At 42.4% G+C, this 70563-nt stretch overlaps 5 protein-coding genes across 6 annotated transcripts in view; 1 reads left to right on the forward strand and 4 right to left on the reverse strand.

The window, feature by feature from the left end:
* Positions 1 to 9843: 9843 nt before the first annotated feature.
* Positions 9844 to 12600, reverse strand: hyal6 (hyaluronoglucosaminidase 6). The gene is made up of 3 exons (XM_070907587.1): positions 11665 to 12600; positions 11470 to 11559; positions 9844 to 10329 (listed from the first exon to the last, which is right to left on the reverse strand). The coding sequence occupies exons 1-3, from the start codon at positions 12598 to 12600 to the stop codon at positions 9844 to 9846; spliced, it is 1512 nt and encodes a 503-aa protein (XP_070763688.1).
* A 13333-nt stretch (positions 12601 to 25933) lies between these two features.
* Positions 25934 to 48115, forward strand: wasla (WASP like actin nucleation promoting factor a). 2 transcript variants are annotated; one of them, XM_070907504.1, is made up of 12 exons: positions 25934 to 26320; positions 31058 to 31192; positions 32805 to 32891; positions 33358 to 33454; positions 34858 to 34881; positions 38090 to 38291; positions 38938 to 38980; positions 42202 to 42355; positions 44688 to 44875; positions 44918 to 45322; positions 45736 to 45844; positions 46688 to 48115. In XM_070907504.1, exons 1-12 carry the CDS (start codon positions 26216 to 26218, stop codon positions 46747 to 46749), a joined length of 1611 nt encoding a protein of 536 aa, XP_070763605.1. In that variant the 5' UTR covers positions 25934 to 26215; the 3' UTR covers positions 46750 to 48115. The 2 variants fall into 2 exon arrangements, with proteins under 2 accessions (XP_070763605.1, XP_070763604.1); XM_070907503.1 differs by having other exon boundaries at positions 44688 to 45322.
* A 2324-nt stretch (positions 48116 to 50439) lies between these two features.
* lmod2a (leiomodin 2 (cardiac) a) lies at positions 50440 to 54844 on the reverse strand. The gene is made up of 3 exons (XM_070907235.1): positions 54575 to 54844; positions 51726 to 52949; positions 50440 to 50516 (listed from the first exon to the last, which is right to left on the reverse strand). The coding sequence occupies exons 1-3, from the start codon at positions 54842 to 54844 to the stop codon at positions 50496 to 50498; spliced, it is 1515 nt and encodes a 504-aa protein (XP_070763336.1). The 3' UTR covers positions 50440 to 50495.
* A 4329-nt stretch (positions 54845 to 59173) lies between these two features.
* LOC139286437 (ankyrin repeat and SOCS box protein 15-like) lies at positions 59174 to 64247 on the reverse strand. The gene is made up of 9 exons (XM_070907234.1): positions 64144 to 64247; positions 64011 to 64048; positions 63057 to 63188; positions 62130 to 62288; positions 61749 to 61994; positions 61479 to 61650; positions 60410 to 60953; positions 59457 to 59610; positions 59174 to 59331 (listed from the first exon to the last, which is right to left on the reverse strand). The coding sequence occupies exons 1-9, from the start codon at positions 64245 to 64247 to the stop codon at positions 59174 to 59176; spliced, it is 1707 nt and encodes a 568-aa protein (XP_070763335.1).
* Positions 64248 to 66509: 2262 nt separating this feature from the next.
* The window catches only part of LOC139286569 (ankyrin repeat and SOCS box protein 15-like), a 5462-nt gene continuing 1408 nt past the window's right edge, over positions 66510 to 70563 (reverse strand). The window contains exons 4-9 of the mRNA XM_070907413.1: positions 70039 to 70203; positions 69168 to 69413; positions 68716 to 68887; positions 67788 to 68313; positions 67299 to 67452; positions 66510 to 66685 (exon numbers count right to left, since the gene is read on the reverse strand). Of these exons, the coding sequence (XP_070763514.1) occupies positions 66510 to 66685; positions 67299 to 67452; positions 67788 to 68313; positions 68716 to 68887; positions 69168 to 69413; positions 70039 to 70203 (1439 nt within the window). The remainder of the gene's footprint in view (positions 66686 to 67298; positions 67453 to 67787; positions 68314 to 68715; positions 68888 to 69167; positions 69414 to 70038; positions 70204 to 70563) is intronic.

The raw sequence follows: 70563 nt of genomic DNA on the forward strand, positions 1-70563 counted from the left end.
TTAAAATATTAGATCATCATTATGAGCTTCGAGCATCAGAGAGCATGTTTCCATTAAAAAGAAGCTTCTAGTGCTGCGGATCTACAAATAGGAAAGTTGTGTCTTTACGTTTAGTCTTAATTCTTAGTTCGGAGTAACTAACAGGACCAGTCTGGACGCAGGTCGTCTCATAAGGCTGTTAAATGTTAAGAACTGGGGTCAAAAACAGGCAGTCAGGTAAGAGTGAGATGACCGGGACAGATGCACTTCTGTGGCCATGAGCCTCATAGTTCATGGCTTTCAGAACATAGGAATTTGATCGCCATAAGTCAACATGATAATGTCCTCATGGAACACATAACACAGGTTACTCACAGTGCTTCATGATTTTAGATACAGAGCCCTCAAGCACTTTCTGATTTCACAGCCTTGTCAATTAGATTATTGTCGGCTCTTCACCGGCTCCTACAGAGAGTGTTACATTATGGGTTGTTTGTAGCCTTGATGTCGGGCTGAAATGAAAAATGACCCTTTAACTCTTTTAGATCACATCCCCGGTCATATTGTGCACCTATTTAACAAAGTATGCCAAAAGAATTACAACAAATCTATTTCTTTGCGTTCTTATATCAAAATCCAATCATGTTTTCCTTCCCGTAAAACCAAATATGACGTGTGCTTACATAAGCTTGAACCAACCAATTTCAACCAATAATTGCATCAGACGTCCACCCATCAATCAGTCTTCAACTTTTAACATTCATTAGTTAGCTAGCTAGAAACAGCGTGGTACGTCTGTGTGTTCAAATCAAATTCCTCCCGATGTTACGTCCCGCCTGCCTTCCTGTTTCACTCGGAAATACGTCACGACACAGAAGTTAGATCCCCTCGTTTCATCTCGACTTTAATGTTGCTCGGCTAAGATATGACTAGATCAGAACTAGCGTGTGTTTTCTTTAAATCATCAGCTACTGTGAGCCAACCTCAGATGTTTTGTCCTCTCTCCTGGATAATCAGCGACTTCCTCAGATCTTCTCTCTGAACTCAGCAGGTGCAATTTTCTCTAATTTGCTCCCTGAATGCACCTTCCAATTTTGTCTTTTTTAAAACAAATACACACAAACGCACGCAGCGTTCGTTTCACTGCCAGGCCGGGCTGAAGGTCGAAGCTGCAGCCTTGGCTGTTTTGTCAGTGGGACGCTCCATCAGCTGTGGCGCACTGTGGGTGGTAATTAGATGCTCTGCATTTCTGCGTAGGAGGGACATGAGAGAGCAGTTTGTTGAGGGTGAATGAGGAACATTGATGAAGTCATCTGTGTTTGATTGTGTTTTATGATGCTCAGCAGCAACAGCTCAGCTCTTCAATAACGTGCCTCTTGAAACAGAGTTGTGTGTTTTGTTTGGGAAAATTAGCCACCAGCTAACTTTCCATGAATAACTAAAGACTGTTTTCCATCAAAAGAGCCACAGCAGCCAAAGAGATCAGGAACAACAAACGCTCCTCAGTCCGTTAAATTAGACTAATGATGAGGAAGTCGATGAAACAGTTAGCTTTGACACGCGATGAGACGACAGCGGCAGCGCAGCATACATGGAGTTTGAGCTGTTGTTCTGTTGTTTGTTCTTTTTGTTTTGTTGGTTGCATGAATGTGATTAATGCAACTTCCAATCAGATTTTGGTGGTGGTGAAAATTCTTTATTGATCACAAAACTGATGACAGAAAAGCTGGGGTTTCAAATTCCTAAATGTGATTATCTTATTTTCCTTTATGCATTAAATTATTTTGATAGCGCTCTTAAAACATCAACAACATTTAGACCTTCAGCTTTAATGATTAGTAAAATAACTGATGACCAGAACAAAAGCCCACTAATATTAGAGAAGGTTTTTAAAGTGTTGACTTTCCAAAATGTCCTTACTTTTAAAGAAATGTCCTGACTCAAAACATTTTCTGACTTTCTTAAATTGTCTTCACTTAGCTCAAACTCTATATATAGATACAGCACCCTGGAGATTTGTGTAGATCTTTTTTATTATTATTATTATTATTATTAGATCACAGAAAAACCTCCTCTTGATGCCGGACTGTGCTTCACCTCATGTTTGTAATGCAAACTGTTTATGACTGCTGCTGCTGTTTAACTGATCTACTGTCAGGCTAACTCGTCCAAAGTGAGCTAACTTTAGCTTCGTCTGGCCCAGCGACCTAGTAGAAGCAGTCGTGACACACACCTGAATTCACTTTCTATGATTTGCTTGTAGCCGACAGCCACGCACACGAACAGCTATTGTGTTCTGTGTGAAATCCCTCACAGCTGCAGCATCTTGACACACGTTAAGATTTGGTGCTGCTGTCACCTTTTTTTATCAAACCTTCAAAGTAAAACTTTCCAAAAATGTCGTTACAAAATGTTCGCACTTTTTAAAGGTGTCCCCTCAAGAAGGATTTTTAACAAACACAAAGTACACATAGACACTAATGGATACACACACATGCAGACTAATGGATATACTGAGCTACACACACACACACACACACACACACACACACTTTGTCCTTATACAAATGTTATATGTGTAAATGTAATAAATGCAAACTCACAGGAAAATAAACCTGCAGACTGATTTCATAATACCTCTACCTCAATGAGTGTGTGTGTGTGTGTGTGTGTGTGTGTGTGTGTGTGTGTGTGTGTGTGTGTATGGAGGAAACCACATTCCCACAGTGGGTGGAGGGGTGGTTGGTGGTGGTGGTGGTGGTGGTGCAGGGTGTATTTGGATTCCTCTGGCCTGGCGTTGTGATCCTGACTGCAGATTCGTTTCCACCACCACTGTGGATGAAAGGCCCACCCTGAACCCGTACAACCTCCTCACCCCCACGCCCCCCTCACCCACTCACTCACCCCTGCACGGAAACCTCATCGTCCCTGGCTGTGGCGGTCAGAGCCTCCTCACGAACATATGGACTGTGTTATGAAAATGTCTGGGCTCAGACTGCGCGGATCCTCCCGCCGCTTTAATGGCCTCAGCTGTAATGAGGCATCGAGTTGCCCGGGGAGGAAGTGATGGTTCGGGGTCGGTCTGTGTTCAATATATGCTGTTGAATATGGAGGATTTCAGGGGAAAATTAGCAGATTTTCATCTGTGAAACGTACGTGGCGCCTGCCCCTGCAGGATGGTGGTTGACAGAAATTAAATTTGTTCTTAAAAGAACAGAAACTGAAAACTGTTTTCTGTGGTTGTTGCAGATGAAGGTCATCATCCCTTCATCGTTTTGACTGTTTGAATCATTGGTTCACTGTCACTCCCATCTCCTCTAGTTTTAAAGAACCTTGCATGCAGTTTTGCATGTTTTAAGCCACGCATATATATTTCTTAAACTCCGGCTGATCATTTCACAAGTCGCTCCTTAAGTTTTTAGATTCCTTCCAGGCAGCCATTGGTTTCTTTTTATTTCTATGAAAATCTTCCTGCAGAGATTTCCTGCTACGTGCACATCTGGGTCGACTATTCCAGTCCAGACGGAGGTGGTAATGCACCTGAAGCCTTTTGTCAGAAACACCAGAAGAAGAAAGAAAAGGCTCCAAATCATGCAGCTCCCTCACCTGCTGTTTTTGGTAGTGAGTAGCATTTTGCTGTCGATGGTCAACCACGTGGTCAGCTCGCGGAAAGTTAAGCCTCCTCCACTTCCTGACTCTTAACCTCCCGTACAGAATAAAACAAGTGTTATCTCATCTGAAGTGTTATGTCACGAAGTTTACAGTCAAGCAGAATTATCATTTCCTGTTTAGAACAACAACATCATACCTCTTTTCTCTCTCTGATCTTTTTTATCAGACAATCACAAAATGGATCATTTCTTTCATCACAGTCAGCCCCGCTGTGACTCTGACCTTTGACCTCCAGGAACTGAAGCTTAGTCTAGTCTTAGTCTATTGTCTGCAGTTATTAACACGTGTTAAACAGAAATGAGAGTCCGGTGATCTGCAGGAGTCGGTGACCTCTCGTACAGTACTGCGGTTTCTCTCAAACATGTCAGTGAATTTCACACACTGTGTGTTTTATTGCAGTGTTGCCAGTTTTCCCCAGCAGTCGTATTATTGTTTCTGATGCCATCTTCGCCCACCAACCTAACTCTGCATTTTATGGCCCTCGATGAGCTTCACAGAGTTGTGTTGATGTAGGATCAGGATCTGAGAGGTCGACTGGATTCAACATCAACAGCCTGCTTGGACAGCAGCCATGTTGGTGTTTTTACTGGAGGAGACGACTTCTACTCACTCTGGTGAGCTGTTGCTCTTCTTACGATACTATAAAATGCCTTAGAGTGATTTAGCGTTTCTGTTATGTCGTCAAATTTGTTTTATAAACCAGCTTAAAAACTCAGTCAGATCATTTTGACTCTTTGTCTTACAGTAAGTTTAGCGATATCTTGACTGATTTCGACCACATTTTCTGTGGATGTTCCTGGTTCACACAGGACGTTCACACTCAAATATCAACTTGAACACATGAAATCAGAAAAATGAAATCCTTTGTTTTTCTATCTCTACTTCAGTCAAGATTCAAACAACCGTATGAGTTCAATAACAGCTGCTGGGTCCTTTTCTTCTCCTATGCATGCTTTTATTGTGAAAGGAAAAAATTATGTGCTTTCCAGAGGATTAGTCATCAGTCTAACTCTCTTTGCTTACAGAGAGCCGGAAGTGAAGCTGGTTTTTCCATCAGAAGGCGGTTTTGAAGGTGAGACATCTTATCCATCCTGATCCTGATTGTTTAGACCTCGTTAATTCTTTGTGTACGACGGTCGTAAATGTTTAGCTGCTTTCCCTCCCAGCCTGTAATCAGCAGCAGCAGATGGAGCTGATGGAGAGGCAGCAGAGAGGTGATGAGCAGCTGATAAACAGCCAATCAGAGCTGCAGTCTACAGACTCTGTTTTTTCATTTAACAGTTTAAATCGGTTCGAGTTTCGGCATCGATTTTGTTTGAATTCAGTAACTATGGAGAAAGGTTTTGTTCGCAACTGCAAATGAGAGCATCAAATGTGGCTTTCACCTCTGTCAGCAACTACTGCCTCATTATTTATTCTCTGTATACACCAGTGCAATACATACATATACAGATATATACATTGTTATTGTATATATTTTCACTTAAATATTGTAAATGTGTATATTTTTTATTTTCCATTTCTTATTTTTGTACATACTCTTATTTCTAAATTTATGCTACTTTCTACGCTTGAATGGGAGCACCGGTACTGCATAATTTCCCCCCCGGGGATCAATAAAGTATTTGTGATTCTGATTCCGATTCTGATTAATCCGCTGCTGAAAATAGTCCCCAACAAATGCACTAATTCTTCCTGTTCAGTGACCAGCTGTTTTAGGAAATTACTGAACCTTTATTAAAAATGACACCATATATTGGTGAGCTGTTTTTGAGAGATGGATTGACACGTTGATGGATTTGCTATTTAATGCCAGACTTAAAACAGTGTTAGGGTTATTTAGAGGCTCTGTCTTGTAACTTGCCGATCGCTGGTTTGATTTCTTAGAGTGAGATTCTCATGTTGAGCTTCACTGCAGAAGAGCTGAACATTCAGAGTGACTGCTGACTCTGACCTGAAGCTGATTATGGTTATTAGTTAAAGTACAGGAGCTGACTGATGTCTGTGGGTTGTAAGATTACAGGTGTTTGGCTTCTGTATACTGTATTTAAGACATATTGAATGATGAACCTCAAGAGTTTATGCGAATAGGATACAGTTTTATAGAAAGGGAACTCTTTAAATGTGGTTGTGTAAATACAGTCGAAGGAAACAAACTGCGCCAATGTTGTCTTTAAAAAGTCATACTATTTTCTGATCTAACCTTCATTGACAACGTAATTTCCTGTGTTCTCACATTCTCAGGTTTGTGTTTAGAAGATGAAGAAGAAAAAGACCCTCACATGAAACCGAGAGGACTGTGAATTGCAGATGCTGAGGCTGTTTACTTCCTTGGCTGTCAGTCATAATAATCCGATAATAACACCGACAGAGTCACGCCGTCAGAGTTATTCAGCCGAGTCAGCTTCAGCTCTGCCAAAGTCACATTTGCTCGTGAAGAGATTTGAAGGCTGTGAAATCTGGTTCAGGCATTCATTGTCCACAGAGGACGGATCCTAATGACTTTGGTGATCCTCTGACTTTTTATCTAGTGCCAACAAAAGGTTAAAATATAAGCTTGTTGAAAATTTCATGACAGGATGCAAGTTAACGATGTTGTTTATATATTCCAAAATCACAAATGTACCTCAAAGACTGGACAGGAGACAAGACTAAGAGTCCACAGCCATGCTAGCACCTCTGTAAGGCTGTACTTAGGCATAGTGGTGCTTTGAGCTAAAATGCTAACATCAGCATGCTTACAATGACAATGCTAACATGCTTCACCTTCTAAGTTTAGTATATTAGGATGCTCACATTTAATAATCAGCATGTGACACACAAGTACAGCCGAGGGTGATGGGAATGTTATTAGTTCTGCGGGTATTTGGTCATAAACCAAAGTGTTGGACACATTAACATGTTGACCTGATGATCAGAGGATCACCAAAGTTATTATAATTCATCCTGAGGGGAACACGAATCTCTGTACCAAATTCCATCCAATCCATCAAACAGGTGTCGTGACATTTCACTCAAAACCATAAATATCAATGTCATGGTCAGAGGGTCACCACAGTCATTAGGATTCATCCGCTGGGGAACATGAATGTTTGTACCAAGTTTTATTGCATCCCATTTCAGCTCCACTCCTTTTTGCAAATTAGGATTTTCTCGCTCCAGACGAAGATGGCAAAGGTGGCAAAAACCAAAACTCCGGGATTCAAAATGTCCCTTCAGGAACTTGTCAGGAAACACAGACACTACAGATGGATTTGTCTGCTGCATAACCACACGATGGTAAAGTAAGCTTGAAAAAAGAGCACGTGAAATGTGATAAATTCACATGTGCTTTTTTAAATTGTGTGCATCTGTTGGTTTTCATAGAAATTAACTGAAACTAATGACTGCTAGGAAGGCAAAAATAGGTATAAGACGTGGGAGGGAGGGAGGGAGGGTGATCTGGGTGTGATTATTTGTCATTATTTCAAAAACAACAAAGCCAGAAGTGAATGAATGTTCCTCCTGAGTGGACCTGACAGTTTCCACTCTCAGTGTTTGATGCTTCGTCAGTCCGGTCAGAGCGTCCGACCTCTGAGGAGCTGAAAACCACAACCAAAAGTTGCTTAATTGTGTTTTTACTGGACAAACTCTCAGTTTTTGTTTTTTTTATCCATTATAAAATATTCTGAGTCACCGTGTTTTATGTGCCCAGCAACCCAAAACATGTTTCATGAACAGGTTCATCAGGAGGTGATTCACAGAACAGCAAAGTAAAGGCAGCCCTTTGCATGCTGGAGTACTAAAGTAACATTTATTCCAAGGTGGGCAAAGACAGTGAGTACTGAGTTTTGCAAGATGCCATGATATAATGTACTGTACATGCAATAATCTGATCCATTCTCAGCCATGCAGCCGTCAAAAATAATGCATGGTCCAGAGTAATTAATATTAGCAGAAGGTTTGACACTTTAATAGTCAGTCTGTTCAAAGAAATATCAAAAATCTTTCATGAAAAGTGAAATGTCAAATCAGTATTACATTGTGGTTTTATTACATGTACACTTCCACAGCAGCAGTCGTGTGATACTTACCTCTCTGCTTTTACTTTTTTTTAACAAATTGGTGAAGTGGGCTTAAGACCAGAAGGCTGCTGGTTCGATCCCTTACAATTTTTATCTTAAGCTAGGCTAATCACGTCCTGACTTAAGCTCTGTACTTAACTCTGTACTCGCAGAAAGAAGAAAGAAAGAAAGAAAGAAAGAAAGAGTGTATTTCCCAAAATGTTGAACTATTCCTTTAAAGCTGTTACTTTGCTGGATATTCATCAAGCAAAATGAGGTCAGGGATTACAAAACTCTTCCACCCAACACCTACTGGGCTCAGTAATAACTACAGATAAATATATAAACAAACAACAAAACAAATATAAAAACATAAATCGCATGGCCTTCAGCTCCATCAGTTAATCTCCAGTTAAAAACGTGAGTATCGTGCAGCTCTGTGATCCTCCAGCTGCAGCAGATCAGTGATGAAACTCTAAAGCGTCTGTTCAAGTCAAGTTAGTAAAGACCTTCATTTATAATCAGCTGACTTCAACACTTTCTGTAATCCACAGTTTACTCTGTTTTGACAGTTCTTATTTTAACAGGCGTGAATCATGAACCTCCAGTTGCAACAGAAGCTTCTCCTCCCTCCTCTCATCACCCGAAACAGTGTTTGACACTCTGCCGTCCCTCCCTTTCCTGTGGGACAAACAGGGACTATTGTTAAACTGTTTGGTCATGTGACCCGTCCCGCCGCAGCTCGCTATGACTCACTTGACTGACTGCTCCGTCGCCACCGAAATGCAGATTCCCTCAGCAGGCAGATGAAGTGCTGGCTGTTATGTCAGCCTCATTACAGTCATTATCCCAAATTAAACAAATGACTGCGACTGTAAACTGTCTGAACTGTCTTTGATTTATTGATTGTTTTAAGAGGTTTTTATAGACGAGTTGTAGAAGTGTTTATTTTGTTTTCCTGCTGGAGAAAATTAACTGCAGTTCTGTCTCTCTCTCTCTAGTTTTTCAAGGAAGGTTTTTCAACAAACAACCGACAGATAAATGATCAGAAATCAGGTACAAAAGTAAGTAATTAGTTCCTTCTGCAACGGGCTAAAACACAAGGCATCATTAAGAATGTGCAGCAGTTGATCCTGGATGACGGACCTGCAGACTGTTTTGTTTTGTATTTAAAACATTTATGAGTGATAATTATTCAAGTTATCTCTTTTATTTAGGCTGTAAAAACAAAGGAGCAGAATTGGCTGAATTTTATAGCAACTTTCTGTTGAATATGTTCACGCCCTGTAGACTGAAAAATTCATAGCTTGCAGTTACATCGTTAGTTGATGGTTCGGTCACCCGATCCAAATTGCTTCCTGGACACCTGGTTTAGGATCGTATCTGAGGGCAGATATCACTTTTCCCATTCGTAAGTAAGGGCTGACAGAGTTACGGCAGCTTATATTAATACTTATCAGGCAGAAAAACACTGACCTGTGTTCTACGTTGCACTATGAGACTAGAGATGTAATTGATAGGTTATCCATGTACAATTAACAGTGGCTTGCTTTGTTTTTGGTTGAATGAAAGTAATGTTGTTGTTGTTGTTGTTGTTGGAGGTGGAGGACATGGAGGACGTGGATGAGGAGAAGGATGTCTGGGCTGACTTGCTCAGCCTGCTGCCACCACGATCTGGAGCTGGTTAAGTGGCAGAAAATGGACAATTGATGGACAGACATTATGGTTTGTGTAGTTAGAAGTTTTGAAGTTTTGGATGGATTTTCTAATTCCTTTTTCTTTCTTTTTTTTGGCTGTGAAAATTGATCTCCACAAACTTTTCAGAGCGACCTTTTAAGCCTATAGGGGTGTTTAACACTTAATATTCTTTTAATTAAAAACTCCACTCAGACACACATTAGATGAAATAAACCCAGCCACTTGACTGACTGTATTAGTTCATGTTTGTAGAGAGATGTTGAATGTTTTCCCATTCATTTCAATACAGTTTTCTCGGGGCAGCATCTAGTGGACATTAGAGGAGCTGCAGTTGATCACACTTCAATTATTTTATTTTATTTGGCCAACACTCCGCTGTAGCTGTTTATTCTACAGACGCGTGTCGTAGTCTCCACAGCGGCCCTGTGGACCTAAAATGAAGTCTTGGCGTCTACAGTATCAGACACTTGATAATCAGACAGAGTCCAAGGAACATGATGATACACAGACAGGAGAAGTGGAGGGATAGGAGGAGCAGGATATCTCCCAGCAGGCTGTTCTCCCTGGGGTGAGGCAGAGGGATGGCGGGCTGAGGTGGGTGAGGAGGAGGACGGGGCGGAGCCTGGGGCATCTCGCAGTAAACACCAGTCCAGCCTTGGTAGCACTGGCAGGTGAACTTGTGCTTCATGTCGAGGATGTCGTGGTTGTTGAGGTGACCGCTGACATGGAAGCGGGGGCCCCTGGGCGCCGGGTTGCGGTGGATGTGGAAGAAGCGCGGATTCAGGTGCAGGTAAGCGCCTGAGTCCAGGCTCTTGCGGACGCACCTGCCGTTCTTCTTACAAAGCGCTTTGCTGCACAGCTTGGCGGCAGAGGTGACGTTGATGACGTAATGTCCCAGCGGACCGTCGATGTACTTCTTCACAGTCAGGCAGTTCCTCTGGAGGAGGCACGGGACAAAATTAAAGGATCTTACTTGTAGTTTTTCATGTTTCAAATCAGTTACTACAACTCGTCTGTACATCCCATTTTTACCTGACAACTGTCGATTTTGCTGCTGAAATGGCAACTGTGACTGGCAGATTTGAAAATGGTCTTATGCATTTTATGGCTACATACATGATGTCATGCTAACTCAGTGCTGTAATGATGCAAAAAAGATTGAGGCTAAAGCTAACAGGTCCCAGGTGAAAAGTCAACATCTTCATGTAAAATAAATGCAAATAAAGAAACAGCATTGTTCTTGAATTGGAGGGTACAGTTAGCCATTGCAGCATATTACAGTATGATAAGCACAATTATTATGAAAGATTATGATAGAAAAACATACATGGACAAACATAACATTTCAGCTTTATTGTAGGTATCTTCAAACAATATGTTTAATTTTTAGAGGAAAAACATTTCACAACACTTTTGTTGTTGTGTTTTTTAGTTTTTGAAAGGTAAAAGAAAAAATGTCTCTCTTGTTAGAGCAAATTCGGTTCAAATAAAGCAGAAGGCTGGGATTGCACATAATTTCCAGGACTTCACAGTGATAAAAAGACTGACCATGGAAATGTTCAACTCAAGTGAGAACGAGCCAATTTCGACCATTTCGGTTCATTTCTCAGTGATGATCACAAGACATATTCTTCTTCTAGATTTACAGCTGAAAACAATCCACAGTTACCAACAGAAATACTGACCACTTTCAAACATAAATCAGATGCTTTGAGGTTGGGCCAGGGGGGGGGAAATAATCACTACATTTGGAAACATCAGATTCTGGAGGAGAGAATGACGTCTGTTCATATTTTTCAGGAAGAATTATGAAGCCTTGTTTAATGCACAATGACTGCATGTGAATCATGCCATTAACATTTATTGTTCCCTAATGTTTTGTGGCTTGTTTCATGTAATGTATGCTATAATGCAATAACATGGTAAGCATTCAGTTTAAAGCTGTTCCTTTGATCTGATCTTTATTTAATTGAAACTCATTTTAAAAACTTTATAGTGAAACACCAAGTTTGCACTACTTTAATCAGTTCTAACTGCAGTTTGAACAATATTTTTTGGTTGTACTTTTTACCGTTACCTGTGATCGAGCGTACTCTGATGATCCCCAGAGGACGACGCCTGACACCCCCAAAGCGGCGCTCTCCCCAATAGTGTGAATCAGGTCGCTCTGAAACGTACAAAGATAGATGCTCAATTCTGCAAATTGTGCTTTTCTGCTTATTTAAGATGCTCTAAGGAGGCGTAATTCATCAAAAAACTGAAAACCCCTTACCTCTGAAAGAACCACAAAGGTGTATGCGTAGAAAGGTCTAGAGTACACAAATACAGGCAATGTGAAGTCTGTGCGGGCGATGGACGCGATCCTCATGGCCTCCTTTACTCGATAGTGGACAAACTTGACAGTGTTGGGGGAGGACTTGAGCTCGTAGTCCAGGTAGATGGAAGGGTAGAGGGCCGTGCTCTCCTTCCAAAGCCACATTAGATGGTCGTTGCGTACGTGCTCAACGTTGGGGCATTCGCCGGTGTACCGTTGTGGGTGATGCTTATACCCATAGTTATAGCAGTCTGGGAACAGGTAAAACCCCCACAGCCCATCCGGCCTGCGACCTTCAGCCAGCGCCAAGGTCAGGTTCATGAAGTTCAGCCCTGCCCTCTCGAAACTTTCCTTTGCTTCCTTTTCTAACTTGCTCTCTGGCCAGTTTGGGTGAAGTTTCCGGATCTGCTCCTTGGACTTGTTGCGATAGATGTCCTTGGATCCCCAGTTTCGGACCCACTGAGGCCTCCAGTTCTCCCAGTCGATGACACCCAGGCCTCGGAAATCCTTGTGAGGGATTAGTTTATCGATGTCGGCCCGGGCCTTGCTCAGGTGTTTGGAGATGCTCTGGTTCTGTGGCAGTCCACCGTTGATAGGGACCCCGGAGTTGGAGTAGTACGGGTAATATCCCAAGTGGCTGTGGTAGAATATGGTGACATTTGGTCCACTTAGGGTTTCGTTAAGGTTTGCTACAATGTCGAAAACGCTGAGGTCCAAGTCCACCTTGAATCGAAGGCGGCAGGGCTCAGTGGGAGCGTTCCACACAACAACAAATGGCCGATGAGGGATCAGAGGTGCCCGGGCCGGCTTCATCTGGTCACCTTGAACTTGGAGCTTTACTCCAACACCAACCCACAAGGCCAGTGCCAGGAGACGGAGCTCCATCAGTGCCATGGCCTCTGATTCCTCATGGAGCAATTAGTGGTCCTACACAGACAGAAGAGAGAAGTGACATTTTCGGAGAGAAAATAAACACATTATGAGGTTCAGTGAGCAGAGATAATCAGGCTGGTCTGACTGATGATCACTGAAGTGAATGCTTCAAATTCCACAACACAACAAAACACAAAGCTCCCCTGTTCTCAGAGGTAGCAGCACTGTGATGAAAAGGATGCCGGTTCAAATTCCAAAGCGGCAGAGACAGTGTGGACAGGGAGAACAATCAGGATAAACTCTCCCTTTACTTTTTTATCATTTACCATTAAAACTCTAAGCAGTAACTCAGAGATGCTTTTCTTCAGGAGGTCCCACTGTGGACTCTACTACGGGACTGAATTCATATATTCACACTGATTTCATCCATTAAAAACATTAGATACATAAAATATAAGAACCCATCTACTTCAGTTTTTCCTTGTCGTGATTTTAACACACACGTTTTATGGGAGAAATGTGCACTTCTCAGCTGTTCTGGAGGCAGTGAAGAAATTCAGAATATGGACGTCATCTCCCTACATAACAGACAGCAACAGAAATACAGCCGTGATGTTTGCTGCTGTACAGGTTGTTGTAAGTCGGCTTACAGAAATAACTCGCCGATAAGATGAGGTTTATATGAACATTTTCAAGATATACATTCTTAAAAATAGTTTCATCTCTGTTTACAAAATGAAAGTAGGTGACAGACTGACAACAGGATCAATGTACTTTTGTGTAGTTTCAGAATTAAGCAGTTATTTCTCAATGAAACTGACTTCAATTAAATCTGTACTTTTATTTAGGAACTAAAGCTTAAAAACCAATTCTGTATATTTTCAGTTTCACATTCAGCACATGTTCAAACAGTCTCTGTGTAGCTCTGCCTTTTATTTTCTTCTGTCATTCTTCTGAAACTGTTCCCTCCAGCTCTTTATGTAAGTGCCCCCCACACTCTCCCCATCTAATTGCTCTTGGCGCCCCCTCATATGCAAGCAATTCATATTTCAGTTTTTCCAAAGTCGGGGGAAAGACATTGTGACCCGGCTCTTGGGAAACATGGCCACTGAGGTTGCCTCCAAGGACGCCATGGAAAATCTCCCATCATTCTCTCTGCAGGATTGTAACCAGAGCAGTGGAGCAGGAAACCGCCGATGGGCTGAGGCTTCTTCGATCATTTCAACTTTTCATTCATCTGAGGAGGTGCTGGCCTGGAGCTGATGTTCTCTGATGACTTTAATGGCATGAGAACTTTATGATCGCAGTAATTTTGGATGTGGATCAGTGAGTGGAGAGCTGGAGGAGAAGACGGTGGAAGAACGAGGACTGGAGCTATAGTCACAAAGAAATTGTCGAAATGTTTCCTTCAAAACATTTTAAGAAGCCTGTTATTTATTAAAAAGTTTCCTCATGTCTGTCTCAGTTTAGGAAAGCATTTCTTCAGGCTGTGTGCACCAGTTTCATAATCTTCCCAGCTGGATGGTTTTTCTGGTGATGCTGATCCAAGATAAACAGACTGTGGTGAAGCCACTCAGGCTGTCCTCCAAACCACCGAAAGGCCCAGAACCTCTGGAAACGCCGCAACTCCAGACCACAAGAAAGACCCCCCAAACACAAAATCTGAGTCCAAACTGACATAGGAGACTCAGTCTGATGTTTTGTCTCAGACAACGTTAAAAAGCAGCTGAATTCAACTAACGGGATCCAGATGAGGACAGATAGAGGTATACTGTCAGTCTGAGCTACGCTACTGGCAAAGTCGGCCACTTTGGTCCAGACTGAAATATCTCAACTACTACTGGATGGATTGCCATGAAATGTAGTTCAGACATACATGGTCTGTAATAACCTTGGCGATCATCAGGTCAGAATTTTAATTGGTTCATTACTTTGGTTTACTACCAAACACCTATACAGCCTCACAGAGTCACTAGTGTGGCTGGTCAGACCAGCTTTTAAAACCAATTCCAACCAATTCCAATGGAATGGCAGCGGGGACGGTGAGCCGGAGAGTCCAAACTGTAGGAAGCTTTCAAAGCTTTCCAGCTGTGTTGCAACACTTCATTTAACCTCATATGAGACGGAAGTCAGGTACAAATACATCCACTGAATAAACTGTGTGAACTGATTGTCACGTTTATAACTGAGCTAATGAGGTACTGACACTTGACGCGAGTCAGTCACAGTAGCTTTCTGGTCTATTCTGGTCCGTTCAGTCACGTCAGTTTTATTTATACAGCCCAATATCACAAATCACAAATACCCTCCGTCTTCAGACCCTCTTTCCATTCTTCATCATTTTCATTCAACAGAGAGCTACTGAAGAGTGAAGAAAGCTTGTGTTAGCTGGATTTTATCTGTGCGTTGTGGCAGCGGTGTGTGCAGATGTGGTGATGTTGTATTCGGGGGTCTCAGGCTGGTCTGGATGGGTCTGAGCGACTGTGTTGGATTCATGGACAGCTTTTACAGTGTAATATGGAAAATATGAAGCCAGTCTTGAATTAGCAGTTAATGATCCAGCGTTAACGTCCAAAAACCAGAGACAGAGTGACTGTCGTTATTCAGCAACACCACACATGGAGTGTGTGTGTGTGTGTGTGTGTTATGGGGCTTTAAAACCACAGAAAGTCTGAGTCAGACTGTTGATTTGACTCCCAACATGTTCATAGATTATGCATGTGTGGAGTTACAAATGTGTCTACAAGACAAGTGTGTGTGTGTGTGTGTGTGTGTGTGTGTGTGTGTGTGTGTGTGTGTGTGTAAGAGAGATGCATTAAGGTCTGATTTAACATGTTATTCTTCCGACTAGAAGGACTTCACTGACCCGATCCATAATGGACCCTTGAAAAAAAGAGACCTGATCCAAACCCAAGGACAGTCAGAACTGGTCTGAATAGACCTGAGGAGCTGAACAGACCCAAACAGAGAGAACAGCAACGCTAGCATGATACTCATGATGCATGATACTCCACCAATTAACAAGCAGCAGTACATGTCATGTTTTCTGCATTTTGGTTTACACTCTCCGCCTCCCTCAAAAAAAACGATCCATCCTACTAGAGGTTGTCTAGAAGGAGGTTATTGTTCTACACTTGTGTCAATAATAACAATCGGACAAGAAACAAAATAGATTTTTTTTGTTTGGTCAAATTAGATTATTCTTTTCCTCCAGAGAATGAACCCCTTTAGGTTTAAATGACCTCGTGACCTTTCCTCTAGCGCCACCCTCAGGATAAACTTAGCAGTTTTAGCTCCACTACAGATACGAACGGTTAAATAAAAGGTATCAGAATGTTTCTAAGTTTGGCTGTAAAACATGAAATATAAGAGTTTGTGACACACAGATAAAATGAACTCAGTTTAGGCCTCAATCTGCTTCAAACGAAGTGCTTGTCGGATCGTCGATACGTTGAACAAACTGGTTAATTTGAAACCTGCTGAGGCATTTATGCTCCATCACTCTCACACACACTGAGAGATTGTATCTGGTTCATTGCCAGGTTTCAGTGGAGTCTCGATTATGTCCACGCGTGGTTTTCAGGCTGCGGTCTCTCTGCTGTAGTTTCCAGATGTTATTTCATGGTTTTATTGACACCAGCGCTCGGTCACTACATTTTAGTTTCACACTTTAGCCGTTAAGCCCGTCTGTCCTCCCATCTGTCCTTTTGTCTGTGTTTTACATCACAGTGTAGAAAAACTCTGTTAAAAGTAAAACTCCTGCATTCAAAATTTTACTAGGAGTAAAAGTACAAAAGTTTTAGCATCAAAATATGCTTAAAGTATCAAGTAAAGTACTCATTATGCAGAGTGGCTCATTTCAGAATAATACTATCATATTACTGGATTATAAGTATAGATGCATTCATGTGTAAATTACTTCAATGTTGCTTTTTTATTCTAACTAATGTAGTGGAGTTTAACTTAAATAAAGGAGTAAATTGAGTAAATGTACTTACTTACCACTGGATTTATTCCTCTGTAACACACAGTTTGACAAAACTTCAACAACAGATAACAGATGTACCATAGTTACAGCTTGTGTTAACTTGTCACTGTTTCGACTAAAGGATTGATTCATGTTTAACATACATGTTTTCTCTAATCCTGCTTCATCTGTTTCTGCCTCTGTTTTAGGGAAGTCCTACATTTCCCAGATTCCTGTGTGTCAGTCTTCAGTGAGGGGATGTAAAGTGTTATTTCAACTAGCCAGCAGCCTCTACAGCTAAGTGTTGCTGCAGTTCCTCCAATGGCCGCTGGATGTGGTTTGAAAAAGACTCATAGCCTGCCCTCCAGAACGTCTCTCTACAAAAACAAAGCCAATACAGTTCATACACAAGATATTAAGCAAAAGTAGATAATTTCACCTCTTCTCGTCAGAGTTTGAGGGCAGATTTTCTGAATCATTGTTTGGTTCTCAGCAGCTAGTTTAACCTCCTCTAAAGGTGTTCATGTTAGAAATCACTGAATGGACCACAAACAGGAATTGTCCAGTCATAACTTTTTGGAACTTTGGATTTCTCTACATGTGAATAATAGTGCGCTTGTGGCTGTGACAAGAACGATACTCTGCATCTCGAGTACAAGGGCTAAAGTGCAAGAAACTGATTAAACTGTGTTAATCTGCTGCAATGTAAGCTGCGAATGTTAGCATGTGTGGCTAAGGACTTGAGCGTTCATCTTGTGGGAGCCAAGATGATGATATATCAGAGTTTAGAGTAACTTTAGCAGCTCTGTCCTGCTCTTTGTTTGGTTTGGGACATGGATGTAGGTTTACATGAGTTACATTTATACTCCAGCTACTCCAGCCACACTTGCGTTAGCGTTGCATCCACAACTTAAAGCATAAATTGAACCATTTTAAGTTTAAGTATTTTCAATTGTTAGCATCCAAACCATCCAAGGGTTATGTTAGAGCAAATAACTATCATCCATGCTATATGATGTCAGCCTGTGAGGAGGCTTAAAGGGTGGTTTGTTTGGAGGTTTCCTACCTTGATTGACAGCTGTCTCATTCTATCAAACTATCAATATGGGGAACATCAAACTGTCAAACTCCAGGCTTCAAAATGGCCTTTCGTAAACCACACTGACACTACACACTATATATTAGATATTTTATGGTGTTTCTCCATCTTCAGCCGCTTCAAGCTGCCAATTACAAGCAGAGAAATGTATTTATGATTTGTGTTCTTTAAAGTGATTTTACATTAATTCATTGTTTTTCTTCACTTGTCCCATAAGCTTCACTCAAAGACCTCCAATGTTAGCAGAACGTCATGACAATCCTCCAGTGAAAGATTACGTAACAAAGAAATGGCAGAAACAAAGATTTAAAAAACATGGAAATACTGTATATAGTATTTTGATGGAACTAAATAAGATGAGAAGAAAAACTTTCACTTAGAGGAAATAAAATCTGTTTTATGATAAAGATTACATACCCTCCTGTGCCTGCTGACTGTGCTGAGGATCCAGGCCTCTTGTTGGATGATTTCCTCGTCTCTTGTGTTTTAAACCTCAGATACAGAAGTTGTCCACCTGATGAGCCGCTGAATTGTCTCTCTGTCTCTGTCCCCCCTCTCTCAGGTCCCTGCTCTAGATACCCACTATTGTTGGTTTGGCCCCTCCTCATCTGTGCCCAACAGGACTCTCAATTACTGGACCAAACAGCAGATGAAGTCCTGGACAGTAAACAGACTCGAGCACATTCAAGGGTCTAAAGACCTATTGTGGACTACTATTACTGATTTAGGTATTTACCTCCCACAGCAAAAAAACAAAAACATTCCCTCCTTGATGAAGAAATAAAGTTTACAGAAACAAGTAATCTTTCTAAAACTAAAAATGCACGCTTAACTAACTGTAATACATTGCTAAACACACTATCTTTGGTGGACCTTCACAGAAACTGGAATGTAGCATGTGTGCCTCCCCAAAAACTTGATTTTGAGGTTGTCATGCATCCATAGGTCTTAATTACGATATACATATATAATTTATATATATATATATATATATATATATATATATATATATATATATATCTCCAGGTCGCTAAACACCCTAAATTTGCAGAGGACGTAGCATCGGTGTGTTCAGTGGTAGCTACGGCCCTGATCCCGACACCGTAGTGACCCTGGGAAAGGTGTTCTACTCCACTCAGGTTTTTCCCACCCGTCTGTATCCTTCCAGCTGAGAAAACATTATTATACAGACTGTCAGTACAGCCTCACCTCTGCATCAGCACATCGGAAATGTCCAGAATCATCAGTTTACGGCTGCACAAACAGACGGACTCAACACCGAAGTTGATTTTATATCACACCTAACTGCCGAGTAGCTTTCATAAACTGTAGATACAATCAAAGTACATTCCTTCAACTGAAGACCTTCCTGGAGAAACAGCCAAGCAAGAACTGCAGATGGTTAAGAAATCCCTTCAAAGTTTTCCACTTGCTCCAGCCCTAATTATTTTCAATGGGAGGCAAGTAAGTGATATGGGACTGGCCAGCTACACAAAAAAAAAAAACACAGGTCGAAAGTTGAAAAATTGTAACTATACAAATAAAGGTACGGGATTACAAATATAAACAAAATAGAAGTTCTGTTTGGAAGAAAGACACGTAGATTGGCAGCAGTGGTGTCACGCAATTTGTTCACTTCACCGTAATGGTAAAGACCCACTGAAGGCTCTGCAACGCAAAGTTCGCCCCATTCATGTTCTGTGGGGCACAAGCGAAATGGCTTTGCAAGGTATTGTGGGATTCCAGGCGACATAGGACTGACCAGCTATGCAAAAAACTTAAAAATTTGGATAAAGTTGAAAACGGTGTACTTAATGCAAATTAGTGCGTAATTTGCCTGGAAACTGACCTGTCACTGAGACAGTGCATGTTGCTTATTTACACAATGTTTGCTAATGAGCAAGATATTCTGATATTTACAGTGGGTCCTCAGCGTGTCAGAATATGTCTGTCAACTATCCAGAAAAGCAGCAATTTTATTGCATTCACTCCCTGGATCGACACATCCCAGCTGCTGTACCCTGACTACTTTCTCTGTGTGTGATACGTGTGAGGTGTGCTATATATCGACACCAGCCAATCCTCCAGAAAAACAGCAATTTAATCTCATTGACCCTTGTCTTCTGACTGTGTGATGCATTCAGTGTATGCCAAGCGCATCTCATGATATCAGTGCAATTTGATCATGTGCTGTGTCGAAAAGGGTTTTGAGGAAAATAAGCAAAGTTGTGAGATTTTGTGGTTCATTTTGTAATCATTCCGAGTCTCGAGGACACAGAATAGAGGCTCTGAGAGGGTCAAATGTTTGGATATTATTCCAAACACTGGAGTGTTCCAAGTCAGACTCATGAACCCCTTTTAACTGCAACAATTTATTTTAAATTGCTCATTGCAACTTGCCTAAGAGAAAATAATAAACGCAAGAAAATTGGCGTATACCACAAGATCTCTCAAATGACTCGTACGTACCACACGAGATTGAGTCTGTACAAGCTGTTCTTGCACAAGGCCCATTGTTTTTGTTCTCTACTTAACATTAGCTAGGTAGTGCAGCAATAGTAGCACAGCACATGCAGATCAAGTAGCTAAGTGGGTGATGATGGAGTGATGAGCTACTTCAGTTCAAAATCAGTATCCTGCTGTGGGTGTGACGAGGAGTGATGGGGAAACAAGCAGAACAATCAAGCAGCCAACTCCAAGGTAATTACAGCACAAATAGTCTATAAAGTTTCTCAATTTTTGCCAAATCATTTTGTGTCCTTGGGGCCTGGCAGCAAAGTGTCCGTGGCCTAGTATTGCTCCATGGCTCAGGGGTTAGAAACCATTGCTTAGGGGACTCTAGCAGGACTGTTGGTTATCTGACGTCCTTCTAAGCAACAGCCACTCTTTCATCTTTATACATTCACAGATTAGACCGGCACTCCCGTGTGATGCTGCTTCACAGGTAGAACAGCAGACGACTCTACCACACTGCAAACTGCAGCAGGAGCTCGGTTTCATATTGCAGTTCCTGTCAGCTGCAGAAATATGGGAAATGCTGAGCAAAGCGGATGGATGTCAGTACTGCACACAGAGCTGGAGGAACAAGGGGAAGGGTGGTCTCCGTAAAGTGTTTACATAGAACGAGCTTGCGTGCAAGCCTTCAGACCTCCTTGACACCTGCATTAAGGTGGTGTATTTGAGGTGATCAGCACTTAAATAAAAATAAAACATTAGATGAAAATGATTGTAATCTGACCAATTTATGCAAACGCACTCTGGAGGTGTTTGTGCACAGTAAAACAGTGTAACTGTGCCTGAAACACACACAGAGGAGCTACTCTAATGGAACATTTTGTTTGTATTGATCTGCTTTTGTCTGCGACTCCTTTGCTGGAGTCTGAACGCACTTTAAATGGTCTGAAACTTCTGTGTGTGTTCAAAGTTCTTGGCGCTAGAGATGTCAGTGTTTGTCGTTTTGTCCTCCACTTTGGTCCAGATGGAAATATCTTCTGTAGATGGATTGTCATGAAGTTTATTTCACACATTCAGAGCCCCTGGAGGATGAATCTACTGTAGACCTTTATGGTCGGATTATGTCAGAAAATAACTAGTTCGTGCAACATTTTCATCCAACCATGTCGGAAGTTGTAGTTGTTCCAATAGGCCACACTCGAAGGCAGGGTGAAAAGCCCACCGTCAGAGAACGGGGGGAGACACAGTATTGTTTAAATACGGGAATAACAGAGAAAACAGTCTCTCCTTGAAGACATTCATTGTGCTTCACTCATTTGTACTCAGCAAAAGTGACAGAAATAGTTGTGTGAAGAATGAAAAAGAGAGAGAGAAGTTCAACCCCTGCGTACTTTCTCACCAGTCGCTGTGCAAAGTGGCTGTGAGTGTTGGATTGTCTGATCTGTGAATGAACTTGTGGACAGGAAACAGCACAGACAGAGATGAGGACTCCCATCACGCCGTTCTGCAGCAGTTTTGATTAGATTACATGGGCAGACAGAGAGAAAACCGCCCAGGTTACGTCTGGGCCACAGAGGAGAATTCTGGGAAGAGGGCGTCATTACTCTTCATATTTGTCTGAACCTTTCTGTTTAACTGATGGATGAATTTCAGTGATGTAGAAGAAACCAACAAATCTTTTACTGAACTAAACATGTCAACATGATGGAATAGTACTATAATTAAGTTAAACGGCATTGTATTTTGCTAGCTAAATACATACATAAATATTATTTTTTAAATATTTTATTATAACATTGATATATATTTTGAATATTGTATTGCTTAATGTGAGATATGTGGGGTGTGCAGCTCGTCTGATTGATTGCATCATTTAACCCTGCTGATAGTAATTTATCAAAGAAAGAAACAGGTTGTCATCAGCAGTTTGGCAAAGCAACTCTAAATATCACGTCTCCTCATCCTCTGAAGTTGTAATGACGGACAGGTGCTCTGCTCAGGAGCTCATACACACAATTTCTTAAGTGGAAAGTAATTCATACAAATGAAATTCAGCTGTGAATCGCAGCAGCAGACAGAGAAGTGAAGCTGAATTGTAGATGAACTGTGACGTATCAAAGCTCATATACTGAAGTGACTCATCTCAAATAAGATAAATCTTCATTAATGAACAGAATGAAAATGTGAGTTTGGAGACAGATTGAGATTCAGGTTGTGCAGGTTTCATGTTTTACAGTTTCCCATTTAGAGTATTTGAGAAGTTTTTTACATTTTTGTTTGAGTGTTTTATGTTTTTTTTAGTATTACAGTCATTATTTTGACCAGTTATTTTGTTATTTTAATTGTTGATTGCATGTAACAACGCAGCTCCTACCTGTTTGCTTTTTACATGTCCCTCCAGTGTTTTACTAACCTTTTGTCCCAGCTGGAGTTTGATCATGTTCCTGCTCTGTGTACAGTTTGGGTGAGGGAGGTGAGGTTGGACAGCCCAGTGTCTAACGCCATCTAGCGGTGTAATCACTGAAATACATTCATATACAGAGACACTGAATCCAATATTGCCCCCTACATGTCTTGAGCAACAATTTCACTCCATTTCAGTCATTAAAATTACTGAGATTCTAATTTTAAAATTGAAAAATAATCACAAAAACAAAAATATTGACAAAATATTGACATGTTGGCATGTTGATATTTTTTCAGCATCATTTACTATCTTGTCTGCACACACAGGAGCAGAAAATAGACCAGAATGTAATGCAGCCACAATAGTTTTGGGTTATGTTGTTATAATATAATATTTCTCTTTATCTGTATCCAAAAACAACAAGACCTTCTTTAGAGGTTGTTGAAAGGGATTCTGGAAAATGCAGAAATCTGATTCACAGCAAGTTTATAAACCTGAGAATCACCTGAACAAGACAAGAGAGCAGATGATCATCATCAAATTTATCTCAGTCTTGCAGTGTCTGTTCTGCCTCAGGAAACAACTCACCATCTGTTAAAAATAAGATTATCACTGCAGCCTGTCTTTCACAGGTGTGTACAAAACGTGATAAGTTGGAAATGTATTAATTCATGAGGAAAAATCTTCTGTTGGTCTGTTTCACCCACAGTGTGGGGCCTCAGCATGACAATGGCATTTTGTTGGTTCGAAAATCCAACACAAGAGAACAAGAGGGCCTTTCTCAAACTACCTCCAACACCCTCTCTACCCACTTCCACTCCGTTTGCGCGTCCACGTCAAGGGTCCGCCATCCCAAACCAATTACCGGGGAGTGGAAGTGGGTTATAAAACCCTCCAACCGCGAGTCTGCCATGCTGACTTTCTGACAGTGTGCAATGCCGTGATGTGTTCGTCATGGAAGACGCATATAAATATGAGTTCCGTGCAACGTAAACTGCACAAACTAAGATAGACATTTGATCAGCATGCTAACATGCTCGCAATGACAATGCCACCGTGCTGATGTTAGAAGGTGTAATGTTTGCCATATTCACCATCTCATTGTAGCAACTTAGCATGCTAACATGCATAGCATGGTACTTAGCACTAAACACTAAGTATAGCTGCGGCTCATGGGAATGTCATTAGTTTTGGTGTTGGACGAAAAGTCAGGGAACACGAATGTGTGAACCAAATTTCATGGCAGTTCATCCAATAGTTGTTGAGACATTTCACTCAAAACCACAAATGTCAGCATCATGGTGGCGCTAGAGGAAAAGTCAAAGGTCACCAAAGTCATTAGGATTCATCATCTGAGCACCATGGACATCTGTACCAAATGTTCAGCTAATCCATCCAGTACATTTTCAGATATTTCAACTGCTGGTGGCACTAGATGAAAAATCAGGGGATCCTCTGGGGACCATGAATGTTTATATCCAAATGACAGTCATCGTATAGTTGTATATATTTTAGTTTGGACCACATGGCTACAAATATCTCAACTACTGATAAGATTATCATGACATGTCCTGATTCCATTCCTGCTCTCCAGACGATGAACCCTGTGAATCTGAAAGACCCCATGACATTTCCCCTAGCATCACCCTCAAGACTATCTTTACAGGCTTATCTTCACTGTTGTACTCTAAGAACAGATAAATCCCCAGGATGTTGTGGCTGTCCAACACTTTCAGATTGTGTCTGTAATGAACACTGAAGCTTCTATGGGACACTAGCAGGATGTCACTCTTGTTACAATGCCGGTTCTGTGATAGTCATGAATGGCCCTTCAACTCTTCTTGTTTGGCCTCAGCTCAGTCTTTTATACAGCAGAGTGAAGAAGCAGCTGGTCTACAGATTAGTTTTGGTGTTAATGCTGCTGACGGGCTTTAACCCTGCAGCAGGCGGGTGGGACCTGTGGGACGCCTACCTCCGCCGGCATCCATCTGCCACCACCACCTTCCCCACCCTCCTCCTGATTTTATTCGTTTCGATAAAGGAGTGTCCAGACTTTTACCTAAGAAGCTAAAGTTAATTTGTCATGACTTTTACCTTAAGTCAGAACAGAGAAGCAGCTTGTCGCTTCTTTAGAGATGACTGCACGTCTTGTAGTTCCAAGTTGTGGTGGGACACAACAAGAGGAATTATTCCAATTCCAACCAATAGGATTTAATTTAGGGAGAATGGCAGTATTGTTCAAAAAGCTGTTGGTGATCTGGTTTACCTTATAGATCTGCGCTCAAGTTTATTTGGAGAACACAAATTCAGACAGAAACAATTCAAACTTTAAAATCAGCCAAAGAAATCATGTGATCCCATTTGAGATGCTGCTGCATTTAATTAGATCTGAGTGAAGCAAAACATTTAAAGCAATTGTAATCAATATTTTTAGTATATTAACAATGGATCACATGACTACTTTCACTTGTATGTGAAACCCACAGAGAGCTGTCACTAGACTCTTATTGTTTTAGTTTATCAGCCTGCAATTTTGCTGTTTTAAAGGCTTTTTACTCTCTCTTTACTGCAGAGGAGATGCAATATATACAGGATGTTTTCTTAGTAGGGCTTTAATATATAGTTAAAAGTGCAGGTCTCCTCGCATTGACAGAGAGTTAACCTAAACTCCTGTACAAGACGCAGTGCTGGCTAACACAAAACCCAAAATCCTGGGTCAGTAAAATATGATATAAAATGAAATGTGTTATTTCATAATCTAATCCACATTTAAGCGGATAGGTTTGAACTAATGATGATGAATTGTTAGATTTCATTAAATCAAAGAGGAACAGTCATTGTTTTGTTTTTTACTATATTTTTTGTAAATATTTCCTACAATATAATTAATTTATATAATTGTATAAATTGTATTATTGTTTCAATTTATGTGGTACGAACTTAGAATATTTTATTATTTTTTCCCACATAAGCCATTATATGTACAAAATATTCAACATTTTATAAATAATTGATGACGAAAGTCTTATTTACATTTTTACGTCCACCATCTGGCTCCTCCCCGCGCTACGTCACTCTCCATCCCGTTCCACGCGCTAAACACCCGCCCCTCTCCTTCCCTCCGCAGAGCTGCATTCCTGCTGCTACATCGGACCGAACCACTTTGTGTTAGCAACGACATTTTAGCTTCACAATGGACCATAAACACACATGACACAGTGTTTTAACTTAAAATAAACGTTGAATCACATCTTTATGTGAGTATGTTCGCGGACTGCACCATGTTATCCATATTACAGTGGATAAATATAAAGTTTTCCCAAACCAACTCCCCCCTCTCCTTTTTCTTTAAAGTGGTCTGCTCGGCCTTGCTGCCATGTTGGATGTACGCATCGTTGCAGCAGCTGCGAGAGTTTCCGAATGAAAGTTGAGCGTTTATCTGCGTACATACACATTGCGAGTCCTTAATTTTCTATTTAACGCCAAACGGAGAAGTTACGGTTCTTTCTTAAGCAGGAGCAAGCCTGGAAAAGACCCCATCCCCCCGTCCTTCTCCGCCCTCCAGCCCGGAGTCGGACTCAGCGGAGATGATCCGGTTGCAGGCCACAGCAACCGGAGCCCGCATGGATTTTCTGTAATTAGTAGTGTTTGCTGAGTCCGTCCGGGGATAACTGCATCGTTTCGGGGTTAACTAGAAGAATTAGGAGCCATGAACAGCCACCCGCCACCCCGCAGGTCTGCTAACGTCGGCTCCATCCTCCTGACCCCGCAGGAGAACGAGTGCCTGTTCGGCTACCTGGGAAGGAAATGCGCCGTAAGTTTACCCGTTTGTTTACCACCTGCAGGTTGAAAGGAGGTGCAGGTACTTTTGTGTTGTACCGTGTTTTCCTCCCAGTCTGCCCCTCTCAGTTGATACGAAGCAGCAGAAACCTGTTTTGACACCGCTGTGGCGTTCACACCGGGGGCCCGGTGTTGCAACGAAATCAGTGACCCTTCAGACGTTTTTACTCTTTACACGTAAAATATGGCGACATACATGCGATTTGTGGTATCTTAGTTAAAAGGCACAATCGGATATAAACAGTTTGTTCGCTTTTACCACAAAAAGTAAAAACTTTGAAGCTGCCACCTCTGTAAATTTGAATGACAGGTGTTTCAATAAACGGAGTAACGCTACACAACTCAATCCAAACATTAATACTATTAGCACCTTAATGATACTGATATATTATCCAGACATGAACAACTAAAAGTAAACATTTGATATTTCAGAAGTAACATACATTTTTATGAGTGTTTTGCAATTCTAGCTCTGGGTCTGGGCTTTGAACTGTTGGTCAGACAAAACAAGCAGTGTGAACATGTTTACTTGGAGTTTAGGAAATTGTGATGGGCATTTTCCAGTATTTTCTGACATTTTATAAACCAAGCAATTTATAGAGAAAATTACTGACAGGTTAATTGTCAGTAAGAATAATTAAACTTACTTGGACGACATAACATCTGGCTAATTGCATTAATTGTCCTTCCAAGTCTTAAACTAGACTCCAGATAGTCTAAAAACTCTTAAGTTTCCAGTTAGAGATGCCCATTTGTTGTCTGTAAAAATGTTGCTGGAGCGAGGTTTGCATTGTTGAGTTACAGCATTTCCTTCCACTTCATCAAGGATTTGGCATGTGTTTTCTCTGCTTATAGAGGTGGGACAGGAAGCTGTGAAGGTCATGTCTTAAACAGCTGTTGTCATGGATGCCACTTAGACAATTCAGGGCCACTCAGTCACAAACCATTCTGATTGAAGAGACTTTTTAACCTGAGAACCTGCAACACCTGGATGTTGTTCTGCTGTGTATGGTTTTATCCTTCAGTCTCCTCTACACCAAATCATGACCAGCTATGAAAATCCTCTCAGATGAGGACAAAAACTCATAAAATGTGAGTCTGTAGTTTTAATCTGATCTTTTTGGAGGGTGATGTAATGTGATGGTTGCTCAGCTGGTTTTAATGTCAGCTGCTGCTGATTTCAGAGGCTGAACGGGAGCTGGGCCTGCAGGGTGAAACACCTGATCTGAGGTCAGAACAGTACGTTAAACTAACTAAGACTGGTTGGGTAGATTTGCACTGACCAGTGGAGCTGGGTATCGAACCTGAACACTGAAATGTGTGAGTATCAAAAACTGTCTTGTGCTGAAAGCTGGCATCAAAAGTCAGGTCAGATTCATAATCTTGTTGATTTACTATTTGATTAGATAGTTGATTTGAATCATACTTTTTCTAGTATTAGACTGTAAAAACATGTTTATATTTCTTAAAGTGAGCTATCAAAACAAAGTGTAATTTCTGTATTGTATTGGCACTAGTATTGTAAAATTTAAAACGATACCCAGCACTACTCACTCATTGGAGAACCTCTGTCTTACATTAAACATTAGTCAGCATGATGAGACAGTGAATTGGACTGCAGTTTTTTTTTTTTTATAAACAAAATACTGAAGACGGCAGCTTGTTTGTAATCTGATCTCTTAAAACAAAACCATTTCTATCACTCACTGTGGAGTTTCTTGTAGGTACTCAATTGTTACTTTGCTCTGTCTCTTTGTTGTTAGTTATAATGTTCAATATTGCACCCAGGACTAATTCCAGGTGTTACCAGTAACATGAAGTGTAGTATAAGTGTTTTGGGCACTAGAGTTGGTCTCGGTTAAAGAGCAATGGTCAGGATAACTTGTGGTCAGACTTCATCTCCTCTTCCACACCAGCACACAGATGGAGGGTTGTCCGGGGGGGCGGGCGGGGGTATTTCACAAAGCAGGATTAGAAAGTTTGACAGATATCTTTGACAACAGTAAAGCTAAATGTGGTGATACAGATTTGTATCTGAAAATCAAATATGGGATATTACATTTGGTATTAGGTGTCAGTTATGCAAGGTGATGGTTTCTTAAAAACACAATTTAAGAAATATCTTAGATGTAAGCTTCCTAAAGTTATGTGGCTAATTTGCTAATCCGGCTTTGCGGATAGCCCCTCTGCTCTTTAAATGGCTCTGTGGTGGATTTATCCGGAGGCAGATTACATGAAAAGTTTGGAGTAGCTCTGAATAAGATGGTTTGGATTTATGACTGTTGGATGGGTACAGCTGGGTTTTCAACCTTTTCTGAACCACGATCAGATTTGTAGGTCTAAAAGTTTTCTTGACCTCGTCAGTTATTCATGACATTATTTCACTATAGATTATAAAAATTGCTGATCCAATCCAACTGAAATCACATTTAGGCATTCCTTTTTGGAGTCAAAAATAATGTTCACATGTTTTTACATGTATTGTTAATAGTTTTAAAATGAATTATTAAAATGAAGAAAAGGGGTATTTGGGGAAATGTCAGAAATGCAATTGTTCATCTCAGCCGTCTGGAGGGGTGTCCCTGTCCCGTCGTGTCCCTGTCCCGTCGTGTCCCTGTCCCGACGTGTCCCTGTCTGTGTTTGGTTGACGGCAGCTGTCAGAGTGCCGGTGTTACACCGCAGGGAACAAGAGACAAAGTAAACAAACTTGTGCTGTAGCCTACATGTCTACAGCGTGTTTTTAGTGGTATTGAAGAGTAAGAACCACTCCAGCATCTAACCAGACCCAAGTGACATCTGCAGGTACGTCTACATGCTGTTTTAATGTGCTGCTGCTGAGAAGCTAATTAGCTATCTACCCTGCAAACTGACGCCAGCAGTGCAGGACAAGATGTGTGTTCATGTTTGTAAGTTGGATAAGAAGGAGACTTTAGCATGAAGCTAATGTGGATCATTGTTCAGAGTCTGTGGCTCTTGTGTTGTGTAGGAGGCTGCTTGTTGGCTTGGTGCGACCATCTGATCTGCCTACGATGGAACGCGAGATAATGCAACCTGCAGTGTTGCTGTCTGTGTTTATTGCCGCATACTTTCCCTCTGTGAGAATATACAGAGCCTGAATGAGGCTTTTAACGGCCGACCTTTGACCTTTCCTGTGTGATGCTGAGCAATGATTTCATGTTGAAAATTGTTTCCTGCTGCTTCTCTGACCTGCACTCATAAATCACGGAATAGGAAACGGGCCCAGTGGTATTTCCTCTTTCCTCTCCCAGCAGCTGGAGTTACTCTCTGCCGCACAGGGAGAAGTCCATAACACAGTGTAACTTCTGTAGAAACCTCAAAACCACAAGCCAGAACAGTCCAAGGACAGGACAGGACAGTACACTCTGCTTCCTGTCCTGCGGGAAGTATTATTAGTATTTAGTATGGTATAGACCTGCTGTATGTGCCCTGAGCCCTGAGAACTTCTGTTATGATTTGGCGCTTTATAAATAAAATTTAATTGAACACTGTGGAGAAATGTCACTGTACATTTTAAACAGTTGACTTTCAGCTTTAATTTACTGGCTGAACACTTTAGCACTTGTAGCCCTCTTTAATACACAGTCCCCCAATTTCAGGACAACACAATAGGACAGTGATCCTAAACTTACAGACAAGGAAAGGGCCAAACAGTGGAGTGTTTTTGACTGCCCAAATCAGTCCCATGACGTCAATCTATCTGACCCTGTGTTTCACTGCTGAAGACCAAACTGAAGGCAAAAAGGAACGGGAAGGAAAGTGAAGTTTGTGAAGTGAGGATCTGACAGATCACCAACATGGAAGAGACACGTACTTTTGGTCTGGGTCTTTTCTTGTCTTTAACTTCATTTTGATACCACAACGGCAATGTCAGTCCACTACTTCGGTCGAGACTGAAATATCTCAAAAGCTATCCTCTCACCAAAGTCAACTATCCTCCTGACTTTGGTGAGACTTTTTATCTAACACCACCAGCAGGTCAAACTTTTCACTCACTGAAAGATCTCAATGTCTACCAGAGGGACTGACACTGATTTCCTAGGTCATGTATTCTAATGATATAGGCTGGCCATGTTTCTTCCTCCTCGCTGCTCTGATGCTTTCAGCTCTAGTGTTGATTGTTAGCGAGGTCGGCTGAACCACTGGTAAACCAGATGTTAACGCTGCTTCGTCAGGAGAGATTCTCCGCAGTGCGCTAGAACTTTAAAGGCGGATGGATACTCAGAAGGAACCAGTTTGTACGCTGAATGTCAGCACTGGAAGGGCTCAGGTGAAAAGGGAGCTGTCATAGACAATAAGTCATAAATCACAAATTAATGTACAGGCATCAATTCAAATGTAATTTATTTATTTTATCCTGCACATCCGTTGTAAAGATTTGCATGTGACTCGTAATCTGATTTCAAAAGGTCTCGGTGTGGCCTCAGTGACCTGCTCTTTGTTTCTCACCTGGTGAAGCAGGTGTGTGTGCTGTGTGTAGTCCTTATCGCTGCCTAAATGTAGATTTCCTCTTCCTTATTGGCTGCTCTGTTGTTACTTTATGACACGTGCACCAGATGTGTTTGTTTAACGGCCACAGAGCTGTTAAAATTCTCCTGACTGAGAAATTTCACTCGCTAAATACATAGATTAGTAAATGTATTTATGATCTGATCATATTCACCGTCTTGTCCTTTGTCCTCTGTGTGTCCAGACTCTGTGTTCGGCGGTGGTTCAGGTCTACGGTGCAGACCGGAGTTGCAACTGGGTGAAGAGGTGCTGTGGAGTGGCCTGTCTGGTCAAAGACAACCCACAGAGGTCCTACTTCATCAGAGTGTTTGACATTAAGGTGAGTGGGACCGTCCTGTAGAGGAAGCGTCTGTAAATCTGTAGCTAAACACCAGAGGACAGTTGAATGAAGCATCTTCATTACTTGCTTTCTGGTGGAGGGTTAGATGAGACTGATAGTCTGTCTGTTAGATATGAAGCCACACTCAGCACCTGGTTAGCTTAGCATAGCACAAAGGCAGGAAACAAGGGGAAACGGTTAGCCTGGCTTTGCCCAACAAAATCCATCTACCAGCTTGTTTAATTAATTTAACAAAAACTGAAGTGCTACACAACAGTTACAGGGGGCTTATGAATGCACAGACTGGTATTGATCTAATCATCTTACTGTTTGCTAGAAAGCCAATAAGCCTATTTCTCAAACGTTTGCTTCACTAAATATTTGCCTGGAAAATGTACTGAACATTTCATTAGTAGAAAGTCACACAAACTTGCTTCAAGTACTCTGCTTAGGAGATATCCTGACAAACAGGAGTTTTTAATTTCTGAAAATCCATTAAGCATTGCTTAAACGTGCTTCCTAAAGTTTTAAAGATACAGGGTGATACAGGTGACAAAGAAGAGATGCTTCCATACAGGTCACAAGGACTGACTGACTGGTTCCATGATTGTGAAGTGATGTGATTAACACATACAGCGGCCTTCACAGTCGCTCAATCGCAACCCAGCTGAACTCCCCTGGGAGATTTTAGAGTGACAAAATGTTTGAGTACTCCACCACCACCATCATCAAAACACCAAATGGAGGAATATCTTTTGGAAGAATGCTGTTCATCACTTCAGTAGAGTTCTTGGAGAAGCTTTTCTGGAGGCTCGTGGTGGAAAAACACCTTACTAATGCGCTTAGCTACAGCCCAACTATATATCTGCATAGCCGTCATTGTCAAGTCAATCTGATTTTACCACAGATGTATCGCTGTATACGTCGGCTGACGCGTAGCAAGAAATTTATACCAAAAGATATGTTTGGCTACTTATTTTGGTCAAACTTAAACTATCAGTGATACAATGTGATTTACAATAGTGGGAATCAACATTTAAATGTCTTTCTCAGGGGATGAAAACGGCAGACTTGTCCATTAAATCTGTTCACTGCCTCTATGTGGTTAGACTGAATCCATACACTGTCTGTAGTCATTGAATAAATTAAAACGGTGCTTTAAAGATGATGTGCAATCAGTTGTGCAACCGTAATGGATCAAAGTGAATTACCAGCCACTGATGTGTGTTTACTGTCTGACGCTCGGGGACAGGGAGCCTGTGGACAAAATATCCCATTGGTTTCTGATGATATCTATTAGAAACAAACCTGCAGAGACTTAAAAGATGCTACCAAATGTATCACTGTTAATGAGCTCTTGAATTTGAACAAAAAAAACAAATATCTCAGATGCCAGAATATTGATTTTCATGGAAATGAACTGAGAGCATCGACTGTCTGGAACGAAGGAAATCAATCTAGAAACTGTTGGTTTGTGTTTTTATTTTTTTTTAAAACAAACTTAGACTTAAATGTGTAGGTGTTTGTATTCAGCGGATTCACAGATGTGGTCCTTCTAAACTTCAAGAAGAATCTGCTCTGATGTTTCTTTCTCTGGCTTGTGTTTTTGCAGGAAGGGAAAACCATGTTTGAACAGGAACTGTACCACAACTTCTCCATCAGCAGCTCCAGATCCTACTTCATCTCATTTGCAGGAGATGTAAGTGTGCAGCTCTTTGTGATTACCTCAAAACCAAATGGTCCATCATGTCCTACTGTTTTAATAAGGTGTGATAATCACTGAATGTGTTTACACACAGTCACATATTCACAGTAGGGTCTGCTCACTCTTTTGCTTTTCTTTTTGCTCCTGCCTGTTTTACACACGGACGGTAATGTGAAGCAGCCGCAGGCCTTCGGGATGTGTCTGCTCTTTAAAAAGCTGTTGAGTCAGTTTTTAGAAAAAAAGGCCCGACTCGGCTATAAAATGCTGCAGGAAGCCCTGAGCTGTGGATTTCTGTACTTGACTGACAGATTCTTAAGAGGATGCACTTCAGAAAAAAAGCTTCAGACATCTAAACCAGAGATACATATTACAAGGTGTGCCGACTTAATGCTCTGTAATCTTTCTGTTGAATACTTTTTATATAAATAAACATGTCATCTGTGACTTTTCTGTGACTCAGGCCTGTCAGGTCGGTCTGAACTTCGCCAGCGAAGAAGAGGCCAAAAGGTTCAGAGCCGCAATCAACGACCTGCTCAACCGACGACAACGCAAAACAGGTACGTTTTAATGTTTCTCTCTCTGCTTCCTCAACCCGTGTGACCTTTTAACCTTTCATACCTGGGCTCAGACTGGAGAACACTTAACCACCTCTTCTGCTAACAAAGACCTCAACCTCAGTCCCAAACCTGTCTGTCTTGCATATGTCCTGCAGCACCAGGGAGATGTGCATCAAATCAACCAATGAACTAAACTGGTTTTGCTGCCGCTATTATATTTAAGTGGATTTTGAAAATATAAGTATAGAGGTAGAAAGGAGGGTCAAAGCTTTGCTAGTCTATCTGAATGGATGAATGCCCTTCAGCTTCACCTTATTACAAATATTAGGGATGGAAATTAATTTTATGACGTTTAAAAAGAGTGAAAGTGTGCCTGTGTAGACTGAAGAGGAATGTAAAACTAAACTGAAACTTCTATTTGGTCATTTTTTGATGTAATTCAGTGTAAATATCTGTTTTATAGTCTGAAGTGTCTGAAGTACACTTCAGGCTGGAGTCTCGCAGCTAAAAGTGACAACCAGCTGTCTCGTGTGAATGGGTCTAATGCGGGTTGAACACACGTCAGTAGTAGTAGTAGTAGTAGTAGTAATAATAGTAGTTTTCAAGTAGTATTCAAAAGTCAAACGTGGAGAAAACTGTAAATTTTGAGTTCAAATATTTAAGTCTTTAAACGCAACAGACTGGTTCAAGTAGATTGCCTTGTGGTCCAGCAGCGTGTCCTATTGACCTACCAGTCAAATAAGATAATAAATAACTTGACTCTGCTTTATGAAAGGGGTATGTGGTTCCTCGCACAGCGACCTCGGCCCTCGTCACAATACCCAAAATGTGAAATCTGTAAAGGTGTTTTCTCAGATGAGGACATGCGTTAGTTCAGTTTAGGACAGTTTCCTTCTTTTCTCTGCTGCTGTGAGCTCGGTGTGTTTCTCTCTGCTGTAGTAAAACTGTCAGTCTGTCTCTGCAGCGAGGGTCCTCTTTGGCTTCCCTCCAGCTCCTCTCAGCATGCCGGTCTTTTGAAGTGCACCACTCAAACTGTGATGATCACTGAGGGTCCAAAAGCTCACTGAGCTGGGACCCACCAAGGTTGTTCAGGGGAGGGGGGGGGGTCGCTTTCACAGCTTCTGCTTTTCTTCAGACTTCCTGAACTCTCCTTTTGACTGCGGTGTCGAAGACATGAGGCAGCATACTGTCTCTGTCAGCGTTTACACCTGAGGGCTTTAAAACTGTCGTCTTCTCTCTGGCCGCCACAGAATCGCACTAACTAAACTTCAACACATGTTCTGACTCACCCTCTTCTCTCGCCTCTTAAAAACGTACTGATCTTCCATTTTATGTTCTTAATGTAGTTCAGTCCTGTTGATTTTAATTCTGAAACTATAATTGTGTTAATCTTTCTTTTGCAGAGAAGAGAGGTGAACCTAAAAATGGTATGTTGAACTCTTAATATTGATAATGCAGATTCAGTTTTGCTCACTACATCAGATCAGAGTTTATCGATATCTTTAGGTTAAATGAGCCATATTCAATTTTAACCGTGTTCTTTTTTTTTTTTAAATTGTTTCTCAAATCAAACAACAAAAACACAAATAACATGAATACAAAGTGAGACACAAGAATCCAGTTCCCCCACAACAAAATTCTAAAAATTCGAGAGAAATTGAAGTTATAATCCTTGAGATTTTAGTCATGTTTCCTAGAAATCACAACCGATGCCATATGTATCTTCTTGGGTCAAATATAAATCCAGCTTTAGTAGCAAATGAGAGCTGACGACAGCAGACGGTGGTTGTACAAATGAGATCGCTGTATGAATGTAGAAGCAAGAAGCTGATTGAAAACAGTGTTTATGCTCATCGAGTGCCAAGAGACTGAACCGCTGTGGTGTTTCCTGACACGTCGGCGACGTTGTTTCGCAGACAGCGTGACTCACATACTGACACAGAGTGGAGTCTGCTGCAGGTTAATCTGGTCAGCAGGAAGCCCATCTGTGCCATATGTGGACCACATGGTCTCTGTTGTTGTTCCCTTTAAACCCTGTTGTGATGCACATTAGGCCTAATCTGTAATCCCCACTGCTGCTGAGCATTTGTTTTGTATAGATTTCATTTTATTATTCTTCAGTAAATGTTTGTTTTATTAGAAGAAAGTGCACTTAAATCGGCATTAACATATAATATGGTACCACCACTTACTCTTGCTGCCAATTTACCCCAGTGGCAAATCATGGTACTGCATCAAAAAAAAATCCCAAGGCACTGAAAAGTTTCCCCATAGACCTCCATTATAGAGACGTTCATAATAATGTTGGCTGAATACCTCAAACTGCAAACAGGATCAAATATTATTCTTTGTATTATGAATTTTTAAACCATGAAGGCCAAGAAAAGTAACCAGGAAGCGAGAAAACTTTCTTTGCTTTTCATTGAAGTGAGTGAGCAACATCTTGGAGTCGCACACCTGGTTCTTATGGTACATCCATGAGTGGGATTTAGACAGTCTCAGTCGGTTTGACCTCTGTTCTGTTTTCGTTGTCGTGACAATTGAAAGAGTGTAAAATAGTGATGTGATTGCGGCCTTTAAATGCAGCCTGGAGACCAGGTGAACAGTAGTAACGTCATTTGATGCCTGTAGCACATGTGTCAGAAGAAGTAGTTAGGAGACCCTAGCCAGGATGTTTCAGTCCGGGGGAGCAAACGAGATAGAAACGAAATACGGCAGTGGTGCGTCCTGATGAGATGCGACCAGTGCTGGAGTTTTTGCATACAACAACCGCCGCTGTGTGTCTGTTGTCTTACAAAACCAAGTTAATGACAAGAGCTGTACTATGTGATTGACTACATTAACATTTAAAATGATTAAATACTGAGGTTGAGGAGACAAATAGTTGTTTTCTTAACTTTGCCACACGAGCTTTCAGATTTATACTGTTTTCAAGAAGCTCAGTTTTAAAGTGAGAAAAGGGCGGTTTAATGTAGACTTGTAAATTGTGAGTAATGGTCCCAGTGCATCAGAGCTTTAATTTAGGTCTTCTCCTCTGCAGCTGTGTCTGCATGTCGTCCCAAAAGACTTTTATTAAGCCTTGTGACTGTTGGCAAACACTGACGCTGTGAAGAACAGGATTAACCTATACTGAACACATCAGTCGTCTCTTCAATCAACTCCACGGATGTGAAGTTTCTCCCCAGCGGCACAGATTCATTCTGACATTTCAGTTGTGAAGCATGAGACACAACAGTGGGACGTGGTGCTCTGAATTTGCCTCTCTGTTTGGGAGATGTATGTGTGTCTCAGTTTGCCTCCCCACTCCTCTTCACATTGTCTTCATTGTGAGAACATCAACGAAAACCCTCTTTGAAGGGCAGAAAGCTGCTCGTGTTGGTACTTCAGGGATAACCCACAGTGTTTGGGAGTGTTGAGGGCTCGCCTCTGACTCTCTTCTTACCTGATGTGAACTCTGACATCCAGCTGATGTTTCTTCACGTATGCTGTTCATTGACAAAGTGAATGCAGTGGCCTGAATGGATGCTCACTGCTGGAAAAGAAGCCAGAGTTCAGCAGCTTTCCGTGTTGAGTGTGCCGATTCCAAAATTATACTTTTTTTGATGCCTTACTTTAAGAGATATACACATGTTTTTTTCAAAAGAAGTATCAAATGTTGTCTAAACAGAGGCAGCTGTACCAGAAGTTTATCTAATAAAATACAGTCTAAAATGTGTGGTGAATCGGAAGATGTCTGATCAGAGAAGAAGGAAACAAGATGGTGAAGCTACATTAAGCCTTTCGGTCAGTACCATAAACGTACTCATCTTTACACAGAAGCATCCCGTGCAGTTCTGCTTGAAACAGGGAAACGACCACCCTGGTCGCCCTGGTCCTCGGGAGACGGGAGATTTGAGGCGAGCCTGTTGGTCTGGTCAAAGACAACCAGCATTCATGGGGAGTCCAGGGATTTGGACTGGGATTAGCAGTGGATTAGTGATTATGTCAAATGCTGCTGCGGTTTGTGGAGATTAATAGGAATTCGAAGACTGAACGGTTCGGACCAACGGGAGGGAAGGGACAGCCCGTCGACATTTATATTAGAAAAGATGGATCGGAAAAGCTCAGTGCAGACGGATAATATCCCTGTTTATGAACATGAAACACATCACAGAGTTTACAGCAGCCCTTTGCCATAGTGATCCCTCAGGTACAAGAGATTACTAAAGGCATATTGGGTGCCGGTATGAGAGTCAGGAGGGGTCAGCTGGATTACTGACTACAGTAAAAACCTGACTAACAGTCTAAAGTCTGCGTTCCAATATGTTTATATTAAAGGTCTTACAAGGTGTTCTGTTTAAACTTGGTGAACCCTGCAGAAACCCTGAATAGTAAAAAGTGGCACAGAACAAACTTTAGCTATTGTTAAAGCCTTACCTGTAGTGGAGCTAAAAATGTAAAATTTGATCACGGGATTGTTAAAGTCTAAAATGCTCATCCTCTGGGGAGCAGGAATGGGATGTGGGCATTTCTTGACTATTTGCTCGTTTATATTTGAATATTTTTGGCGTAGAAGTTCAAACTTTGTTGCTCAAAAGTCGACCACAGCTCATCAACATTTCTCCCTGACCGCCCTCTCTCCCTCCCTGTGTGCAGGTCCAGCTCTGCACATGGCAACGGTGGACATCAAGAACCCGGAGATCAACAACGTCCGATTCCACAACTCCCACAGCCACCAGCAGCCGTACCACCTCAACAACATGCTGAGCCACAGCGGGCTAACCCGGAAGGACAAGAAGACCAAAGGCAAGAAGAAGAAGCTGACCAAGGCCGACATCGGCACGCCCAGCAACTTCCAGTGAGTCGCACCTCATATATTTAACATCAGCGAGCGCTGTAGCAGACTGAGGATGAGACAGTGTTTTCATTTATTAACCTGCCAATTATTTGCGTGATTAATTTGATCATTCATTTTTTTTTAATATATAAAAAAATTTCCCCAGAATCCAGACTTGTTTGTTTCACCTCTATTTTGGGAACTCACAAGAGAGCTTTGGAAAAAAGTTCTTCAAAATGTGCCCGTTAGTGTATCTGTGTGTATGCAGTCATCCTGTCTGATCCAGCAGTAACACTCTGCTTCATGGCGAAGTAAACATGTTGCGTTAGGTCTGAGCGCGCTCAATGGCCACTCTGTCTCTGTGACTGATGTATGTGTATGTGTGTGTGTGTGTGTGTGTGTGTGTGTGTGTGTGTGTGTGTGTGTGTGTGTGTGTGTGTGTGTGTGTGTGTGTGTGTGTGTGTGTGTGTGTGTGTGTGTGTGTGTGTGTGTGTGTGTGTGTGTGTGTGTGTGTGTGTGTGTGTGTGTGTGTGTGTGTGTGTGTGTGTGTGTGTGTGTGTGTGTGTGGGCTCACTATTAGCATGTGCAAATGCTAAATAGTTGATGTATTTTTTGTATATTTATGCGTTTGTGTGATCTCACCACATATCTGTCCTGTCTTGTTCAGGCACATCGGTCACGTGGGCTGGGATCCAAACACAGGTTTTGATGTGAGTACCCCCCCCCCCCCCCTCATTCTCTCTCACACACACACAGGAGCACAATAGTGACCTGTGTGGTGGCTGCATGATGAAATCGCACAATAGGCTCTTTTTGTTTCCTGCTCATATTCACAAACATCTCGCTGCGTCTCAGTAGCTGCACACAGACACAGAATGTTCCAGAGAGAACCAGGCTGCAGCCTCATTCACTCAGTAGAGAGCTGCATACCAAAGGCATTAATACATAAACTGATTTAAATCCAAACACATTCAAATCACACAGTCTTCCACAACCTCAAAAAGGCCCAAATTTCATAAATAATTGTGGCACTTTTAAATTTAAAAGATGCAATGTCGTGTTGTGGCACAGATACGCAGTTCTACAGCACCACTCCCCAGCCCCCCTTACGTTGTGTGAATAAAGATGTATTGGCCTGGTGTTATTTATGAGATGTGAAGCACCTCATGGACCTGGCTTTTAAACTCACAAACACACTGACTACGTGATCGCCTCCACAACCAGCACGACTCTGTCACGCTCTTGTATTCGTCATTAGTGAGGATGTTGCAATGAACTAACGGCACAAATGAAAGTTTTAGCTGTCAGCAGTTGTGTTCATACAAAAAGGGGAAACTCATTATGTGATTTGGTGCCGGTGCCAGTGCAAGTACGAATAACGGAGCCATTGTCGTTTACTCTAATTATTGCTGCAAATTACCCAGAGGCGCGTCCAGGACAGCTTTGCTGTTTAAATACAGTAAATCTATTTCTTACTTTGAGAAGGACACACAGCGATGTTCAGACCAGTGTTGGCTTCAATACAAGTCCGTCAAAATGAAAACATGTTGCACCACTCTTCTCCAGTACCGCATGTCTTATTCTCCAGATGTTTTCAACCGTCTTCACTTCATCAGGGTGGTGTCTGAAAGCTCGGTGCACTGGGGAAGAGTTGTGTGATTTGTTTTGTTTACAGAATAGACTTAATATTTGATCAGGATGGCCTTTTATCACCTCATGTACAAATGTACAACTAACGATTATTTTCATTTTTGATCAATCTGCCAATTATTGTCATGATTAATCAATTAATCGTTTAGTCTATAAAATGTCAAATTGTGAAAAATGCTCATCACAATTTCCCAGAGCCCAAAGTGACGCCTTCAGATTGCTTCTTTTGTCCAACCAACAGTCCAAAACCCAAAGACTCTTCATTTAGTGTCATAAACAAATAGACATAGACACAAAGACAAAGAAAAGCAGCAAATCCTCACATTTAAGAAACTGGAACATTTTACATCTTTGCTTGAAAAATGACTGAAACGATTTATCGACTATCAAAATAGTTGGCAACTAATTTTCTTTAGATCCAATAATCAATTAATCGAGTAATCGTTGCAGCTCTACAGTGTATTGTGGATTATTTTTTGTAAAAGCTTGGACATCAGGTATCTGATACAGATGCTTCAGATTTTGCAGCTAAAATGACACAATTCAGGATACAGTCACTAAAACGAGGGCAAATTGGAAACAGGAAGCCAAGATACCAAACTTAAACATCACATTGGTATGATTGTATTTAGAGTGTGTGTTTGGTAAGACAGCAGTGCTTTTTAGGTTAAACCCTGCTGACATTTTGATTTTCAAAATTATGAAATATAAAAATACGGCAAAAGGTTTTAAAGCACACTTAATCTTTTCCTCCGTTACTGAAAATCCCGAAAACAAACTACTGTCTCAAAAGATCAGAGAGAGTGTGTGTGTGTGTGTGTGTGTGTGTGTGTGTGTGTGTGTGTGTGTGTGTGTGTGTGTGTGTGTGTGTGTGTGTGTGTGTGTGTGTGTGTGTGTGTGTGTGTGTGTGTGTGTGTGTGTGTGTGTGTGTGTGTGTGTGTGTGTGTGTGTGTGTGTCCGCTGGACGGTTTAAGCTGCACATTGGACCATGATTGGTTTCTATGCGTGCTGTGATGTCAAACTCAGATTATAGGAAAGCAAAGAGAAACCTTCAACAGAGGAATGTGGAAACAGCATCTAGTGACAAACTACACATACATCCGTATGTACAGTGAAAGTCCAATATCCAGTTGAAGTAAATCGCTTGAACATGTATTAACAGCATCCAGTGGGAAAATAATGAGATTGTAAACAGGTTGTATCATTAGTGTTCTCATTTAAGGTTTGGCAAATGTTTGTCGTTGTAAAATGGAGGCTGTTTAGGAACCCTGACTGGTTTCTCGTAGCAACCGGAGCTGCTGATGCATGTCGTCGCTGAGTTCGTCCGCTAACTAACGATGTGTTCAGACTGACGAGCTTAACGAGCAAGAGGCTGATTCCATTTCCATTCACTGCCTCTTAATTGTCTCCGTTTAGCCGACCGACTGACGCTGAGCGGTCCTGAAAACACACGATCCCACCTGTCAGTCACACACCAGACAGTCCCAGAATGCACTGCAGCGTGACTGAAACAAGAGGTGTGAATATTTCCTGAGAGGAGACCGTACAGAGCGGCAGGTTAACGTTTGAGTTGATGGAAAGCAGCTTGTAATTCTACCTGTCGGCCACCAGGTGTCACACTGACACTGTGACTGACTGCTGTGTAGTTTATCTTCACTGCAGAAGAAGCCGAGTCTCGCTGCTTGTTTACTTTGGACAGAATAATACACATTAAACAGAACCAATCAAAGAGGAGCAGAAACTCTTAGTTTTGATTTGATATGCCTCAATGAACACATCTCACGTGTCGGGGTGTATTTATATATTAGTTGAAGGAGAGCGGTATCCACAACGGGTGGTGCACAAATCAGGATTTCGTCAGACACAAAACAATATGATTGACAGTCAGACAAAACCCCAAAATGAAGGCGAAAATGAGGAAAAGCAAAAAGGATAAAAATATCAAATTCGTCTGGACTTTTGGATTTTTTCAGTGATTCACAACATCTTTCTGAGTTTCAGTAGTGATGCCAAAACAGTATTTTTCCGATGTCCACTTTGCTGAGTATAAACAAACTTTTCTACCAATATTTTTGTGTCATTGAGTGGATCGGCGTGAAATGTTCAGACATTCGTTTAACGTTTGTTTGTTGATTCAGAGTGAAATATCTGTACAACTAGAGGATAAATTCTAATGATTCTGGTGATCGTCTGACCTGCTGCTAGAGGAGAAGTCAGAGGTTTCACGTAAGTCTTGTTAGTGTTTTTAAAATGTCCTGTGTTGTTTTTGTTGTTGTTGCAGCTCAACAACCTGGACCCTGAACTCAAGAACCTGTTCGACATGTGCGGCATCTCTGAGGCTCAGCTGAAGGACCGAGAGACGTCCAAGGTCATCTATGACTTCATCGAGAAGAAGGGAGGGGTGGAGGCCGTCAAGAACGAGCTGAGGAGGCAGGGTGAGAGCACGCACGCACACACACACACACACACACACACACACACACACACACACACACACACACACACACACACACACACACACACACACACACTCAGATACCTTTGATGTGTCAAACTGATAAGAAATGAAGCAGCTTTTGTTTCAGTTTCATCAGACTTTTACTGCAAAGCGACGAGTTGACGGTCTCTCTCAGGTTCAAGACATTATCGCAGGTTTCGTCTGATGTTTTTAATCATCTATGCACCTTTTTTATAATACCAGCTATGATGCATTTCTTTCATGATTGGTCAATTCAAGTGAATCATGAGCTGTTTTGATAATTGATGAATCGTTTTGAGACACCAGCTATTCAGCAACGTTATATCACTATATATTGAATATGTTTGGGTTTTGGACTGTTGGTCAGACAAAACAAGCACTTGGAAGATGTCAGCTTGGACTTTTTTCTGATATTTTACAATTATAACAATTATTTTCCAAATATATTTAGTTGCATCCCCAATTAGGTGGTGTTGTGGGAAACTATTCTCACTGTTGTGGTTTGTGTTGCTGGATGAGTTGCCCTCTTTCTCTATTGAGCGCTCTACTCATCTGATGGATGTTTGAAGGCCAGTGCTGCTGCTTGTGAATTGATTTTGCAGATAGCTGATACATAGTGTTGAAATATATTCCAGTTTTTCTCCCAGATGACTTGGAAAAGCCTCTAACAAACTTATTTCTGGCGGAGAGTTAAATGAGAAGACTGATGTCATGTCTGTAAGGGTGCAGTCAGCAGCTGGTTAGCTTAGCTTAGCACAAAGACTGGAAACAGAGGGAGACAGCGAGCCTGACAGTGCAACAGTAAAAAAGGAAAAGAGGCATATAAAGTTAAATATTTCAGTTTACTTACAAACTATAAACACCTTTTGCCTTCTGCCTCGGTCAGAGGAGGGGCCCTTAATCTCAGTACAGTCTGAATAAACCCATTTTATTGATCCGACTGTAATGATTACACTGCATTAGCAGTGATTGACAGCTGTCATTTACCTCAGGAGTGACAGCACTGATGTCTGTTTTTTACAGCATTTGATAATTACGACCACAAAGCATTGAACAAGCACTGAATATGTAGCATCGAGTCAGAAGTCAGGGATTTTTAAGCTTCGGCTGCTAAAATGTTCTTGAGTAAAAATAATCTACAAATACAGCAACAAAAACATAACCTTTGTATTATTACTAGTTAGTTTTACAGAATAAATAGTGTACTTTTATTCACCATCATTTTAAATGGAAGCAAAATAACTTTTTTGAACTCCATTTAAAATCCCCTCACGGTTTTATCTTGAACCATCATTTCCTTCCGTTCTCCTGTATTTTTCTCTCCAACAGTAGATTTGAGGTGTGCAGATGAAACGGTACTCTGTCAGTTTTTTTTTTTATTCCTCGGGACAGACTCTGCTACGTCTGTCATGACTTTCTCTCCATGTTTTATTCATGTTAAACTGTGATGGTTTGAAAGCAGGAGTGAGGAGTGATCTGAATCTGAATTTAGGATGATGCAAGTGTGTGTATGTGTGTGTGTGATGATTTAGACGACTACAATGAGGATGTTTTTCTAGTACAGAGGAGGTACTACTGAAAGGTGACTTTATTTTCATACCCTCAGTCTGGGGCTGCAGCTTACAATTAATTTCCATTTCTGTTATTCTCCTGATTGTTTTCTATATAATTGAATTGACTATTTTGTCTATAAAATGTCAGAAAATAGTGGAAAATGCCCATCACAGTCTCCTGAAGCCCAGGTTAACATATCCAGACTGCTTGTTTTCTCTGACCAACATTTAATCCATTCAAAGATATTTAGTTTGCTATCCATATATGGCAACGCTGTAACTCTATGCCCTAATTGGAAAAATGTATTTAATCACTTAAATTCTTAAATGAAGAAAACATACTAAAGACATATAGACCTGAGTCTCCACTGAGCCTACACAAAGTTAGACCCCCAGAAACTGGCCCATGGCTGAACCTAATTGCTCCAGATATTAAACTTGATGGATCGATGGATACTGAGCTGTGCTGGTTCTGAAAGTAAGAGCCTGTTGTTGGGCTCTTCATCCGACTGCTCACTGTGGTTCATTTCTCCTCCTGACTGCGCACACACACGTTGAGCCAATCAGCTTGGAGCAAGACACACGTTGACCCGCTTGGTCCTGATGCTGAACCGGACCAGAACGGCTCCTCCCTGTGAGGACGTGGCTGAAGTGGAAACAGGTCATGTGACACTTGTGTGACGTCATCTTGAGGTGTATTGATACTATCTCGTGTCTGTTATCTCCCCCCTGCAGCACCCCCTCCGCCTCCTTCTCGTGGCGGCCCCCCTCCTCCTCCACCGCCCCCCCACAGCTCGGCTCCACCCCCCCCTCCTCCTCCCCCGTCCAGAGGGGGCAGAGGAGCCCCTCCTCCCCCTCCTCCGTCCAGAGCCCCCGCCTCAGCTCCTCCTCCTCCGCCTCCCTCCAGACCAGGAACTCTGGGTGCCCCGCCTCCTCCACCTCCTCCCACCAGGGGAGGTCACCAGCCTCCTCCTCCTCCCCACCATCACCACCACCAGCCTCCCCCTCCACCTCCTCCTCCATCTTCTTTGCACTCCTCCATTGCCCCCCAAGCCCCGCCCCCTCCTCCTCCACCATTGGCCCAGCATTGTTCAGTAGGCAACAGTGGCGGCTCCGCCCCTGCTCCACCACCTCCGCCTCCTCCTCCACCTCCCCCTCCCGGCCCTCCTCCCCCTCCGGAGCTGGACGGTGTTGGTGGAGGCGGAGACTCTCCTCATTCGCCGAGTCCCGGTGGGAAGTCGGCGCTGCTGGAGCAGATCAGAGGAGGAGCCCAGCTGAAGAAGGTGGAGCAGAACCACCGAGCGCCGGCCTCCGGCATTGGTCGAGACGCCCTGCTGGACCAGATCCGACAGGGAATCCAGCTCAAGACCGTAAGACGATCGCGATGACTGATTGTAACACACCGACACGCTGCACATATGTTTCGGCGTGACTTTGTTTTCTGTTCACGCGAGTTCAGATCTTCGCTCATGATCATCACGTTTGGAGGTTTTCTTCAGTATCAAAAGTAGCTTAGTGGTTTTATTCGTACATGTCCACCCAGAAATTGATGATTGATTTCTGAGTCGACCAACTTATTTTGTAATTAACTAAATATGGGTAGGACATGTAGTGAATCTGCAGAATCCCTGTAAATAAATACAGTAACAATGTCAAGAATTCAAATTAAGCTACATTAAGGCATTTCACTTGAAGAAGCACCGTGGCATTTTTTGGTTTGCTGTCTAAAACAAACATATAACCTGGACTGTTATAACCTATAACTCTGTTTGTGTATCTCCAGGTGTCGGATCATCCAGAGTCCGGTCCTCCAACGCCGGCTCCCACTGCGGGTATTGTCGGCGCACTCATGGAGGTGATGCAGAAAAGGAGCAAAGCCATCCACTCCTCAGGTAACTGTAGCTATAATCTGTAATGTCTGGGACACGCTCACCATGCGACCCCGATGTCCCAGGTTCTTGTGTAGCCTGAGACGTTTTCTCAAAGTACACTGATACTTAAAGGAGGGGAGATGCACTTAATCACTTTCTTGCCGAGAGTTGGATGTGAAGATGGAGACTATTCTTAATTCTGTGTGGTAAATATGAAGCTACAGCCAGTAGCCGGGAACTTAGCTTAGCACAAAGACTGGAAACAGAGGGGAACAGCTAGCTTGCCTCTTTCCAAAGGTAACAAAATCTGCATTCCAGCAGCTCAAAAGCTCAGTAATTAACACATTATATGTCGTTTGTTTATTCCGTTAAAAAAAAAAAGTGTAAAAACAATAAATCGCCATTCCACAGGGGTTAAGAACAATACGTAACCTCACTGGTCCTGCCCAATAGTCGTTTTTGTTCCAGATTTAATGACTAAATCCTAATATAATTAAGATATTACATCTTAATTAGTGAGCTTTAGAGCTGCTGGTAGGTTTGTTACCTTTGGACAGAGCCAGGCTAGCTGTTTCCCTCTGTTTCCAGTCTTTGTGCTATGCTAAGTTAGCCAGCTGCTGGCTGTAGCTTCATATTTAACATACAGACATGAGAGTGGTGTCAATCCTCTCATCGAACTCTCCGCAGGAAACAAATAAGCAAATTTCTCAAAACGTCGACTTTTCCTTTAAGGCAGAACTCGTCCGTCTTGTATTTCCCGTTCACCTCGTGGCTTCTGACCTGCTGTGTTAATGTGTAAAAAGGCTTTATTCTCTAGATTTCCACACTCTTTAAATGTGCCTTTTGTGTTTTCTTTTCCCCCAGACGAAGACGAGGATGACGACGAAGACGAGGACTTCGAAGACGACGACGAGTGGGATGACTAGTGAAGATTTCTCTCCCTCTGCACCTACCGCTGACACTAAAATATCTTCTAAAAATCTTCCAGCATCTGACTGAAATTGTAATGTAAATGTTGTATGAATTGGCTGTATATTTATTTTTGCCTTTTTTGCTTTTTGTTTTTTTATGACTATTATAATTAATCTGTGCAATACCTCATCCGTTAAATCTGTAACGTTCGTCACGCACCCTCATCGTTAAAGACTACACTTTTTCCTCGGGACATCCCGTCCTTAGAAAGCACTTAACACCGCCATCAGCACAATGTGGAGACGCAGCCGGCTTCACGTCATTATCAGTAATCAAGTGTCATATAGAACACGAGCTGCTCCGCTGAGAGGAATCTGAATCGCAGTCTTCATGTTCTCCTTGGGAAGCATTTCTTTTGTTTTCATTTCTTCGTGTGTTTCATTCCTCGTCAGAGAAACTGAAAAGGGAGACGTACGTGTGACCGAACAGGCAGGATCCTCTTTGTGTTTGTGGTCGGTTTAAATGCGAGATAACACTATTTTCTTACCGTGCTTCTTTTCGTACCTCCGAGTTTCCTAATAAATCGTAGTTTAGTCGTGTTATTTTTTCATAAATACTTTGACCAAAATGCGGCGGCTCTGTCGCCTCATGTGGATTTTCAACTTTTATTTTTTATGAAATTAAAGCCGTTTATTTGCACACAGTTTATATGATAGTTCAGTTTTGTGTTTTTTTTTTTCTGGTGTGCGTTTGTCAGATACGTTTTTTTGTATTTTATTTCGAGCAGTGATGATGGACACTAAGCTAAAGGTTTTGCAATATCGGGACCTTTTAAATGGGAGTACAAACATGACTGACCGTGTTTTCAGTTAGTGACTTTCTTCGGCTTAATACAAAAACATGTCGACACACATGAACTCGCACACTCACTGTGGCGTTTGTGAAATGATGGAAGTTTCGTTCTTAATGTCTGGTTGATTGTTTTTGTTGTGACATAATTCTGTTGCTTCCTGCAGGAGGAAACATCAGCAGCGCTCTGGTCAGTATTTCAAACAAATATCACATCACACAAAACAACTAAAAGATAAAAAACCTCCTTCATCCTCTTCCGTCCTTCCGTTAACAAACTATGATTTTATGCAATGCGACTGTAAATGCCTCCTTTATGGAGAAAGATTAAAAAAAAGCAAATAATAATGAACCAAATGTGGCATTATCAAGCAGCTTGTGGTTTGAAAATGCCTGTGATCCTCCGTCTGTGACCGGTGTAAAGAAATAACCAACGCTCATTTTAACTGTTCGTCTTAGCGTTTTTACCGTCCTCCAGCGAGGCTTAATGCTGCATCGAGAAGCCGAGATACTGACAGAGAACCTGTGAAAAGGGAGGGAGGGAGGGATCAGGGATGGGGGGGGGGGGGGGGGGGGGGCAATGAAAATACTAAATTGTATACTTAAATAAATGTTAATATTTACAGAGAAATGTGCCTCTTGTTCTTTGTCAAAGTGGTTCTGGTTATTTGGTTCAAGATTCCCCTTATTGTTTTATAAAGAGAAATACGAGTCCTGTTCCATCCTAGAAGAATGTACAGTTTAACTTTGAAAAACATAGACACAACACAGACTATAAAGAATATAATTGTAAGAGCTACATACAGGTAGTTACAGCAACAGGTAGTCTAACAGGTGGTATTCTTATTTAAAGCTACTGAATGAAACCATTAAAAATCAGTGAAAGTGGTAATAATTAACTTTGCCCGGAACACAGTAGGAGGGCTAAAAACTGACCATGTACCTATATTTTAATTGAATATCAAACTGGATCAATTGACCGTCGTGTTAGCAGAACATATCTCCTATTACATGTTGAAAAATAAAAACTGGTTTAGTGTCAGTCAGCCTGTCGACATGTTCAATCCTCTCCTCGTTTCATTTTTACAGTGTTTTAATGACAGTAAATTGTTTATTCATGAAATAGTTCATTCAGAAGACAAGAAACAAGTGTGTTTTTATTACAGAGGTTTAGTAGTTATACTTCTGAGTCGTATAATAAAACAGTTTTAACCAGGGAACTGTTTAATACAGTGAGTACAGTATTAGTGAGAGGACAGCAGGAGACTCTCCTCCTGCTGTGTCTGTCAGCACTCTGTAAGTGGAGGATTTAATTTTCCTTAACATTTACATGGCATTTTATTAAAGACGTGAAGCGTAATGAGGGGTCACTCAGTCAGACATAGCTAACTCCCCTCCCGCTCCGCCCTGACGGGGGGAGTCCATATTTACTTTGAACAGCTGTTTAATGAACTTCGGTGACTCTGTGTAAACTGACTGGATTAGAAACTGATTCATATGCAGACGGATGGATCTGAAGCTCTGCCAGCTGATATCAGATCAAAACAAACTACTGATACTGTTTGTTGTGTGCATGGACTGTGTATAAACTTACTTTATATACTGCATATGGTTAAATGTGAAGCTGTGGTCATAATACAGTTATACTTCATAGCAGTATAGTGTAATTACATCTCATGAACATAAGAAATAAATAACTAAATGTTGTTTCCCGAATCCAAGTAAGTAATAACTGTGAATGATAATGATAATTACTGATACTGCTGTGTACTTAAACCATGTTATGTATGTTAGCATTAATCTAAATATATAGCTCCCAATAAGAACCCAATAATCAGCTGCAGGATACACAGTAAAGAACAAATCATCGTCACGTATAGTGTAAACCTGTTGTTTATTCAACTCTGTGTGTGTGTTGATGGACAGTAAGCAGCAGCTGCTGCAGTCAGCTCATGTTACAGCTCTCTGTGTGAGCCTGTAGTTTAATCCCTCTGTGAGTCTTTATTAGAGAACAAAGTGGCTTGATCCTCCTCTCAGGTCACCAACATGTGGAGCTGTTGTATGAACTGTAATGATGTCTTTAAGAGGTGTTGTGTGTAACAAGGCGAGCCTGCTGGAACAACCCGCCGATGTTGGATTTACAGTTTCGTAATTAAAAAGTTACGCCTGAATGAGGCGTCCTGACAGCTTTATGGGTACGACACATAACGCATATCACAGTTCAGCTCATTAGATCGCATTAGACGAAGAAAGCTGCAAAGAAAACAAGCCTCCATCCTGCAGGGTCCAGCTCTGCAAGCTGATCTGACAGGCAATTTTTTTTACCTAGTATAACTCCAAAAATGAATCCCAAGAAAGTAGACTGTCAGACCCCAAAATATACTAATAATGTTCTGAAATATATGATGACAAACGTCTTGTGATAACATGTTCAACAACATAAATATTCATGAACCCAACTTTGCAAGTTGTGGGACGCTTCAACCTAAATTACAAATCTAGCCAGCAGAAGAAACTCATGTTATGGATCAACTAAAACAGAGCAAAACCACATACGCTGCATGTCCCAGGAGGACCTGAAGGCCACACTTGTATTTGTGTACATTCATCTGTAAAACATCTTAAAGAACGTTATTCTGATGATGACACGTTTGTAAACCATCTGTGTATCAAAGAGCTGTTAGAAATGAGTGAGTTCAGTTTTGACGAGCATAAACTTTATTTATTTCTCTTCAGTATTCACAGTAGGTTTCACACAGTAACAGTAATATCTGAAACACACAGAAATGCAGTCTGCTGCTACGCTGTGTGACACGTTAAGTAAGATGCAGTTAAAAAGTGACATTTAGTGTGAAATAAAAATGAAATATTTCAATACAAAGTGAGTTCAAGGTGAGAGCAGTAGGTGAGTTCAGGCCTGTGACAGATCCACCTGAAACGACAAACATCACGCACGTTAAGTTACAGCAGAACTGGTTTAAGATAAAAAAAAAATAACTTAATTCAGACAATTCATCATGTTTCAAAACACAGTTTGAGGTATTTCACTGTGATCTGTCAGCCAATGAGCAGCTGCAGCAGACTGGACTGTCCCGATGTCCTGTCCAAATGAGGACTTTCCACCTTCACTCTGTTTGATTGTCTGTCTCCTCTGAAGGCTTTAAGGGGTTAAAAACACGAGATCTGGTTGGTTTTGATCGGCCTGACTTCATGATTTGTGACTGATTCAGTGAGGGTGTGTTTTCGGGGGATGCACATTGTGATGGTATGATCAAATTAATTTCATGATAGCTACTCGTGAGACTGATGTTAGCATTATCATGCTACTTGATTCAGAGTGCTGCAGGGATGAATTATTTTTGTAGGTAAACCCTGAAGTTAGCATGGCCCTGGTTCCCGCGACAAAAAGCCAATGGGATTTCTCCATTGGCTGTTGGATTATTGCAGAAAACAAGATCTGTGACAAACAAAAGTTTATGATACTTAAACGTTTGGAATCGCCGGAAGTAAAACGTACGACAGCTCGGTTGCATTACTTCAACGTCACCACCACTAAGCTTCACTTTTAAGAGAATATAGATAGATACAGATATATAGACAGATAGATAAAGAGTATAAACACAACGAGGCTGTAAAGGCGGACGAGTGAGTTGATGACTTTCCGTGTTCGGCATGAAGACGTTGTAGTCTCATTTAGCCTCTTGTTAGCTAGCGCCTTTTTTAAGACACGTAAAACCTTCAAAATTCACGAGTGGAGTATCTACTGACTCAGTCCTGCAGCACTCTTTGTGTCCTTCACTATCCCGTAAAGCACTTTGGACCAACTGTATTGAAAAAGCTCTTCAAAGCTCTCTGAACTTTGTGGAAATGTGAACGACACTTTTTTTCAGCTCATCTGCTCTCTGAGCCGTCAGTCTTATCAAACAGCAGTGAAGAAGTCAAACTATTTATAACCTGACAGAGAGTCGAGGAATTCGCAGAGTGACAGAGGCTGTCGTCTGATGACAGCAGGCGTTCACACTGAGGGGGTCTAATGGCTTTTGGAGGCTAAATCATGTCTCCGATGCTTTCACTCAAGCAAAACAAAATTCCTTCAACCCTCAAACAGATCAGCCAGAGACAGACTCACAGGAAGTCTTACCCTTTTTAAGGACCCGATGCTGCTCCCACGAATTGCCGCCATCAGGTCATCGCGGCTCGACCTCTGCGGTGGCGGCAGGCGTGACGATTCATCTCGTCTCTTCTGCAGCGATGGCTTCAGGGAGTTCTTCAGGTCTTTGATAATATCTGCGCTCTCCTTTTCGTTGGCGCCGTTCTTGAGCTTCTTTGATTTGGGTTTCCTTTGGTTTGACTGACTCTTCGTGGTGTTCGAGCCTTCACGCTGTTTTACCATTTCTGCGATCTTCCTAGTCGGCGGGTCTAGAGATGGAGGAGGAGGAGGAGGATTTCTGTTCAGATTTTCAACAGTCTTAGAAGTTTGTGACGACTTCTTTGGTGGTCTGTTTTCTGCAGATGAACCAGGACTTTGTCCTGACACCTCTGGAGGACTCTGTTCCTTCTTCTGTTGGAGCCTCCTCTGTCGCTGTTGGTCCTGGTTGCGCGTCAGGATGCTGGTGGCTGTCATCCTCGGGCCCGGGAGGTCGAACTGGTAACCGAGCTTGAGCAGAGTGGTGTTTTCCCTCAGCAGCTGGACCATCTCCATCTCCACCTTCCCCCCGCAGATGTGCCTCTGGTTGTGGAAGCGAAGCTCCACCAGCGTCCTGTTGTGCTGCAGCGCCGCCACCAGCGCCAGGATGCCCTGACCAGACACAAAGTTGGACTCGATGTTCAGATTTGAGATGAAGTGGTTCTCACAAAGCATCTTGGAGATGCCGAAGGCAACCCGGTCGTCAGCGTGGGTGTTGGCGAGGCTGAAAACGTGGACATGAGTGTTTGTGCACAGGGCCTCTGCGAAACGAAGCAAGGTTTCCTGGGAAATGTCTTCGATGTTGTTGAGGTTCACTTCGCACATGGTGGGGTCGTCACACAGGATCTGCTCCAGAGTTTTGTCGATGGCGATCGGGTTCCCGCTCGGTCTGTCAGAGGTTGCGTCCAGGTTTTGGTCTGTGGTTTCAGTCCTCTTCGTTTCGCTCCTCGAGCCTTTTGACAGACTGTTCTTCTGAGGACATTTACTCCTGATCGGAGCCTCCTTTTTACACTCATCTTTCTTCTCCGCCTCGTCTGTCTTCGCATAATTTTTGCAAAGGACACTCTGCGCTTTCTTCCCCTTTGGTGAAATCTTCTTCCTGTCGCTGTCCAGAGTCTTGCCGGCGTCGCTGGTGGTCACTGTCAGTCGCTCCCCTCTGCTCTTATCTGGACGTCCCTCCTGCACGCGATAACAGGACAGAAAATTAGGTCGACCTCTGACATTCTCCAGCCTCTGACTTTTAATTAAGAACCCTCTCCAGCGCTGGCAGTCATTAAAGCTGGCATTTCTCAGACAGTCTTTATTTTTAGACTCTTTTCCAGTAACACATAGAAGTACTGGATACATGTGACACTTTCTACATCATTATATATATTATACCAGTGGCTTTATATTTGAACAATTGATAAATATCATTTGAGAGAGAGATGGGAAAGACTTGCATTAGATGTGTACAGCAGCGATTTTAGTATTGATCTTCCATAAATTTGGAGGACTTACGAGAGACAAATAAAAAATAATTAAACTTCAAAATAATTTAAGAATCAAGGCAACAGAGGCCGAGATATTCAGACTTTTAGTCTCTAGTATGGGTCAAGCTTCAAAAACACTGAATCCTACATTTCCCACAATGCAACTGGATCCATTAGACTGTTTTTCAAACTCCACACCTCCAGTTAGTAAAGCAGATTTTCTGCAATATATTTGTAGTCTTCAGGCCCAAGCTGAGATAACCATGACGACATCACTGTGACATCATCAGGGTTACTTCCTCCTCCAGAGCGGCAGGAGACATTACACAAGTAGGACTGACCGTGACGAGTTAACAGATGCGCATGTGAAAAAGTGTTGGAGTGCTCCTTTAATACTAAACTGAACTGAATCTATTCTCCGCAGTGCTGTCAGGGCGTCGACGAAGATGAAGAGTGTGACCGTTTATTCTCAAATTGGTTCAGTCCTTAAAATACCACACGTTGAAAACAACATAAACGCATGGACAAATGTTCGACATCACTGTTTGATTCTTTCTGTGCAGGTTGCCACTTCCATCGTCGAATTACAGATTCATTCAGCACCATTTCTGACTTGAGAATTGTTTGTTCAGGAACTTCTTTAAACTATTGATTCTGGTCCCAGTCTACGGTGTTCAGCACAACGCAGTGTGCAGAATTACAATTTGCAAACAGACTGAGGTTGTGTGACTGAAACAGTGAGTAGTTTTTCGTCACTTGGGGGCAGCACAACAAGTTAAAAACAAAACATCTCAAATTAAAGGTACTCCTATCTCTTTGCATTACTGACACAAACTGCTGATCCTTTTCCAAAGTTTTTAGACAGATTTCCATCCCTCCAGGCTGCCACTGGTTTCAGTTGATTCTATTATTCTATTAAATTCAACCTGCCGTGACTTGAAACTTGCTGCCAAGAGATAATCCATCACATCCAAAATGTTGTCAACCTTTTTTTCTTTTACTGTCAGAGTTACGGATCATTATGTGCAAGCAGGGGCCATTTTGGAAACTCTCCTTGCTGCTGTAACATCCATGAACTGACAGTCAGCTGCACGTAAGGTTTATCATTTATTTTGGGGAAATCAAACCCAGAAGATGATAAAAAAAAAACATGGATGTTGTGAAAAAGGATTATAAAGTAGTTTCCAAACCATAACAGAAAAAGGTTTCAGCACACTTATTTTCAAAAAACTGAGGGATGATTATCAGCAGGGATGTGAAGTATACTCTCTCTCTCTCTACAACATGCAGTTATAAAAGACTTGCAGACAGAGTATTGATGTGCCCTCTCACCTGTCCAGTGTTGGACTTCATCCTCTCGTCCTCCAGCAGCTTCTTGTTCTCGTCCTCCCAGTATTTCTGCAGAGCGTCCCTGTCGAAGCTCCCCGTTGGAGTTTTGCCGGTCTGGTCTTTCTGCCTCAGACCGATGGGGACGTTGTCGTCGAGGTTGGCCAGCTCCCTCTCCAGCTCCTGGAGCTCCTCGGAGGACAGGGTGGCCAGCAGCTCATCTTCGTCCACCTCCTCGTACTTCTTCAGCTCCCTGCGGTACCCAAAGGTACTCATGGTTCTCGTTTTAGGACTCTCTGAACACTTAAGTCTCTAACTTTAACTCTTCTTCTTGCACTTCTATCTCCTTGTGTACTTGATTGAATCTTCTTGAAGTTGTTCTCACTTGAATTTCCTTTTGCTCATTGACTTGTCCTCCATCAGATTCCTTCAGATCAGGGATGCTGTGGACAACTGGTGGCACAACAGAGTCCTCGTTCATCTACTGGTCCCAGCTGCTAGAGGAGCCTGACAGGGAGAAAGGGGAGGGCCGCCAATGCCGCTGATGGTCCTGTCTTTTTTTAGGGTGTTGGGTGGGGGTCAATGAGATAGGCTTACTGCAGGAATGTGAGCCCTCTGAGTGGCCTGTGCTGAGAGCTCAGAGACTCGTGCCTCAAAAGAAATGAAGGGAACAAAACGCCGTGGGGAGACATCGGAGATGAAGCTCTGCGGCGTTACGCAACATGCCAGGACACAGAAACACGTCGCAGTTGTGGTGTTGTCAGGGAAACACTTGTTCTCCCTGAGGATGGTGGGATTATGTACAGTACAGCTCCGGCTGGCGCTGGGGAGGACTGATGTTGGACTGTTTACACAACAATGTCAAGTCAGGACAGATTGACTCTTTCAAAGTAACGAAGATCAGCTTTCTTGTGGACATTTGGTGGAACAAAAGCAAAGCATCGGCTGGTTTTCACCTCCACAATCTGTCATATCAAGTTCAAACTTTATTAATATGTCAGTCAATAAAGGTTTACTACCATGATAAAAGATTAAAACTGAAGCACAAAACAGAAAGCTGTCCCACCTCAAAACCTACTTAGTAGCTGTTCGTCAAGAAAAAACATGGAAACTCAACTTTCAAGCCAAAAGTCCTTAAAGTGCTCAGGAAAAAAATGGAAATGTGAACATCTGCAATTCCGTAACAACTGAACAAACTCAATCTGCTGCTGATTGTGTGATATGATATGATATGATTGAAAGCTCTAGAATAGCTACTAAATGAACTTTGGAGTGAGATTGTTTTGTCAACTGCTGTTTCCACGGTTATTTTGGGGGCGCTAACGTGGGCTGATATGGGTTAAGAGAAGTTCCAGGTTCATACAACTTGCATCTTTTTCTTCTTTTTTTTTTACCACATCTCAGAGAACGATAATATTATTACTGATAAAAATGATGGCAGCTATGAAAATAAGACCCAACTTGTGTGTAACTGGACTTTTCCTTTAATAATCAGCTCTGTTTGTAGCTCTGGATTTGAGCGAGAGGAAACTGCTGTGCAATTCTTAAAAGTCTGTCAACCACGTGAGTTGAATGCAGGACACTGTTGGGCCGAGCAATTTCAGAAACATGTGGTAAAAAAGGAAAAACCACAACCTCAAACATTCATTGTAGAGTTGAATCACAGTGTGAACACAAACATTATTCATTATAGAGTTACTGTTTATTTACTGCCGGGCTGTTGTGTTGAATCCTACCATATGGCATAGGTGTTGTCATTATTGTGTCTAACCCTGTACCTGTCACATGTTTTTTTTTTGTTATTTGGTTGCCAAGACAACCATATGAGCTCAGTGATCACATGCATCCATCAGTGATCGTGTTGAACAAGCTGCTCGGCAGTTGTGTCACGTCGCATGTCTGAAGTGACATAACACCTCTCTCATCCTAAATCTGCTGTAAATTTGACCTTTGACCTGGATTACTTCTGATTAGCATCAGTCCTCCGGCTGTGCAGCTCAGACTGAGAATGGAAACAGGTGCAGTTACAAAAAACAAACCGCCAGACTGGTGTTTTCACAGTTTTTTACATTTTCTACATAACGGCTGAAAAAATGTCCAAGCATCAAACAGCAGACAGACTAGCTTGCGAGGAAAGCGAAGCATCTAGCAGCTAAAGAACCACATGTTTTTCTTAGGTGTTGGTGGAGACCAAACCAGAGCTGAAAAGGAGTGTAAAATATTGGACTTACATTCATCAGGTGGACGAAAACATGACTCCAATGGGATGATGGTGTTGCTCTGTGTTTGCTGGATGTTAGCGTGTTGCTAACATGTTAGCCACAGCTGCTTTACAGGGCAATAATATGTCAGATGTTGTGTTTTTAGCTCGTTCTGCTGCCCTCCAGTGGCCAAAACACAATCAGCTGTTCACAGAGCAGCAGCCCTCCAACATGGCTGCTAGATGGGGTGTTATGTCACCTGAAAATCCTGTGATATGTTATTTACTCTTTGTTTTATGTCTCACTTTAATCTGTGTGTGTTTCAGCACATTAACACACCTGCTGGACGGCCGCTGCAACCAGCAGGTGTCAGCAGTTTGGAGGTCGTTGAAAACAATGTGACCTCTTTCTGTTGTCAGGTTCTCGGGTGGCCTGTCAGCCACGCTGCTGTTGTTGTGTTTGTTTCTGCAGGTCAGGAGATTAAATTTAGAGTCAGTCTGCTTTTGCTGTCTGTCAGCGAGAGGAAGCAGCTCACACCTCCTTACTGTGTTTACTGTCGGTGTGTGTTGTTGTTGTTCAGCGCAATTTGAAAACACTGCGGCTGAATGTTACAGTCAGAGCGGAAGTTTGTTCAGCTGCAGTTCCTCTAATGGCCATTAGATGGAGACAAGGCAAAGTCAGTCCACCACTTTGGTCCAGACTGAAATCTCTTGCCTGCTATTGGACGGATTGCTATAAAATTTGGTTCAGACATTGATGGGACCCAGAGTATGAATTTTCATGACTTGGGTGGTCCCAGATCTTTCATATAATGCCACCTGCAGGTCTAACATGTGGATTGGGCCAGAATTTTGTACAGACATTCATGGTTCCCAGGCAGTGTATCATAATAACACAGAAGTTCAATAAAAATGCAGTAAATGTATTTACAACTGTTAGAAATGTGACAGCAGGGACTTATCTCTCAAATAGCAGCTGAGACCTTTATTTACCTCCACTGCAGGAGAACCAGACCTTTATTTTAAACAGGCTTATATCAGAGACAGGCAGTAAGTATACTTATATCATACTATAATATCATATTATAATAAGAAGCCTCCCTGGTCTGTTTTATTTTCACAAATGGATTCACATCTATGAAGCTCCCTCCCTCCACCTGACAGAGACCGGCACTGATCAATAACTAACTGCAGATATTTTATGGCAATAGCTGAGACAATAATAATCATAGTTAATGCCCCTTTGAAACAGCATGGAAATATATATATAGTCATAAAGTACAGATCTGGGCCTGTATTCATCAAACTGCTAAGATTTTGGACTTGAATCTTCTTTGAATCATATTTACTACTGCGAAAAAACCTAAGTTTAAACGCTATTTATCAAATGTCTTATTACTCAAAAATACCGTTGAATTGAAGAGAGCTCCCGGTGTCTGACGTTGGTTAAGCGCTCATCCTAGATGGCTGCAGCCTCTGAGACATGCTCTGGAGTCTGGATACGTTTCCTGAATTCCATTTCAGCCATTATCCCTCTGGTCATTTTACAACACAAGGCTGTATAACGAAATCTATGTTTGTAGTCCCTTTATACTACACACACACACACACACACACACACAGACTAAAAAAACATAATGCAAAATAAACTACATTTTGATGGAGAGCTCTGGATGAATTTAAAAGTCTCACAGCCTTGGGAAAGAAACATCCCTACTTTATATTTATACTAGATTATTGTGATGTTGTTATTTCTCTGACTTGCTAGTTACTTGCTACTACAGATACTAGGGATTTCACACAAATACAAATTACCTTTTTTGGAGACTTATTGAGCAGAAAAGCATGCCACAGGAACAATATGGCAGATTTAGGATAAATCGCTGTGTTCCATACTCCATAACATGGCACTAATTCTATACAGTATATATTACATACTGTTTTAGTAGAAAACACAAAAATCAACATACTTAACGGCCGAAAAGGAAATGATCCATCAGACGTCCATCAAACTGGGACTTTGGAGCGTCACTGCCAGTTAAACGTCACAGACAGAAAGCAAAATGTCTTTCTTTAATACTTTTTTGCCTCCAATTTATTAGGTTTTCTTTCCAGCTGTGAGCAGCTCCTCCATTTCCTTTGTTCATCACATTGTGGTATAATATTATCCATCAGCAGCGCACTCAGAAATCCACACTCTATACTAAAGCCTGCTTAGAATTAGTACGTAGAGTGGATTTAGGACATGTCGCTTGTCTCTATTTGGCTCAATCATGTGATCACTTTAAAGTTGCACTTAAAGGTGTAATTTGTAGACGTTTGATAGACACAGGCCCCGTTACAGAAACAGAAAAGTCATTGCTGACATTTAAGACTCAGTCGATAAGATAAAAATCCTCGTCCCCTCAGTCGTCCCTGCAGATGATTTTGGCGTACAGGTCGTTCTCTTTGAACAGCAGGTAGTCCTTCAGCCTGTTGGGCAGCTGGACGGACATCAGACCACTGCAGCTCAGGTGTTTCCTGATCACCACTCTGCTCAGGTGAGACAGAGAGCGAGGGTTACCTGGATCACAGGAGAACAGCACTTTGTACCAACGGGACAGGAAACATGTCGTGTCCAACCAAAAAAGCAGGAAGACGGCAGATCTTTAATCAGTTTTTAAGTTTTTAACCACACAGTTAACTCACGCGTGGTCCTGTGAATGTGAGGCCACTCCTTTTCTTTCTCCAGGATCTTTGTCAGTTTGCAGCAGAGAGAAACCTGACCGACGTAGTCGAGGAGGATCGACACGACTCGGCCCACCAGGTTCACCAGCCAGGAGACGCTGACGAAATCACAAAACTGGACGACAAACGACGTTTATTTTACACATGTAGGTAGTTTATACTGTTCAGACACAACTGTACAGAAGGTAACACTTTATTTGTCTTTTAGTATTTACATGAGAACAACTGAACTAATTTTTCATGGCATAATTCACACCAACTTGACAAATACATCCCAAGAATGACAGACACAGCCCTTTAAGATATATGTCTCCACATGTGTTATTCTGCTCCGTTTTGTATCAGACAAAACGGTTTGTTTTGACAAAATAATCTTTCACTGATGAAGACCGTGAGATGCGGTTGAAATCTCCAGAATAAGCTGGCAGGCAGACCTTCAGTTAAGATTTTTTTGCCTAACTGCTGTTAGACCGGAGAAGAATGAGCTTTCACGCACATTTATTGATATCAAAATTCGTTGTGAGAAAGGAGTTTGATAACATATAATCAAATTCAAATCCAGTGTCCCCTTTTTGAATCTTCTTAGGTTTACCTTTCGACATTTGCAAGTAAATAAATGTAAAAACAGCTTAAAATCACAGATGACTGATCAGTTTTTGTCGGCTGAGAAGGCAGAAACAGTTTTAAGTGGCTGCCTAATTAATGTTCACAACCTTTACACACAAACGTTATGTATGAAATGTTCATTAAATGTATCTGACACAATGAATTAACAGCTGCAGCCAACTGTACTTCACAAGCTACTTATTCTAGATACTTCATTCACAATTTATAACTTGATCAGATTAAAATGTCTTGTGTAGCCAGACCTAACATAATTACTTCTACAGAAAGAAACCAAAGTAAAAACTCACAGCAACTTTTTCCTCCTGATGTTGTGAGTAACCACACTCACTCAGGTCCTCCCAGTCGTCGTCATGGTTACAGCAGAAGCACTTCTGAGCATCGTAGCCGTTGTTGAGCAGCAGCCTCAACATCACCTCGTCCTTCAGGCAGTACTGCAGCGCCGTGGGGAACACCGTGTCGTTCACCACCGTGAAGTAGCAGTTCATGTCAGCTTTGGCCGCCAGCAGCAGCTTCACGATCTCGTAGCGCCCCGACCTGACCGCCACCAGGAGGCAGCGCAGCACGTCCAGGTCGGGTTTGGCTCCCGACTTCAGCAGAGTCTCAGTGCAAGTCGCGTCCCCGTTGGAGACGGCAAAGTACAGCGGGGTTCTCCTCATGTCTCCATAATTATCAGAGATGTGAGGGGCTAACAGCGCATTGACGTCGAAACCTTTCTGCAGCAGGAGCTCCAGGCAGTGGACGTGGCCTCCGTCAGCGGCGGAGTGGACGGGGCTGTGGCCGGACAGCCGCAGGGCCCGTCTAGTGGTGATCGGGATCAAAATCCTCAAAGCTCTGATGGACAAAAGGAGTAGACCATTTGAAAAGAACTGAAGCATCAGAAACTAACCTACACGAAAGCCGGACAGTCTGAACATTGAACTTTAAATACTTTTTCTCGGAGGTGGGGTTATGGATCAAACCTGCCTGGTCTGTCTGTTAATGTTACAAAATATCTCAGATGTTGCTGACTGAACTTTGACGAAATGATTCATGTCATTCAGGAATGTAAGAAACATAGATCGTATCTACAGTTTGAGGAGTGCTACCAGGCCTACGTATGTGAAGAAGTTGTATAAAGCCTTTTGTTGCTCCGGAGGCAGCTGCACGAAATCTGATGAATTGTGATCGGTTGGTGCTGAAGAAAAGAATCTGGGGGTGTGGAGTTAGAAAGAAGTGAGCTTATCAGACCTCTGTAGCCCGTTCCTCATGTCTGTTTGAGGCTAGCGAGCTGTTGGCGGTCAAGTTGCATTGTGGGTAATGTAGGCGGAGGGATTTAAGAATGGTCGATCATTGATTCTTTATTATCGACCTACTCACAGGTAATGTCCTTCGTATGCGGCGTGGTGGATGGGCAGCTGGGAGCTCAGGTTGCGGATGTTGGGATTTGCTCCGTGCTGCAGCAGGATGTCGATGCAGTCTGGATTCCCAGAACCTGCAGCGTCGTACAGGACGCTGTCGCCATTTGGCGCCTGGGCGTTTACATCAGCACCTTAATGTAGAAGCAGGAGCACAAAGATGGTTCATACAGTTGTACAATGTCTTCTGGGTCTCTGTCAAGTCTGACAATACGTGGTATTATCGGTTCACCGTGTTTGATGAGGAGCTCCAGGACTTCAGGGTGGCTGTACTCCGCAGCGATGCCCAGAGGAGTCACTCCATGCTGGTCTGTCTCTGAAACCCGACCTCCGTTCTGCAACAGGAGCTCCGCGACATGAACGCAGCCGGCCCTGGAGGCCTCGTGCACCGCCGTCCACTTCTTCAGACACACCTGCTCCACCAGAGCTCCTCCAGCTATTAGACTGGAAACCATCTGATAAGATCCGGCTCTGACGGCTGCAGGGAGGACATGAGAGGACGAGGAGCTGATGGTGAAGATGGACAAAACTTTTACCAAAGGTTTTCTCTCAGGCATCACCACATGTCAGCTCTGAAGGATACAATATACCAAAAGGGACACAGTGTTCTGACCTAAAAGCAGAGGGGACTCGTTCTTGCTGTTGGTGGTGTGAGGAGAAGCTCCGTGGTCCAGCAGCATCTTCACGTTTTCCACCAAACCAGCTTTAACTGCTGAAGTCAGGAAGGTCTCCCCCTCCGAAGTCTTTTCCTCCAGAGTCAGACTGAAAGACGCTGAAGCACACAACAAAACATGACGCATTATTTCACTGGATTCAGCTCTGAAAGGACGGTCAACCATCGTCCTCGCTCCTGCACCACCACATACTGACTTCTAGGAGATCATCAGTAAAACGACAGTTTAAAGGCTGATGAGTATGTTGAACACTGAGGCAGACGATGCTGACAACATCACATACATACTGAAAACAATACACAAGAAGCAGTTTGCAGGTCACTGGAGGTTTAAAACACTGGCCATGTAATCACATCACCCCTGGTTTGAGTCCAGAGTGAAGGCAAAAATAATAATAATAATTAAATAATGAAGAAATAATAATACTTGTGCATTTATATTCACTTCGTCTTATGTTACACAAATTAGGATTAGTTTATTTTTTAACAAGAATTAAATGTAATCAATTCAGTTGAACTCAAAACAATCTAAACAAGTGGTGTGAAGTACATTTACAACTGTTGTACATCAGCTTATATTTTTAATAAATGTGTTTTATTAGTGTTTTGTTTAGTATTAATGTATATTAATGACTTTCATTAAAGACAAGGATCAAGCAGCGAGATTGGTCACCAGATCTTGTGCTTTTCTTTAGTTGTAAAATAAAGGTGTTCGGTCCACATACGATCAAATCTCAAATATCATGTCTTTAAACTGAACTTCCGCTTTAAAAGCTGATTAAAAGACAGCGAACGCACATTTTCACTTTGCTGTCCGCAGTCACTTCTGACTGTCATGTGAAATAAAAGTTTGGACCTCTTACCCACCGTACAGCACCGTCTCCAGGACCAGGACCAGAGGTTGGACCGCCGCCCTGTGCAGAGGATACCAGCCACACTCATCCACCTGACTGAAGGCTGCTGGGAAATCACAGAGCTCCTGCAGTGCCAACATGTCACCTGCAGGGACAGTTTCAGTGAGGAGTTCTTACTTTTTCTCGTGTCTGATCAGAACAGAGTGGATGATTTTTATCTCTATCTCACACCAGTGGTCATGGTTAAAGCTTGTTTTTCTTCTCATCTAAGACTACATTTTCCATCAGCCCGGTTGCTTCCTGCCCCTTCACCCTCCTTGAAAGGAAGGAACATGTTGGAGATGATTTTCTCATCACTCTTTCCCTCCTTTCACCATCTGCCAACAGCAGAAACAATAAAAGTCCATGGAGAGCCAACAGTTGGCAGGTTTTCATTCCAACCAAAGCCTCCACTCACTGAGTATCACTCATGCAGGTAGATTATCACTCGTGCACGTCTGTGAAATCACCTGCTGAGGTGACGTTCACACACTTGGCTCTCTGTCACGCGTGGTTGGCCACCCCTGCAATAAAAGCTTTGGCTGGGTTTGCTCTTGAAGGACTGTTTCATGGCTCATTAATGGGAATGTACAGCGTGGAGCCAGCAGAGGTTGACAGTCTTCTGTGTTCTGCGATCATGTCATGTTATTGATGTGACAATAAGGTGCAGAACTTCTACTTGTCCAGTGGACCAGAGGAAGATATTGCCCTTTCCTCTTTTGTGCTATAACAAACTAAAGTGAAGTCTTAGTTAAGAGTTGTTCCTCCAAGGGCTCCTCGTCAAAGTGTCTGAACTCTACAGGAGGGACGAACACCATCCTTCCAAAAGGTATTCCCTCATTTGGTGTTTAGATGAGGGTGGTGATGGGTTTATGTTAATATTGTGGCCAGTTTGGATCGTTAACTACACCAGGATTTGACTCTTTACCTTGTTTGATGGCCTCCACAAGCTTCAGAGTTTCACTCCTGAACGTACAAACGGGGAGATGAAAGTCAACTTTAGAAACATGCAACATGTCAGACTCTGATATGGATGGGGAAGCTGGTTCATGTTGCTGTACCTCCCTGATCCTGCTAGACTTTCTCTCTGACACGACTCCTGAATGCTCATCTGAACGTCGTAGTCCAGAAGTTCGTCTTCATCCATGTCATCAGCCGCGTCCATCCTTACGACATCATACAGATACACAAAGTCACAACTTCACACGACTTCAGGTCCTCCATTTGTAACCGCACAAGCAATATCATTAAGGCTACGTGCACCCAGGTGTCAGTAGCCAACAGTGCTATTTGCAGGAGGGAACCTGACCAAACTGCGACCGTTTCTCAACATTAGCCACGTGTTAGAAAGCCTTTAGTCAAGATCATGGTTTGGTTAAATTTTCAGTTTTACACAGGACTCAAACAGTGGTCTCCATGGAAAATAGACAACCGCAGCCGCACTCGTGGATGACGTTCACACTGGGTGCAAATAGACACTCGGTAATAATTAGTACCTGCTAAACAAAACCACAAACAAAAAGAACTGTCTTGCTTAAACTCTCTAGGTAATAATCTGTTGATCGCTAACCAAACTAACTTCACACAGTTTGTATTTGTCTCTTTACTTGACACAAAATATTTGACTCCTCTGCGAGCCGTAGTGATTCCCCTGAAAGTAACTGACCTTGGTCCAAAATAAATGCTGGTCTGACGGGACCCTTTAGCATTCAGTACAGAACAGGGACACAGCTCTCGAGTCTCAGTGAGTATACGGAGACACATTCAGCAGCCGCCTGAGCTCAAATGTAAATACTGTTTGGAGCAAACTGCCAAGTTTACATTTACAATAACTGCTTTCTCTGTCTTGAGCTTTGTTAGATATCAGCTCCATTTTCAGGACACGTTGACCCCTGACCTCTTTACTGCGGATCAGATATATTACACCCCAGCATTTACACAGACTTATCAATTTCACGTCATTCTGTAAAGGAGAACTTCCAAATACACCTGGAACATAATGAAACCTAAATTTCATAATTCTCACCTGATAAATGTGTCTGTTGGAGTTACAGGACGAAGCAGCAGCAGCACGTTGTTTGTTTCATGGCTGAGCAGCCCCCCTAGCCCCCCAGCGCCCCCCCCCCCAACACACACACACACACACACACACACTCCACCACACTATTTATAGGTGTCACCTGTTCCAGTGTATTTAACATGCAGGCCGTTCCACAGCACCTAATGGAGTGTAATGTCACTCTGTGCACATTTTCCACAGCTAATGACAAACAATAATGAGCCGGCCTGTTGCATGAATATTTACTGTGTCATTATGATTCATCAGACAGCAGCGACGTTTTCACTACAGAGGAGATCCGTCTTTTGATCTGTTGGACAACAAATCGATGGGAACCTGTTGAAGTAATGAAGCGGCTTGAAGAGTGGCAGACAGCTTCTTAACCTTTTCTCCATCAGCTCCGACCTTCGACCTCTTTGCACTTGATTAGCATTTTGATGCTGACAATTTGCACTTCATTTGGATGTTTTTGCCTATTTACTACAAAACACTAATTCTCTATAACGCGCTATTAATGTGTGGAATTGTAAATGTTTCCAGGTAGTTAAAAATCAAGGGCATCCTGTACACTGGACACTGCTGCTGCAGGAAAACAACAGAAGACTCAATAGGCTTTTTTTTATTGGTGAGAAAAACGTTTCTTTCAAAACCATAAATGATTGCAGATGAAGTTATCACACAAGCATGGGACTTCAATCATCAATGTACTGTGCAGGCTTACAGGCATCAGGTGAGAGAATCAACAATCAACATGACAATCAGCTCTGAGACTTAAAAGATGCAGCTGACAATTCATAAACAGAGAGACTGGATATTTATGGTAAAAGGAAACATTCAGACATATGGCCGACTGGATAAGAGCACTACTGTTGGAGGATCAGTCTGGTGTTATTCTATGATTCTCTTATTGTCAACAAAGATCAAAACCAACAATGTGTTAGTCCGTCTCTCAGTGCTTTCTGACTAGTTCCTGCTGAAGACGCAAACCTTTAAAAAGACTTCACAGGCAAATTGTTTCATTTTTAAATAAAAGTAATTTCCTAAACAATTGCAAATGGACATTTTGTCTTGATGCTGGTGCTAGATGAATGATCAGGGCGGCACAAAAATCGTTAAGGTTCCATCATGTGAGGACCACGAATATTCACAGTAAATGTCATTAAGGTCTGTCGCGTAGCTTTTAAGATATCTTGCAGACAGATGGACTTAGGTTGGCCTCTAACGGGTCAAGAAGTGCCACAATATGAAAAAAGTACTTTAAAAATAATAATGAATATCTATACAATATAGTGCTTATCAAAATGAGAGATTACTAAGATTAGAAAATAGTTACATCCTTTCAAAAGAAGCAGGACTCTTAGGACGTCTTCACATGCTGCGTTCAGGGTCCTGGCTGTAGAGGTCGAGCTCCTGGTACAGTATGAAGCTTTTCAGTCTGGGAGGGAAAACTTGTGAGTTCATGATTTCAGGTTTGTTGAGTTTCTTCAGGGTCAGACGGCTCCTGATCTCCAGTCTGCAGAGGTGCCTGAGGGAGCGAGGACTGCCTGGAGGGCAAGGTTCAGATGATTCATATTGCAATAAAACACAGAACTGAGAGGATTAAACACAATGATATAGAGGAGAAACGAGAGGAAATCACATTTGCTCTGGAAAGACACAAAACTAAAAGGCCTTTAGTGCTGCTAGTGCCCCCTTGAGGCTGCAGTGTTCATTACAGCTACAATAATAAAGTGTTGGACAGAACAAACAACATAATGATGATCTACTATTAGAGTCTTACCAGTAGTGGAGTTAAAATATAAAGTTTGTCCTGAGGGTGGCACTAGAGGAAGGAACAGGGAGTCATTAAAATCTAAAGGATTCATCCTCTGGAGAGCATGAATGTGATCAGGACATTTCATTTCATGGAGAATAGGTCAAGGGGTCACTAAGATCTTTAGGAATTGTCCTCTGGGGAGTTGATATCAACTTTAAAGCGGCTATAATCGATATTCTTATAGTAATGTCATGAGTTTCAGCTCATTGTTTATCTGTCCAGCCCACAACTTTACTGTTTTGATTCACTCTCACCGCTCGCATTTCTTTATCTCAGGTGCATCTCTGCTGTAAAATCACCTCCAGAACTGACAACTGTCGTGAAATCGTGGATAAACTCACTGAGGATGTCACATATTTCGGGCCACTCTGTCTGTTTCTCCAGGATGAGTCTGAGTTTGGAGCAGATGTGGAAGTGGCTGACGTAGTCCAGCAGAATCCGGACCACGCTCCCGGACAGATGCATGAGGCAGCAGAGGCTCATGAACTCGCAGAACTGGAGACAGGACGGACACGTTTTCTTTATATGTGCGTATCAAAGTAAACAAAATGAACTCCAGGTATCGACCCTCTTGCCAGACAAGAACGTTGATGTTAGCTAACTTCCTGGAGTCTCTGCTCAGAGAAATAGTCAAAATGGTGAATTGTCGTTTTTACACTTCAGTTTTTGTACAAATTAAATAAACTTTATGTAAAATGGTACCCAATGAATGATATGAAAGGTGTTGGTAGTGAGTGAGAGTGATATTAATCTTCTCATCTATATATAAGCGTACTTCCCAAAATATCAAACTATTGCTTTCAGGAAAAAAAGTAACAGCTGTCACTCACTGGAATTTTCCTCTCCCCCTCATCCACAGCATCAAAGGCGTCGTCATGGTGACAGTGAAAGCACCTCTCCACCTTGTAGCCGTTGTTAAGCAGCAGCCTCATCATCACCTCGTCCTTCAGGCAGTACTGCAGCGCCGTGGGAAACACCGTGTCACTCACCACCGTGAAGTAACAGTTCACGTCTGCTTTGGCCGCCAGCAGCAGCTTCACGATCTCGTAGCGCCCCGACCTGACCGCCACCAGGAGGCAGCACAGCGGGTCCAGGTCCGTCTTTGCCCCGGCTGCCAGCAGGACTTTCGTGCAGTCCACGTCCCCGTTGGAGACGGCGAAGTACAAGGCGCTCCTCCTCATGTCCCGGTAGTTTTCAGAGTTTCTGGTGTTCATGCGGTAGTTGACATCGAAGCCGCAGGCCAACAATAGCTCCAGGCAGCGACTTTGGCCTCCCTCTGCCGCAGAGTGGACTGGGCTCTGACCCGCCTCTTTGATGGCCTTCTTGGTGGTCAGAGGTATCAGCATCTTCAGAGCACTTTAGGGAAAGAAAACAAGGGTCAAACCAGTTATTGTGTTAGTGAATTTTTTCACATTATGTGACATTTAATATCTAGCTTTCTGGACAGTGCTGGGCTTTGAGGGAACAGAGAGCCGGAGAGTCCAAAATGGAGGAAGCTCTCAGGGCTTTTTCCCCTCTTCAATAACTCTGTGTTGATTGACGGGGTGGGGGGGCAATAAAAGAATACAGGGAGCTATTGTGACAGACTAACGCATTTTCCTGACTTGCTAGCGTGTTAGCATGTTAACCTATTTACTAAGACATATAGATGATAAATTTCACTTTCAGGTGTGACCATAAAGAACCACCGGCGCCCCCTACAAGCTGCAGTGTTCATTACAGCCCCAAGTCTGACGGTGTTGGACAGAAGGAGCTCACTCGTAGTGTCCGGCGTACGCTGCCTTGTGGATGGGCAGGTGTCCGGTGGCGCTGGGCAGATTGGGGTCGGCTCCGTTGTCCAGCAGCAGCTGAATGCAGGCGGTGTTTCCTGATCCGGCTGCGTCCAGCAGGACACTTTCTCCGTTACAGGCCTGAGAGTTCACTCTGCTACCTGAGCAGAGAAGAGAGGGAAGGGACAAGAGGAGATTGGACCTTTGCACAACTAAAAATGACAAGAGTGTTTTAAAATTAAAATCCCTCACACTGTCAGAAATGATCAAATGTTTTGGTAAAGAGACCTTAAGCAAAATATTTAATTCCAATGTAGGCTATTTTCCTTATTGCCTTTGTAAACTTTGAGTAATTCATCACATGTTACATCATTTCTCCCTTTGCTGTCTCTCCAAAGTCTCTAAACCTGCAGTTAAACTCAGTTTTATCTTCAGACTGACCACAGTTCAGCAGAATCTCAGTGATGTGGAAGTGTCCATTCTCTGCAGCCACGGCCAGCGGCGTCACTCCCGTCACGTCCCTGTGGTTCACCCGGCCGCCGTTCCTCAGCAGCAGCATCAGGATGTCCACGTTGCCGACCTCGGCCGCCTCATGCATCGCCGTCCACTTCTTCCGGCAAACCTGCTCCACCCAGGTGCCATGAGCCACCAGCGTGTACGTCATCTCATAAGAGCCGGCTCTCACCGCTGTAAGGTGAGGGAAAGGTGTCTTAATCAACCATGAATTATGGATGTAAGACAAACCACCAAAGTAGCTTAGAGGACTCTCGCAGCCACCCCTGAAGAGGAGATCTCCCCATGCTACTCACACACACACACACACACACACACACACACTGCCTGTAATATCAGACTATATAAATAAACACGATTTAAATAAAATTTTTAATGTTAAGTTTTATATTTTCATCTTTATAAGTCAAATCAGCAAATGCAGGTGGTTCAGTTTACACAGCTACACTTCACTTACTTTCTTTAAAGCTGCACTCTTCAAAATTATTCATGTTGACAATGAACCTGATGACTATGTGTAATGTTAAAGGTGGAGAATTATCACCAGCTCTGCAGTTCGAGGAGCTTTTCTCCATCTTTTTGCTCCTGGTTTTTTTGAGGTTTTACGGCACATTTCTTTACAACATGACCTTTACTCTGGCGCCACCGTCAGGACAAACGTTACAAATTGACCCCACTAGTGGTAACAATGTTCGAATAACAAAAGTTTTCATCCATCCAATAAGGTGTGTGATGTTCATGACTGCCTCATGGGAACATTAGTCTTGTTAATCACCGCCTCCACGCTCTACAGTGTTACCGAGCAGCAGCGGCGACTCGTTTTTTCTGTTGGTGTTGTGAGGTGAGGCTCCGTGCTCCAGCAGGCTCTTCACATTCTGCACCAGTCCGGCTTTTACCGCCAGCGTCAGCGGCGTCTCTCCTCCCACCGCCGTCCTCTCCTCCAGGCTGAGCCCCTGAGCCGCCACTGACACAAACACAACACGCACAGGTCAACGTGTACATTCCTGGAGTTCATATCGGTCTGCCAGCTGTGCCAACCTGGCAGGTGAGCCGGTAAATCGTGGACACCTGGCTGCCCGCTGACCTCCAGGCTGAATGAGTGGGCAGCAACATCACTGGTTATTTTTAGACCGAGGGGACTGTCGACATCAGCTGTCATCAGCTGGAAGGCAGCGTCGTTCCTCAGTGAAGTATTCTGTGGATTGATTTTATTTCAGGTAGCCATTATTTTGATGATACCACTAGTCCTGTCGTCTCCCCTGCAATCAACCTGATGTGTCATCTTCATTTATTTATTGGCTGTTAAAGGTGGGAAGAGGTTATA

The sequence above is a fragment of the Enoplosus armatus genome, chromosome 6 (assembly GCF_043641665.1).
Source record: "Enoplosus armatus isolate fEnoArm2 chromosome 6, fEnoArm2.hap1, whole genome shotgun sequence".
Lineage (NCBI taxonomy): Eukaryota > Metazoa > Chordata > Actinopteri > Centrarchiformes > Enoplosidae > Enoplosus > Enoplosus armatus.

Bases quoted from the DNA above. Each gene is read 5' to 3' on its own strand.
- lmod2a (XM_070907235.1), bottom strand. From the start codon at position 54,844: ATGAGTACCTTTGGGTACCGCAGGGAGCTGAAGAAGTACGAGGAGGTG. The intron at 52,950-54,574 runs GTGAGAGGGCAC...TATCGCGTGCAG, and splicing joins TGAAGTCCAACACTGGACAG to GAGGGACGTCCAGATAAGAG. The intron at 50,517-51,725 runs GTAAGACTTCCT...TTGTCGTTTCAG, and splicing joins GCATCGGGTCCTTAAAAAGG to GTGGATCTGTCACAGGCCTG.
- hyal6 (XM_070907587.1), bottom strand. From the start codon at position 12,600: ATGGCACTGATGGAGCTCCGTCTCCTGGCACTGGCCTTGTGGGTTGGT. The intron at 11,560-11,664 runs GTAAGGGGTTTT...TGTACGTTTCAG, and splicing joins CCTTTGTGGTTCTTTCAGAG to AGCGACCTGATTCACACTAT. The intron at 10,330-11,469 runs GTAACGGTAAAA...TGCCTCCTCCAG, and splicing joins CAGAGTACGCTCGATCACAG to AGGAACTGCCTGACTGTGAA.
- LOC139286437 (XM_070907234.1), bottom strand. From the start codon at position 64,247: ATGGACGCGGCTGATGACATGGATGAAGACGAACTTCTGGACTACGAC. The intron at 64,049-64,143 runs GTACAGCAACAT...TTGTACGTTCAG, and splicing joins AGTCTAGCAGGATCAGGGAG to GAGTGAAACTCTGAAGCTTG. The intron at 61,651-61,748 runs GTGAACCGATAA...TTCTACATTAAG, and splicing joins GGAGCTCCTCATCAAACACG to GTGCTGATGTAAACGCCCAG.
- wasla (XM_070907503.1), top strand. From the start codon at position 26,216: ATGAACAGCCACCCGCCACCCCGCAGGTCTGCTAACGTCGGCTCCATC. The intron at 38,981-42,201 runs GTGAGTACCCCC...TTGTTGTTGCAG, and splicing joins ATCCAAACACAGGTTTTGAT to CTCAACAACCTGGACCCTGA. The intron at 45,323-45,735 runs GTAAGACGATCG...GTGTATCTCCAG, and splicing joins AGGGAATCCAGCTCAAGACC to GTGTCGGATCATCCAGAGTC.